This window comes from Corapipo altera, unplaced genomic scaffold (genome assembly GCF_003945725.1).
Source record: "Corapipo altera isolate COAL_440 unplaced genomic scaffold, ASM394572v1 45, whole genome shotgun sequence".
NCBI classification, from domain to species: Eukaryota; Metazoa; Chordata; class Aves; order Passeriformes; family Pipridae; genus Corapipo; species Corapipo altera.
Genome location: NW_020884877.1, coordinates 10,989,510 through 11,061,598, shown reverse-complemented (window position 1 = coordinate 11,061,598; position 72,089 = coordinate 10,989,510). Strand labels below are relative to the sequence as shown.

The following is a 72,089-nucleotide window of genomic DNA, read 5'->3' as shown; positions in this document are numbered from 1 at the left end:
TGTAGCACTAGCGGCAATAAAGATGAGGCACTTGCTTAAATAAAGAAAGCAGAACCACCTCTTTCTAGGATTTGGGGTGGATTTTTGTTGTTTGGCAGTGTTTGGCGTGGTTTCTTTTGTAATTCTATTCTTCACATTATTCAAAATCCACACCATGCACCATATTAGCTACATTCTCTACATACTGTATTAAATTACCTTACAAGCATTGGAAATGTTTAATGATTGGGGAAGTACATAGTCACTGGTATTAAATGAAATACTTGATCCTATTCAAATCAGGTTTCCTCTTTCAGATCTAAAGTTTATGTAACGTCAAAAAAAACCCATATTGTGCAGAGCTTCACAGATTTTAGAGGAATTTATTTGTCTACAGATATAAAGTGAATTTGCCCTATAAAAACATGAAAATAAAATCTCTTTTTAGGTGCCTTCAGACTCTTCTCAGTGTCAAATATATACATTTAAAATAATTCAGCTTTTTCATGCAAGCATGTAACTCAGTGTCTCAATGCCACTGTTCTTATTATCTGTTCTCAGGAACACCAAAATCTGATTTTAGGACAGTTACTTAGCTGAAATCTTCCTAGCTCAAGATGAGCTATTTTAATGTTACAGTAGCATTTCTACTGCAACTTACATCAATCAACATTCAATAAATATGTTCCTGGAAAATCTACTTCAGACTTACAAGGAACTTGAGTTGTTATAAAATAATCAAACTTTTCACAACATTGGTGAATTAAAAAAATAAATTGATATTCCATTATATTTAGAAGTTACTAAGGGCTATAGGACTTTTCATTTGACTTGACATCGATGTATAAAGCAGAAAAAAACCTTTAAAAAGTCTTTACTGCTACTGTGAGAAGCATATTTTTCCAGTGCAGAGACCTAACTTCCAAAAAAATCATAGAATATCCTAAATTGGAAGGGACCCAACAGGATCACTGAAGATCTGCTACACTGACAAAGGCTGAACATACTTTTTTCTGTGAGGAATTTAACCTAAACACAACATTGCAATAGGAGGCATGGGCATCTACATCAGCTGTTGTACCTGAACTATAATGACTAGACAAATTTTTTGTAGTCTCATCACATCTTACCTTCAGCTTAGATAGGAGGAATTCATGATCTTGCAGTAGTTTTTTAGTCTCATCCTGATTGCTGCCAATTTCTAATATATTTGGTGTTGATTCAGCCAGCTGAAGCTTCATCCATTTTCCACACTGCAATAAGTAAACAATTACAGCCTTCAGAAAACACAAGCTTTCTTTCATTTATTTATTCACACAGACTCTCAGTTCTCAGGGGCCATACACATGACAAAACCACATAGAACACAGTATAAACTTCATTTCTTTTGAAACAGGTAACAAAATCCCACACTCTAGTGTTACCCAATCAGTGCTATGATTTTAGTTTTGCCCATGAAGAGTAAAATTATCACAATGAGCCAAAAACATTTCTCCAACTCATCTCCCCTTTCAGCTGAAGATGACACAGATAAGGAAACTTGGTGGGTGGGTGGAGCAGGTGGAAGGTACAAATATATCCCAGCAGATGCAAAAATCATAACCCCAAATCTTATTTCTACCACATAGGTCTAAAGCACATCTATACTGGATATATATATCAAGAGATTGCAGAAGTAGAAGCAGGGACACTTAACAGCCTTTAGAACAGGAACCAAAGCATGGTGACAAGGACCAAAGCAGTGATGTCACTGGAAGCCAGCATGGTTCTACAGCACAAAAGGGAAAAATAAATTACTTCACCTAAACTTGAGTCTCCTTGCAATGAAATTACTCCGCTGTAGCAGCAGACCACCTCACAGGAAGGGTGGAAACTGATAGGAAAAAGCATTCCCACAGCTGAGGTACTCCCATCCTGAATAATAACCTGACAGCCTAACTCATTATCACCTTATTCTGCATTATGGACAAACCCTAGTTGCTGAGGCTAGCATGTTTCCCAGGTTGCCTGGAGAATGAAAAATCAAACTGCCAATAAATTCCAGCTGGGATTCATTACCAGTATTCAGCTTTACTCCCCATGCCAAATTTTGTGTAAGCTGTAGGCGTGCATTCCAGCTCACAAAACAGGCCTTTAGGTGCTTATAAGCACAACTGTACACACATAAGGGTTTCTACTGAAACACATGGGAATATGAATTTACAGCTTTCAAAAATAACCACTTATTATCAGATTTTTCTCAGCAAATACTTCATTTGTGGCGTTGGTAGACCATTTATGTAAAATTATTGCTGAGTACAGTTTAAAATAATTCAAGGAGTCTCAACTGCAATCATCACGCTTATCAACACATTTTCATGGCACTCTTCATTTATCTCTTACCTTTTAAACAGAGTAGGAGGAACTCCTTGCCTCCAAGAGCCTAGATATTTTGGCCGAATTGTTTATTCTATTTGAAAAAAACCGTTACTCTATTTGAAAAAAATATTAGATATTGACTGATTAAGTGGCCTTGCCTTATCATTTCATGCTAACTATTCATTTGCACAGAACCTTTAAAAGAAGTAGTAATCAATAAATAGCAGAAAGACAAGAACAGACATACCAGCAGTTGCTGCCTTACCTTAAGTACAGCTATGACAATACTGGCATCCCCAGCCTGAACAGCAACTGAACTGACAGTTGTTGTAGAAGGTTTCTGCTCCGAACTGGCTTCATCTGACATTGTGTCTGACAATGGGACTTCATACATTAAAGCAGACTTGAAATGCTCTTGCAAGGTCCACTGTTCATTTCAGAAAGCACCAGAGTCGCTTGGATTCATTCAGTGAAACAGCTCAGCTAACACTGATTAGTCTGCCAAAAGGAAAGAATGGGAGGTTAAAAATAGACAACTCCATTGAGTTTATCATTCTTGAGAGAGATTTGACACACCCCTAGTTTGGTAGCATTAAGCTGTCTGTTCTTTTTTGTCACCCTCTGAAGTGCAAAGGGCTTCTTCCTTGGACACCACCTGACACCAGCTAAACAAAGGAAAAGAAGTTCTCAAAAGAAGTAGGAAAAAAAATCACTATTGATTCTATACAGACAAACCCAGTGTTATCAAAACACAAAACTATACAATCTCCGTTTTCACATTCTACACATAAAATATTTTCTCACTTGCTAGTTACTGAAATATATGCTCAACATAATTCTTCCACTGAATCAAAGTATTTAAACAGGATGAGCATGTGTATATAAATCAAATGTTAAATCAAATCAGGGGATTTTTAATCCAAAAATATTTAAAGGGATAGTGACCATAACAACCAGAGAAGGAAACCAAGTACTTTGTCTGAATTCTTAAGCAGTGTTTTATTCCTGTGTAAGATTAAGATAATTTACCTGCTTTTCAATTTAATCCTAAATTGTTTCTACTGTCTTCATTTTATTCTAAGTGAGCATAAGGAAGACCTCTCTAATAGTCGCTTAAACTCCACTTAAGGTTTTTATTCAGTGGAGGGAATTATTAGAAATGTTTAGATTACAGTATTGATTTGGCATATTAATTCTATTGCCATTAACCCAGAGCATGCCACAAGTACCCACACTATGAGACAGCAGCTGCTGGGTTTCCTTCCACAGAACAGCTGAGAAAGTGACACTGTTGTTTAGGCTTGCGGGTCTCTCTGGAAACACAGTTCCACTCAAGAAACTACATGCATAGCTCTCCCCTAAGCAACTGCTTGTTTGATTTGTTTAAAAATACGTGACATTTAGAGACATTTTTATATAAACTATATTTGCTAATTGCAAACAAGAACATACACACCTGCCATGGAACCAAGATCTGGAAGCAAATTCTAAAATATTTTGGACTAGAAGAAACTTAAGGTTATTTCACGGAATTTCAACAGATGTGTCAAGGTCTGGGATTTTTTTGTTTGTTCATTTCTCCCCTGCTCCAATTGTTGGCAGATTATAATTTTAATCTGAGCACCACTTCAAACTATGACTTTCAAACAGGATATACAGAAGCACTTTACAGGGGTTTGTGCTGAACAAAATGGGCTTGGCAAAGCAAAACCCATCCCTTATGCCAAAACAGAACCATGAACCCTCAAGCTGCCAACAAAGGAACAAATATCACATAGTTTTCTGAAACTCTTTGCAACACCTGTGAAAGGCCCAGATACCCTGCCAGTGAAACACAGTGAAAATATGGATTTTCTTGAGACTCATGTGTGTATTCATGTAATAGGTGTGGCAGAATAAAATGTTTGGTACTTAGTCCCAACACAAAAACTGAGAGATGGAAGTCCTAAAGAAAACTTCAAAATTGAAACGTAAGAGAGCCCTATTTTGGTTTGAATGGAAGACAGATCCATTGTACAAAACCTGCTAAATACTCGAGCTTTCAGAAAAACATTCCGAAAGACAAGCAACTTTCAATTTTTCACCCTGCAGGCAGGACTGAGGACAAACAGAACTTGGCTGGTGGAAAAACCAATTAGGAAAAACCATCCAGACTTCTTGTTACTCTTACAAAAGAAGTTAGAAACCAATTTTGGTATTATGTCCTTGAGTCTTCATTCTCTCAGAAGCACATTCTAAATGCACTTTTTCGTGGCACAAGTTGGGCCAATCCATCATCTCATTAGGATAGCCAGACACAAGAGCTGCTTTTCACTCAAGTAAATGGGGTATCATTTTTCATAGTGCTGACATCTGGAAATAAGGGAAAAATGCCACACTCAAGAAGCTGACTGTAAGCAAATTTGGCAGCAACTGAGCCAACTGATTCAGGGTATCTGATAACAAATGCATGGTTATTGTATTTATTTGGCTTATGCTAAGCATACAAGATAGGGATGGGGAAACATGACAGTAGCAGGCAGAGAAAAGGTATCAAAGTATCAAAACAGATCTTAGAGCCCCACTGTGGGAGAAGAAGCTGAGAATTTTTGTGCTGCATGATGAGATATTTCAGCTGTGCCTAGGGAAACAAAATTTAACAAGCATGCCTTTCTCAGTCTTGTTTACTTACCTATCTGCCATCTTTTCCTCTGTCTGAAACAAACAATCAACAATCCTGGTAGCACCCAGAAACAGGCAGTCTATCTGCATCAGGAGGGAGAAATATCTTCCCTTTGCTACTGCTGTGTGAAAGAGGAGAGTAAGAATGACAAGAAGAAATGAGTTCACCAGCTGTCCATAGGAAACAATGAAACTGAACAAAGGAAACTATCTCAGGAAAACAGAGAAAAAGTTCTAGTTTCTGGAGCGTAAGGAATGTCAGGTATTAGCTGAAACAACTGTATGTAAAAAGGATTTGAGAGGTAAATGTGAGAAAATTCACTTCATTGTCAACATGGAATGTGCTTTATCCACCTCATGAGAAACATGTGTAGCAAGGGAAGTATGGTAATCATAGTTTAGATAGCAAAGCATAGGAAAAGGGCCTTTCTTGGAGACACACTGCTTTCTGTTAAGAGCTTCGGAGCAGCACATGTAGTATCAAAATGGCTCTGGGAGAAACAAAGTTCACTCCCTGAAGCCTCAAAGACACAAGGTCCTTTACTTTGACTGCTTTGTAAATGTAGCAGATCTTCTCTTCCTTCCTTGTCTCACACTTGGGAGAACAGGGTGCACAGCAAAAAAGTGAAGGAGGACAGAGGAAGGAAGAATCCCTCAAACTGACGGGTTTCACATGGCTTGGAAGGATATACAAACACTGCTTTACTCTGGGAGCCCCACCTGGAACCCCTGTCAGTCTCTCTAAGTCTATGCTTGCTGCTTTTTACTGGTTCCTACCATCCTACTTCTTGAGAAGGTACCATTTTCAGGTGTCATCAGGAATGAGGGCATGAAAGCAAGAAGTCTTGCAAGTTCCCCCAGGTTGATAAAGCAGACATGGATGTCACATCAAGTGTGAGGGTCGAGCATGAGGTAGGTATTTCTCCTGGAAGAGGCTTCTCTCTACCCTACACTAGTTGAATAAGTTTCTGGGCTATCAAACAGGTTGAAATTCTAACCAGGTTTTCCTATACCCCAAACAAAGAATGATAAAAACTATACCAGCAGCAAACAGGGTAGAAAAGCAGGAAACAGAAACGCCTTCTCTCAGAAGCCAGAAAGTACATAGATGGCCTGTGAGGAACATTAACTTGCAACACTGCCTCTTTCTCAACACTGAATTAGAAAGAAGCACTTCTTGCAGATAACTGCCCTAGAGAGAAGGCTGACAGAAAACAGAAGGAAACTGCAGCCCTTGCAGACATTCCTTTTTTAGTGAGGGCCAGAGACTCAGGACAAACTGGGCACAAACTAACTTCCCACACCCAGAGGCAGGGCAAGGACCAGCATGAGCTGCTCCACAGCCCAGCAGGGCCCTGAGACTGGGAGACTGGCTGAACCGAGGAAAGTCTGTCCCCCCACAATCCTGGACACCCAGGGGTGAAGGGCGCCCAGACAGGACTGACTCCCCATCCGGCAGCGAGGGGTCTCTGCTGCCCAAGTTGCTGAGATAGGACAGGTGCAGCAAGTGGGGAAGAAGCAATCCCTGCTCCCAAAAGTGGGATGTTATTGGCTGCAAGAGGGAGGGAAAGGGCCAGCCAGGGTAAATGGGATTAACTTTAGGTAGGTAACAGCTTCAGCACAGGCAGAAAGCATTTCCCTGTTAGCTAAGAGCAGAGGAGCTTAAGAAAAGGTGGTGCAAAAGTAGCCCAGGACCCTGCTGGCTCCGAAAGAGGTTGTGCTCTCCTTGCCACCATGGAAAGAGAAGGCTCAGAAGTCCCAGAAGGGTTAGGAAACAGCTGTGAAAAAGCGCCCGGGGGTAAAAGACACGTCGCTTTCCCCTAGAAAAAATGATGAAAACAAACCATGTTCCATATTATTGTTTGATAGTTTCAGATTAATTTCATTCTAAACACAGAAATATAGTGAAAAATTGCAGCTTGTATCTTCCCACTTTACTTGTGCATCTTCTAACAAAAACCCTTCTACTCTTGCTCCATCACCAATCCTGAAGACACTTTTATATCACACTAAGAAACAGCAGGAAGAGAAAAAGCTACCCAAAAAGCATCATCACACAAAGCTAAGAAAATACCAAAAGTTATCCTGGTTTATCCCTGTCACACTGAATATGTCTTCACGGAAGAAAAATGAAACAACACTGCTAACTGTAAAATTAGCAGTGTATCGGATATCAAGAAACTGGCAAACAGCTTAATATTGCAAATTCAGTGCAATGGTAAGAGCAAAATCACTATTTGTTTGCTTACAAGGACAACAACATTTAAAAAAATGCACACAGTAAACCAACCTGGGAAGCAATGACAACTGAAACATTTCAGTCCACTGGTCATTAATTTTTCATGTCTCGCTCTTTCATCCCAAAGCATTCTCTTCCCTATATCCCTCTTTTTGGATCTTAGAGGATTTCCACCAAGTATGTATGGTATTTGTACCTAGCACTTGTCAAAATAGTACCTAAATCTTTACTATTTATCAAATGATAGAAAAAGATTGACCAAATTTAACTAGGGCTTACCAACCAAATGTTATATAGCATCAGCCTCAACTCTAATTTTAAGAACGCTCATATAAGCTTTAAATTCAGAACTCCAGCTTCTTAATGTGATATAAACAATGACCATTCTTTCTAGCATCTGTTACTTAAAAAATTGTCTTCCTGTTCTTCACCTGGCTTACATATAAGATAAAGAGGAATTTACACTTTTCCTTAAAGTGACAGCTACTGAAAAGACTGTTAGAAGTGACTTGATGACTATTCGAATGTAAATATGATGGCAAAGTAAAAATAATGAAGAGTTGAACTGTTGAATGGGGTGAAGAAATTAAACAAAACAGAAAACATTACACAGGTGTGAACTGATCACATCTCATTCTCTCTCAGATCCCAAGTGAAGACACAAGCATACCCTCTTAAGTCTATGGAGGCTCTCCGCTTAGGTTTTCTCAGAATCGGCTGGAGAACAGACTTACCCCATCATCACCCCCGGCAAAGCTCAACATTTCTGCCTCACTGGGTGTTGTCCAAAACAAATGCCTATGGAGCTCTACTCTGATGAATGCAAAAGTGAAGCTGTTTTAACAGCTCTCAGGTGGCACACACATCAGTCAGCTTGTCAAAAGAGAAGACGGTGGCCCAGTGTATTCAACTCTGTCAGGAGGGCGAAGAGGCATTAGAGAGTTCATTAGTCCGTTTTTCAGGCTCCAGTAGCAGTAGCAGCAGCAGCAGAAAGAGAACAGTTTATTACAAAAGATTAGTATGCTCCCTTGCCCATGCATGTAAGGAAAGCCAACAGGACTTTTGTTGCTAAATTCCTTGGGAGCATTTGAAATTCCTTCCTGATGTGGTGTGTTAGCACAGTGGAGTATGCACTCTGCACCAAATATAGACGTGAGACAGGCTACTCTTTCTCCCTGTAAAGAAGGAATATTAAGATACACATTGTAATGTACATCTAAGTCTCAAGGCAACTACAAACTGTACCGCTAATAAAGTACAGTGGCACTTTTGCCCCATGTCACTCATTTCTGTGTTTAACTTACATTTACAATTTAGCTGTATTAAAACTATTTCCCTTTAATTTTTTCAATGTTTATACATAAATATAGATGTATGTATTAAACTCGTGAAATAAAAACAAGTTAAAAATCACACAGACTGTTCAGAGACAGTTGAAGCAGTGTAACTGGGTTCTTACGACCACCTTTTAAAATTGAAAAGCCTCTGTTTAGTCTTATAAAAAGCAGTCAGCCAGTAACAATGTAAACAGATCAGTATGAGTCATTCAGTTAAGAGGGGACTAATTAAATGGATATAATCATGCTAACCACACTAAAACATAAAAGCAATATTGGTACTATTGTTTGGAAAAGTTGATTTAAATGGACACAAATTTCAGAAAGCTAAAATTAGAACAAGTAAAAGCTGCTATACAGCCACCTTTCTACTAGCAGATTACTTTAGACTTCTGATATTGGGGAGGGTTTATCCAGAAAAGAAAAATTCAGCAGAGGAGTTGAATTTTAAGTATTAGAGAACCATGAGGCTTTATAATCCTTTTTAAAAAGTCATTTATCAGCAGAGTTATAAATAGCAGTGCTTTGTTTTATTATAAAAAGATACCTCCATCTTGAATAACTGCTACTTGAAGGTTCACACTGCTGAGCATTCCTTTGTATGTTCTGGTCACACATGTCCCTCTTTCAGATCATGGTACCTCAAACAGTGAGAATGTACCAGGTCCTGCCTCTCCTTTTCAGGTAACTACTGAATTGTGCAGCACACACAGGAGAAGTTAAAACCAGGAAGTATTGGAATTCCAGCCCCACCCACCCAAGCTGACTTGCCTGAAACTGGGTTGTTAAACAAATGTGTGCTCCCTCTGACACCCAGTATTACAGGAGTGTGACTAAAGGGTATGAGAATACTCCTTTGCTGCTTACAGTTTAACTAACCCTTGACAAAGGACAGCATATAACACTTCAGAATTCAAGTCCCACATAAATCTAAGAAGCATTGCCTACAATTAAAAACAAAACAAAACAAACAACCACCCCCAAAACAAATTAAAAAAACCAACCAAAAAACCAAACCAAAACTGTTTTTTCCCCCTCAATACTCTTTCAGCACTGAAGAACAGTGAAGATGGATTTACATGCTTCAGAACCATTGTTTGACATTCATAGCAAGAGCTCCTGCTGCTGTACAATCACCAGCAACAGGTGATTTTTTTCCTTGTTCTGGGTGCTCAAACTGCATTAGATCTGAATGCTGCTGTCTGCAGTAGCAGGTGGTTCAGTGCAATAGGACTGGTTCAAGGGACAGAAACTTGGTACCGAGAATTTAAACAGATTAGGGTTCTTCACACTGCTTCCAAGTGACACTATGATGAGTGAGCAGTCTGCATGACGCTGTGTGCTACAAGACATCATAGAGGGAAACATTAGACTTAATCCTGCAGGGAGATCATCTGGAATGAATATACACTTATGGTAGTGGAAAAAGTTGAGGAAATATAGCTGCAAAGTATTTTTTTCTACTCAAGTGGCTTTTCTTGTGGTCTACCACACAAAGAACCTCTTGGCTTAGGAAATTGAGTGCAGGCTGCTGAGATATAATATGATCTTCAGGACAGAATCACCTTTCCTGTGTCAGAGCTGGTGGGTTTGATTTCTTCTTCCAGAATCTGAAGAGTAGGGTTTTTTCCTCCCTTCTCAGGCTTTGCCACCAGCTCTGTAGCTCTTGATTACTGAAAAGTTGCCACCTCTAACTGCTCTATGCTGCTAGGGTAAGCAGGGTAGGGATGAGAGCCTGCAGCTGTTTTCTTAAGGAAGAAGTGACAGGACAAAGGAGAGATGAAATGCTCTCATTTTCATCATACAGCCTTCAGCTTTTGTTTGAAACACTACTCAGGGAGTGGCAGTGCTGTTCCAGCCTAATAATGTGCCATCGGTCAGCTTACTCCAGAGTGTGCTCACAGGTGGACCTCTACAGTTCCAGGAATTATTCCTTCTCCACACAAAAATATGCAAGAATCCAAGGTGTTCTCATGCCTTTTTCCATTAGACCACCAAACAGTATCTCAACAAGGACCATAAGAAATAGAGAACTGTCAACTTGGTGTTCTCCACATTTGCCTCCCTTGGGCACCAGAACTGGGTGTCCCACACAGTGAAAATTGAACAGGGAGCTGCTACAGGAAGATTTCTGTCACAGCTCAAGGTCCTGAAGGAATTGATTTTAAAAGCGTAGCAACCCATTCTGTCAAACCAGAGATAGGTGTCACTTTTTCACACCACTGCACCCAGTGCTTTAACATCACCAGAAGCTACTCTTCCCTGAGAGATATGCATAGAAAAAAATCAATATCTTTACCTGGATGTAGTAGGGAAAACAATAAAGTTTAATGATACAGTGGATACAAGGTTTTCTGGTATAATCTCTTGTGATCTCACCGTGTGGAGACAAGAGGCAGGCAAGCACTATAGCTGAAATTTGCTGTCAAAACCAAAACTGCACTTGGGGACCCTCTACATGTAATGGGATTGGGGGCAGAGGAAATACCAAATCAAATACAACTATAAACTTCTTGGATTTTTAAAACTGCACAGAGGTCATTGCTTGGTTTTCAACCTAACACAATTTCAATATTAGAATGTAGGAGACAGAGCCCTGCGGGATACAGTCTCAGACATCACTTGCCTGATGTTATGGCCTGATGAGAGCAGTACTGTGTCCTCACTGACAACAATAACATTGCCAGAATGCTGAGCTAAAACTCTCATAATGCAAAATAACTTCCAGATTAAGGTTCTGACTGGTCATATTAATAATAGACCGGTCATATTAATAATAGACTGACATTTTTACAGTAGGTTTACAGGAGATATCATGGTGTCACTGCTGTGCAGGAGGTTTTGCTCCAGTCTGTTCCTGTCCTCTAATCTGCAAGTGAATATAAATTGGTGTTACTCTTTAGGCATGTTGGAGGCCCTGGGATAAAAAAAAGAGATGTATATCAAGTAAATTTAAAATAAAAGCAATACTAATGTATTTAAAAATCTTTACTGTTTCATATTTGTCTATTTTTGCACTGGTTCTTTAAAAATCATGTAGTACATTTTACAGTACTCTTCCAATTAAAAAAAAAATCTTAGATAATTCTTTTAAGTTGCAAAATGGAATAATAAATTTTGATTTTTTTTTTTTTACAGTTATACAATTACTGTGGGCTTTTCATTTCATCAGCTAATTCAAGAGAAAGTTTATTTTTTCAACTATTTCACTACTTCCATTTTTTTAACTCACAGAGCTTGGATCCAACAGAAGCAATTCCAGGAGAGGATTGAAAGATTAAAATCCACATTTCAATGAGGAATCACAGAACTTGGCCTAAATTAACAGAAACTTCTGAGTCCTCCATCTTGCTTTCATTACATGAAGTCTTTTCAGAAGCAGAGAAAGATGATGTACCTTAAGTCATCCCTTGTCAACAGAGCAGGATCTGCAGTAACTATGTTTTAGAACCTTGTTTTCAGTGTTCCAGGGATAAACAAAGCATTCATTTGATCTGATATTTAGTAAATATCCTGTAATTAAACTCCTTTCTCTAAGTTACTCTTTCTGAGTGTGTGAATATTTCTTCTATTTTGCAGAGTATTTGATTAGCTGCCTTTAAAGAATGAGCTTGATCTTCCAAAACATCCTTACAGCCCACCTATTGACACCACATCATTTTTATAAATATTTTCATTGTAAATGAAACTCTTACAAGTCACCAAACGGTTTTCCATCCTTTCTTTTTTTCCTTACTACGGCTTTTCAGCACCTCAGTGTTCTAAGATGACAATTATTTCAGCTGTGCTTTTTATATTCTCCAGGTGTGTGCATGATTTCCATGACTATTAACATCTCATCCATTTCTAAATATTGATGAAGTTTCCTTTCTAGCAGTGCTGTGAAGCAGGGAATGCAGCTGTCATCCCCTCCCAACACACGCTGGCAGTAGCAACCATTTCATCCCAGAAGTAAACCCTTCTTTGGAAACAATGAAAAAACTCTTTAAAATGTCTGTTGGATCACTTGCAAAGTCTTTGATGAAATTGCTAATGAAGAAGAGAGTTTAGTGGTAGACAGGTGGATACAGCTCTAATAAAATCCAGAAGACAAAGCAATACCTAGAGAAGAGGTAACAGCTAAGAGTGAACAGCAAAAAGAACTCTGTTCACATTTCTGCCACCTGCAGGAGCAATGCCTTGGCTTCTTCACGTATGACTGGTTCTGCAGAGGCAATGCACCATGAAATGATGCCTGCAAATGGCAGCTACCTGACAAACTGGCCACATGCAATGAGTGGAAATAAAAAGCTAACAAGGCTCATTGAACATGTGGCTCGCTGCAGCCTTTTGATGCTGTCTTAAGCAAAACATTAACATAAACCCTGGCTACATCTAACCATAATACTATGTTTCTTTGAATACCTTAGTCTTGGAGAGGAGGAAGGCCATGTTCTGAGAGGCAGTGAGTGATATAAAGCAGACACTGGATATCAAGCTCACATCATCACCACAGATATGTGGAGTAGCAGTCAAATGTGTTGAATACATTGTACAATCTTCACACTACTGAGCCCAGCTTGCAGGTATCTGCCATCCAAGAGAGGCACGCAGAGCTACATACAAGGGCTCAGGAAGAGAACAGTCTGCACTTAGTACCAGTTTAGACTATGGCTTGTTCCCAAGTCTCTAAAAGTCAGGCTCACATCACACAATCATATTAAATATCAAGTAACCATGCTGTATACTTGCCTGTGGAAATAGCTGAGACTCCATGAAAGCTACTTTCTTTCCTAGGAGTATAAAAACCTTAAGAAGAGAATGGAATGTTAAAAAGACACTTATCACTTGCCCAAGACTTAAATAAATACATAAATTCTGGCACAGTACTTGAGAGAAACCTCTGGAGCTCAACAGCCCACTGAAACTCTGCAGCCTCCGGTCCTGGAAGGCACAGGGATCATAGGCAATCCAGGCATGCCTGGAAATTCAGCACTGACGGTGGGAATGTGCTGTCGCTTACCCAGCATATGACACTCTTGGTGGGAAAATGAACATGGGAAGCAGAAATCCCAAAACTGAGATGGCAACACATACACTGCAAACCAAGCATAACACATATCTGAAAATTAAATCTCTGAAATTAACACATTGACCCCTTCTGCCAAAATGGAGAAAATTAACAAATTAAAATCAGGGGTATGAGAAGTATTTGTTCATGCTTTGTTCTGATATAGAGTTTCTCATCTAACAGGTCTTCCACTAGTTTCTCTAAGAGTCTGTTCTTACAGCTAAGACAATATTCCCCCTCCATTTTATTTTATAGATTATTAGAATTAACATTTGGTGTAAGATCTAGGAAAGGGCTCAATACAGGTTTCTAAGGCACAATGTATAAGCATTTATATCCATTCAAATAGAGCCAGTGATTCTCAGGATTTTACAGAAGTCTCAGGGCTGTTCTACCATGAGCTGTCACAGCCTTATTCTGTGCACAATGCATATCTACACAGAACTGCCCAAGCACCTTGCCATGTGTGTTCTAAGAGCCACAGCTATCATGAAACCTTAGTTTTCTTATTTTCTAATCCACTTAACACATGTTGCCTTCTGACAATGACAGTATTATAGCAGAGCTGACAAGAATGTCAGCTGGGATGTGTAATATCAGGATCCTCAGAAGAGCTAAGTGTATTTATATGGTCATAAGTGGAGAAAACACGTTTTAGAAGGCTGTGCAAAGCAGAGGTCATTTTGGCCACATATAGCCATTGCAATGTTTTGTTATAGAAGTTTGACAGATAATGTGTGGCTAAATCAGCTTTCCCAAAGAGAGCTTATTACATACTTAGTATTAGAAATCAGGGATAGTTTCATTGGGTCTACTCTGACATTTTAAGCACAGATGTATGACCTTAGTAAATCAATATGATATTTTACATAACTCAATAGTATTCCTCCACTTTACATACAAATCCAATGTGCATTAAGAGGTTCCCTGATGGGAGTTGCATCAATGGTGTCTGATGGCAATCAGCAGCTACGCACTGGTGGAAGAGCGAAAAGGCTTCCTAATATGCAAAAAATATCTATTTTAGATTGTAGAATTATTTTTTAAAAAGTGTTACAATTTTAAATTAAGCTTTTAAGCACACTTACTTTTAAGCACATTTTGTGTGTTAGTTACCTGTGCACAAATAGATAATTTTCCCTGTAGCATTCAGTAGTCACAACACATTTGATGTTTTGATGCCGGCATTAAAATGCCAATGAAACAGCATTATTATTTAAAAACCTGGGGTTTATCTGCAATAAAAAGAATGTTGTCTATTCATTACTAAAGTAAATTATCTGCACAACTCTTGCTAACACAACCAATTGTTTCCACTTAACAACCTTCTCTCAAAGTATTCAAAATTGATACTAATTCAAGTTTCCTTTGCTTTACTTTGTGCTTCAGAGTTGGAAATGTTAATCTGTCCCTTTGCTTTCTGGTCTATAAGCTGTAAATATTACTAGTACTTGGAAAATTACCTGAACTTTTCCAGTTGAGTTTAAATTAAAAAAAAAAAAAAAAAAAGGATTTTTACTTTTTCTTTTTAAGTATTTTCCAGTGTATTTCCTTAGCACATATGAAATTTTAAGAAAGCATTTTTTTCTTCACCTCTCTGCTCCAAAGGGGAATTTAAAACCTGACTCAGCCTTCCTCTTGTCTCTATTATATTCTCATAATTTTTATTGTAATAGAGATCTATGTATATGAGTCAACTGATAAGAAAAGAGAAAGCTGTTACCTTAATTTTCATTTCTATTTTGAGCTTAAGTGTATCTTTCATGTTTTACATATATTAAATATTTCTTAATATATCCTGTCTCCACACATTCTTGTATAAGCATAACTAAAATTTTACAGTCACACAAGCATCTATTTTGATGAATACATTTGATTTTGATTAGTATGTTGTCTTCCAGTTTTACAGAATCAGAGGTATTCTCATGAGTTTCTTTGATGATTGACCTTCATGTTCCAAATTATTCTTGCAGTCTCAGAAAAATGGTCCTAAGCTACCATGTGTTTGGGAGATCTGTATAAAGGGACTCATTAGAAGTGGGAAACCAGTCTCCTTTTGGTGTGGTTATTTAGTCTTACCTGTATTTCCACACAGTAAAATCTCTACAACAAAACTACCTCCGCTGAGCATCAGATGAAAAGTATCTCGAAGTACTCCTTGACTCCATATCCATGCAAAAGGTATGCAATTATGAAATTTTTAATAGAATTTTCAATTAAGATGAAGCCTTCACAGGCATAAGTACTATAATGATTTCCTCCAGTCTTTAAGTGGAGGAAACAAAAGTGGGGACAATTGCAGGAATCAATAATTTTAAAATTTTATCCCAGTGTATTTTTCTAACATTTGATTTTGATTCAGAGAAATAACTCTGGAATTGCCTGTCCTGTTACATATTATGGAATTGTGGAAATGGCACACTAGAGAAGACTCAATCAACTGAAATTCAAAATGACTGTGCCTTGGAACCACATGTAGTAAAACTGCTTCATTATTTGCCTTTTTATCTTACTTCACTTTTCCACAAACCTAGAAAACACAACAGGTATCTCTCCAGAGACATCATTAATTAATTCCCTTGTTGGAAAGATGCTTTGCAAAATTCCAGATACTCAAACATTGTTTTTGGTTCTGCAGTTCACATTAAGGTAATTTTGCAGCTATTACTTATGTATGGATTGTTATCCTGTATGCTTGGACCAACCTTTGATTATTTTCTTTAAAATAGAATGGAAATCTAACATAAGTAAGCATTTTTACAGTCCTAACTCCCTTTTTACTGGTACAAGAATCTGGAGAGATATGAAGAATTGATTTTGGAAGTTAGGAGTCACCAAATCTTTGCTTTCATCTGTTTCTCAGCATTTTAGCTTCAATGTTCACATAATGTGCTATTACACAATTTCATCTGTACCTTTTGGGCTTCCTTTCTTCCTCCTTCTTAATAATCTCTTTATACAGATTAAAATTATCCTGTAGAAAGAATTCAGGAAACCAGAGGTTATTGTTACACCATTATATGCCATTACTGTTGCTGAAAGCCCACAACAACCTCACCTTGATCATGACTTACTGACATTGGTTTTTTTTAACTGAGATGGAAAAAAAAAAAAATCTTCCCCCTATCTTTTTGTCAGCTGGCACTGATATTCTTAGGCCAGCATGATGGAATAAGAAGTGCTATACAATCCCAGTGCGCACACAGCCTTTTTCCACCCACTGCTGTACCTCCAGAGTAACTTTATTCAAACACTAAATCAGTCAGTCACACAAAGCTATACAAGTCTTCATGGTCCAAAACCGTTTTTTTTCCAAGAAAAATGCAACCCCATTAATCCCACTCAACACAATATGAAGTTAAGCACTAAACAGCATCAAACACTCTTATGGAAACTAATACAAATGCCCACACACCTATCACCATTAAGAGTTTGTGGGTACAAGCATTTTGTACGAGTACCAGGCTATGCAACTGATGCACTAGCAAAGAAGAATGGCACTTACCAAGGTGATCACCTTTCCCATTTACTGTCACAAAAAGCATACTCAGAATTACATTACCAGAAAGAGTAACAAAATACTTATCATATCTTGAAACATTTCAAATACATCCCAACTTGGCTAACAGGAACTTAGAAATTCTTGGTATTCATTTCATTACCATGAACAGAATTGATTTCATCACTTCCAAGTCATCAGTTGTAATGTACGTAGGAGTATAACAACTACAATCCTTACAATCAATCCTTATCTATTCTGTTGGTATCTCCCTATCTCACATGTAGCAGCACTGTATCCTGTGATTTCTGTTTAAAAAACCCCCAAACATATTTCCAACTTTTACAACTCCCTTGTTTGAAACATTTTTTCAACCAAAAAGTGCAGAGCAAGAGCCACAGGTAGAGCCACTGCTACTGTTCACAGCAGTATGTGCACAAACAAGTATCAACAGATTACTTGAGCACAGGCTTTTTTGGTTTTTTAGCATGCCTCTATATATCTCACTGACTTTTTGTGCTATTAAGGGTTGTACATTTCTAAAGATTCACTAGCAAGTACAACCATAGATGACAGACTGACTAAGAGTAAAGACCAGCACAAAAATCCCTCTTTAAATTAGTTACATTCAACAGTATTCTTAACACATGATGTTTATTACATTCTTTCAGTAAGACAGGAAGTCTCAGAGTTCATAGGAAGGATTTAGAAATGTCTGGCAGACTCATGCAACATGACCTAGAAAATTACTTGCCATCATTCCTGATACATAAAAAATGGGCAAATTGCAAAGTGATGGTAAATAGCACTTTAGCAGCCATTTGATTTCCCTAAAGGCAAGGAATTCCAGAAGGGGAACGGAGAGAGAGAGAGAGAGAGAGAGAGAAAGCTGGCATAACCCAAGATGCTGTTTTGGAAACTCCATTAAAGACAAGAGGGTGAAACTCAAGAGTCCACTGGCCCCTAGGAATGTTGAACGACAGATAAGAGCAGCGTCAAGATTGGACTGCACACACAGAGCCAAAAATAACATCAGGGTTATTAGGGTGAGCGGTCACTAGTTCCAAGTTGTGCACACAGCTGTCACAGGAATGAGTTACGAGCTTCTGATACTACCCTGGGTTGGCATACATTATTGAGCCTCTAAACAAATACCAAAATAAAATAAAATAACCTTAGTGTTTGTAATGCTTGCTTACTCTAATATTTTAATGAGATTTTATACTGCAGATTCAAATTAAAAGTGCTGCTGAGCTGGAGACATGGTGTTTATTAGTGACTATATTAATTCACTTTTGTGTTTGAGCTTTTCATGAAATATAAGTATACTTTTCATGTTTGGGCTCTTTCTAAGTGAATTTAACTTCTCCAAATATTAGCCATAGCAACAGCAGCTTTCTCAAATGCAACTGAGCGACTAAAATAAATTTGAAAATATTATATTGAAAAAGTCTCATTATAAATAAGGTCTATGAAACTTCAGTTGGTTTTAAATTAATATTAATGTATATTGTACCATTGCATCAAATGCAAAAAAAAAAAATATATTGGATTTTCTCTGCCAAAATACCCCAAGAGGAAAAATACCTTTATAATTGAATTTACAGGTAAATCATTAGTTTGGAATTAGTGGTTTTTTATAGAGAAACTGCTCTATTTGAACCATCACATTCCTCTGGAGAAAATGCAGGAAAACTAAGACGAATAAGTAAATATAATATTTGAATGACAGATCCATCAAGTAAATCTGTAGAGTAATAACAATGCATGCAGGAAGAGAACATTATTTTTACTGTGAGCAAAGTATAGCTTGATAGCAACATAAAGTTCTTTAAACTTACAGTTGTTTGTTTCACACATAGTATTATAAAATGGTCAGATACCACACCATCATCCAGTAAATCTAATATTGAATGTATTCAGATTACATCCTGAAGATTAAGAAATTAACCAAGTAAAGCACACAGCTGATTTTGTTTCAATCCAATTCCCTGCTCTTAGTAAATTTCATTTTATTACTAATCTCATGGTTTTAATTTGGTTATGAACCTCATGTTAATTTTTTTTCATTAGATGAAAAGCTTTAATCTCAAAGGTACTAACATGGATATTCCCATTATTCAGGATTCTCCATTCAAAGGGAAATAAAACACTTCGAAATAAAGCACAGGAGATGTATGCCAGTCTTACACGGGAACAAAACTATTATTAATATAACACTGACTTAAGCAAATACTATCTTACTTTTGTGCAAGTACTGCTATCAGAAAGGAAAAAAAATAGCATGAACTCTTGCCCCTATTAATAATAGTTCAAGAGCAGTTCCCTTATTTCTACAGTGTATTAGAGTATTTAATATGAAAAATTATACAAACTTTGTAAATATACTGGGGGAGTAATGATTTTTACTACCATTTATCACAGACCAGAACAAATTTATATTAGATTTTAAAAAGATGATTTTTATTAAGCACAAACAGCTTTTAATACATTATCAATACAAATAGGAAAACATCTCTTTAATGGATTTGATATATCAAAGATTTGATGGGCAGGTTGCATACTGGCACAATAAAAATGACTTTTTTTTAAGTATTTAAAATTAAAATTACAGAGTTACCACTGCCTACGCTGCAGGAACTTACCTACAGTCTAGAATTACTACATCACCTGGGCATGGGGGAAGCAAAGAACTAGAATGTCATAATATGGAACTTCTAACACTTTAATTAGCACCACTCAAAGCTTGCATCAGCTGTCTAACTAAGAAGCAGCTGACAGGTCAGGTAAAGCTTTACAGCAAATTTCAGTGCAAAGTTTACAGTTCCTTTTCATAAGATACTTGGAGTCTATGGTTTCATAGCATGTTAAATAATTATGGCTTGATAGATGTACAGTATTAAGATGCTGAGAACATTTACTTCAAAAAAAAGATGAGACTTGTAACGGCTGTGAAATGCATTTTAATATATTATGCCAAATTCTGTAATATGCAAACAACATGCTGGATTACAAACTTAAGTCCTATTATGAATTCATAGACAAGGGTCAGTATTAGCTCTCTGGGGTAGTGGCTTCTGGTTGTCTCAGCTGCTGCTTTTTCAGGCTAACTAGCTTCATCTTCTCTCTAATGTGTTCTGCTGCAGAAGCCATGTCACTGGGGCTCCCAAAGTACTGCTCAGACCTAAAAAAAACCACAAACCACAAAAAGTTTTTAGCGAAAAATATGACATATGAATATACCTGTGAATGGCACTAGAAAACACAAAACAGACAAGAAAAATAGCCATTTTTTTCCTCTTGCAATTTAAAAGCCAACTTTAAAGGGCTTTGGAGACTCAGCAATGAGACTTCACATCAAGTCATTGACTTGATGAATTTATTACAAATACTCAATGAGCCTTTTATACCCAAAAGATACTCTCAAAAGAAGGTTGAGAGTGGTGAGACGGGAACAGGTGGCCCAGAGAAGCCGTGGATGCCCCATTCCCAGAAGTGTTCCAGGCAAAATTGGATGGGGCTCTGAGCAACCTGGTCTGGAGGAATGTGTCCCTGCACATAGCAGGGGTTTGGAACTGGGTAATCTTTAATGCCCCTTCCAACCCAAACCATTCTGTTATTTGAACAGCAGGGCACTATTCTGTATGTGCAACTAGATACTTCACTATTTTTTACTTCCCTTCTCTGGCTATTCCCCAAGTCAGTCTAACAATTTTGCATACTGTGACAATCTATGAAATCTGTCTGTACATGAATTCTGAGGCTATAAAATTGCTGCACTATTGAAGGACTCTTCAAATGTTAAGTCAGCCACATGCTGTCAAATTATGCCATCTACCTCTCAAACTGAAAGAACTGTGGAATTCAAATACAACAAAGAATAGCTGAAATGTTAGGGAAACAACTAACCAAGCTGTCAGCAAAGGGAGGATTTGAACAGAATATGTGTTTCAGAAGAAGAGGTATCAAAGCTGATACCTTACAGCTGGTACAGAAGCTGTAAACTTTGGAAATGGTAGTATGACAAAGAACTTTCAGTCAGATGTAAGTTGCTTCAGAGAGGTGTAAGTGGACAGAAAAGTTAAGACTTGTTGACTAGGGAACTCCAAAGTCAGACTGCACAACTGCACATGGGATCACAGTATGGGGAGATGTTCTTCCTGACACAGATTAGAAGCAAGAGCAGCACAGGGAACAGTGACCTGAACTTCCAAAAAGATACTGATAAAAGTCAGAAGAAGTGAACAGGCTGATGAAAACGCCCTCGAGTATTTTATGACATTTTTCATGTTCCTAAATTTATTAAACTATTTGTAATAATGAGTGAAACCTTTGCAAATTGTTTGTTAAATGCTTCAAAAATAGACTCCTTAGGAATGATGAGCAGAGGATCCTGAGATGTAGGAGAGCTAAGATACCATTTTTGAGAAGGTGCTGAAATGACAGAGGGATCAGAAATAATATTCAGGATTCAATCAGACAGCTAAAATACAGGTGTGTGTATATATACCTATAGCCATAGGAGCTTTGCATTAGGACTCTAAGTGTGGCAAATGCCTTGTTTGTTTTTACTTTAATAGTCTATCTGCAAATTACATGAATTTTAAGAATAAATAAGAGTTGCTACATTTATCAGGTCCCTAAAATCTGCTATTCAGAAGTTCAACAAACTCTTCTTGGTCTGATTTTGGGTTGGTTTTGTTTGTTTTTCTTCATCGCTATAAAATCCTCCACTATTTTCAAACATTAAAAGGGCAGTAAAAATCACTACTAGTTCAGGCCTGAGTCCATCTTCAGGGTTAGCACTCCTTACTGAAGGAAACTACACTGCAGAAGAAATATGGTATTTTGGAAATAATATGACAATAAATTTCCATGACCAGTTTCCTGCAGATTAACTTCAGGTAACCCATAATGTGGTTGCCTAATACTATCTCATAAGGTTTCAGCCTCTAATTCAAAACAGTGATTTCAAACCTCTTTCATTGTGGTGCGAGATCCTACACACCCAGAGATTCATTCTATGGCTTGGTAATACTCAGGTAGAAGTTAACTACAAGCTCAGCATAACAATGGACACATCTGTTTCATTAAACACAGAGAACTGAGTTTTATTATGGCTGAGATTCCAAATTCAATTTGCTTTTGTAGCTCAAGACAACCACCAGTTTTAAACTAGTATGAATAGCTCTTAAGGGAAGTACTGTTTTGTTTACTGATTGAATCAAATGTAAATTTGCCTTCAATATACTGGCTTAAGACTTAAGATAGACAGAATTGCAAATAAATAAATCAAAATACCATAATTCTCATCTGGTATCTTTTTTTCAGGGAGAAGAGATTGGAACTGGTCATTCTTCTGTTACTTCTACATACTGTGCTGGTGCAAAGACTGCACAAACCTAATAATCATTTAGTGTGAAAAGGTCACTACTTTTAAAAGGCAGCACACTAATAATCATTAAAAATTCTTTCCCATCTTTTTATAGAAAGCAGGCAGGTCCAATCTCCAGCTTTCCAAAGACAACACACGCCTGCTTTTTCAATTTCAGCAATGAGACTTCAGGATTCTTCCATATATGAGTCTATTATGAAAGTTCACCAAAAACATTATTCAAAAGGCATTAGAAAAAACATTCTGCATACCCGTCAGGATAAACTACAGGCACTGTTAGTCTGTCCAACAGTGATTTCCCAACCGCTTCAATTTCATCAAATTGCTCCATTTCATTAAAAGCTTCAGGCTGATCTGGACATTCCTGCAAAATCTGTTTAAAATAAAAGTAAGAAAATACAGAATAAAGTAAACAAGGGATAGTATGTAGTTTTTTAAGTTCCATTAACCGGCAGAGTGAATGCTTTTTCAGCATCTTCACTATCACATTTACATGAGGTTAACTGACATATTCATATAATTCAAGAAAAGAAAATATTGATTAAGTTACATTAAGACGATAGTTCAGGGCTACCACTGCTGTGTATTAGAATGTCTCATTATTTCTGAGAGGAACAAAAAGTCTTGCTGGACAATATTCCAGCCACGGATATAAAATGCATAAAAATCATAACCTACATCATTAAATATACCAGACAGTCATATAAAGTGGAAAAAAACATAGTTAATGAAGAGCCCCTTACAAGACATTTCAAAACTAAAATCCTCATCTGGCACAGAATAGGTGGGACTTAAAGAGTCTGAACACAAATCCTTCCGGACGAGATTGTGACCCAATACTAGTACTTAGTACTGTATTTTCTTCCATTTCTCCCTTTGCCATTTCTTACTTTTTTCCAAAACAACATGGATATTAACAGTCTATTTTCCACACAGACTCAGTAATATGTCCCAGTAGTGCTAGGAGAATTATGTTTTTGAACATGGTTGGTTTTTTTCAGCCATCCATTTACTTTTCTTTAAATTTATGACTGCCTAAAACCAGCAATTAACTACTGCAATAATGAAAGAATGCTCATAATATAGATTGAGAGAATCTACTCTTTTAGGAGTTTATGAACCACTGAAATCTAATTTGGTATCAGGTAAAACTTTTTTTAGCTGTCTCTGACAGCACAGATGATATATTTCTGCTTTTGTGAACGTCCAACAACTCCCAATGCCTGTAAAGTCAAAGTATCTTCCATTCATACAAATAAGAAATTAATAAAACCAAGGAGCATATGAATCAACTTGGAATCCATGCTCTCCTTTAATGACAGAATGAATTTATTTTACCATGTGTAAAGTTGGCTTTATTTGCAGTTACATGCAATTTTACTGTCAATATTCGAGATACATACTCTAAACTCCTTTTCTATAATGTATTCCTTCACAGAAAGAACAGTTTCTGGACAAAAAAGGCCCTACCTCTCATGACATACATTAGTGGATGTTGTCTCAAATTCAAGCATTTGAAAACTCTCTACATTTTCCCCCTTCAGCAAACTGTTACTGAGTAACAACTATTCCTCAGCCTCCTCTGTGGCTTCTCCCATCATATGACTGGACACAGCAGTGAAACGTTGGGTTACAGGACTTTGAAAGTCATACCAAGGTAGAGGTGTGTTCAAAAGGAAGAAAGCACAGTTCAAACCCCTCCAGGTGCAAAATACAAGACGTAGAAACTAACTGGCAAGAGTTGCCCTCATTTACACTGTGTGTGAAAAGGATACTGCATTCAAAATGCACACAGCTTGAAGGGCAATGCACCTTTAACTCTCCAAAGAACTTAAAGGACCTGACAACTTTGTATTATGGAAATCAAGAAGTGTTTCTGGTTTTTAAGAATAATGGTCTCAAAGACACAAAGAAATGCTTTATGATTAATATCAGAGTTCCCCTTTGAAGAGGGCTGCTGTTCTCTTTTTGTTAAGCAGGTCCCACACCAATATAGGTATGTGAACAACAATGGTATGAAGTACCTGAAATTAACAGTTAGAAAAGTATGCTTGAATTCGTTGCTGCTTTTTTCTTTAATACAATATTTAGATAGGGTAAAAAATACACACTGACAACTTCACTTTCCTTAAATTTCATTTGCTTAAATTTGGGTAAGAAATTTTTCTTCTTAAAAACACAACACTCACCTTTTCAGCACTTGAATGAAATGCAACAGCTGTTTCCAGCCGGTGTACTCTTTCTTCAGAAGTCACTGTAAACTGTTTCCACACTCTGTTCAGTCTTGGAAGTGTGTCCCCTGAGGACCTTGAAGTGCACCGCAAGGACTGGCATAGAACAACAGTCGCCTGCAGTAACTGCCTCCCATAATCATAAGTACTCTAAAAATTGGAGAGGATGGGAAAGAAAGTGCAGGTAAAAACTCTGCACTTAACAGCAGCTAAATAAAGCAACAGCAGTCAAGTTTATGAAAGCTCTGTCTGCAATTTAGGTCCACAAAGTATATTGAACTAACCTGGTCTACTAGAAAACGCTGACAAAGTATGAATGAAATTGTGATGACCAAAGACTGCTTTTACTCTGATTAAAAATAAAATATCCCCTGTTGTCTAGTGTTCACACTGGCAAAAGAACAGAGCTTCCTGAAAAATTCAAATAACTGTTTGGATTTTACACAGGACATTTGATACCTATTGCCAAGATGACTGTTTTACTGGTTTCCTGTCATCGTCAGCTTTTATTCATCAGTTCCAGTGTAATAGGTGCAATTAGAAAACATCACATCTGTTAATTAACAAGTTCAAATTAGATCTTCCTACAAGCAGTCAATAAAAATGAAAAAATACCTGAAAAAGGCTCAGCTTATCAAAAGTAATTTTAAAGACGTTTGAAATATGTCTTTCACAAAAGTCAATCAATTTTGCTTGGTCTTTTGCATTGCCTATGTGAAGATTAACTGAGGTACTAAACTTGCAGCATTGATAGAGCTGCAAAATCTCATTAGGCCTACCACCAATTTCAGCAATCACAATTTTTTCATTAAAGCATTGAGGCAAACCACTAAGACCAGTAACAGGTGTATAATAATTGTCCATACAGATATCAATTCTATTTAGGAGATTATCTGAAACTGTACAGACCCCAGATTGCTAAAAAAAAAAAACAAAACTCATTTCACCTGTGCAACATCAACAAATTTTCGATGTTTCTCCAGTAAAACTTTTGTTTCTTGAGCATCATCTCCCAGTCGGATGTGTGTCTTCAGCAGAGCATCCAACAGTTCACTTAACCATTCTACTGCCTTAAAAACAACAGTCAAAGGAATAAAAACCAATAAATTAAAAAGAAATTAGTCCAGAAGGGTGAGGTAACTTCAGTGCTAGTATATGCTTTTGATACACTAAAAGTTAAATCAGCTATCACAAACTGGTAGATCGTGCATGCAATTACCAAATACTCTGTTTGCAGACATTGCTATAGCCTTTATTTTCACTGACATATTCCCTAAATAAAACTATATTTGAAAGTTACAAAAAAACCCAAAAACCTGTGAAATCATCAGCCCCCATAAATTAAACCAGTGAACTACAAAGACCAGAATGATGAAATTCTGTAGGCACTTTCCTACCTGAGCAGCATCCTCTTCACACTTAAATAACTGTACCATCTGAAGCATCTTCAGACGCCGCACATCCACCATATCCTCACACCTTAAACAACAGCACAGAAAGACTCACCAACAGATGTATAGCAGACACAATACACTCTGAATTTGACAATGTTTTTAGTGAGAAACACTAAGATGTAAGTGCCCATGGAAAGGTGACTAAAGCATTTTTGTGATGCTTAGCTTGGCCAAAATATATAATACCTCACACAACAATAAGAAATATGCAATAAATAGAACAGAGCACTACAAGTCACTGAAGTCATGATCCTCAAGATTCCTGATATGGCTAAGCTGCAGGCAGGAACACCAGCCATAACTACAAGATCTTGCAGCAGTCATTGCACTGGTAAGATCTGCCACATGTGGCTGAGACAGACTTTATCCTACTGAAATTCAGATTAAAGTTGCCTTCACCCTGGCATAATTCTGAATTGTACTGTTTGCTGGGGGAAAGGTTTTCTTGATTAATATGATGAAGACTGTTTAAAAGATAACACATTTTTTCCATTTTTATTTTTAGCTTACTAAAGATGGTAATATCTTGCAACATCCTTTGCTACACTTGTCAAGAAGCATTTAAAAAAATCTAATTCATATAAAAACTAATCCTGACTATCTAACTAATCCTAACTATCGTATTCTGAATTGAGCATATTTTGTAGTTCTTTCTCCAGTTAGAATTCAAAAAAAGTATTGAAAGTTTTTCTCTTTCCATATTGAGAGCTAAGTTAATACATTTAGCACAATACTTTCCACTTCTATTTCAGAGGTCTACTAAATAGACAGTACAATTCACTCCTGTCCAGTGCAAATGGAATTACTAATGTCAACAACAGTCAGTTTTATAAGCAAACGCAAAAGACTGTATGCACAATTTTTTCCAAACTAATTGCAAACATAAACACTTCCAAAGAACAGTTTGTTAACATGCTTCATTTTGTTACACATCCTGTAATGCTTACAGAAAGGAAATGTGTTGCTCTAATAATGCAGGGCAACAGTTTATGGGTTCCAAAAGCATAACTAAGGCAGCAAAATCCCCCTGGAAGTGAACGTTATAATATATGTATATATAAATAACAAGAAACGTGCAACAGAATCTGTAAAAAAAAAAATAAAGTATTGTAAAAATTACTATTAAAAGCTACTGAGATACTAGTCCTATTGTACTTTTTTCCTCTCATACAGGCTAAAGAACCTTGTTCAATCACTCACCATCTGAAAGCTGCTTCCTACCTTTGTCTGGAAATTTTATTGACATTTTAGTTCTCTAATTGATTTCCCACAATTCTATATCCCTTATGAGAATAGGAACCAGAACTGTGTAACACTTAAAACAGAAATGGACTATCAATCTACACAGTGACGCAATGACATTTTTCTTTTAGTTTTCTATTCCTTTCCTAAGAATCCTTAGAGTTCTACTTGCTTCTTACAGTATGATTGAACACTAAAGCAATTTCCACAAAAGTCTTCTAGTGTTTACTCTTGAGTTCACAGATGGTCCATTCCTATGTACATAGTCTTCCCTTCTCCCATGTACATTTCTTTTCTCAGTACTGAATCCCAACTGCCATTTTATTGCACAGTGACACGTCCTCTACAGCTTTTTGCAGTTGGCCCTCTAAACACAAGTGCTGATCAAGTAAATAGGATTCAGAGGACATACTTAAAACAATATTTTCTCTAGGCACTACCAAAACACATGGTTTCTTACACTAAGCTCCCTAAGAAAATAATTTATGAGTTGTATAATTAATCTGCAAAATGAGGAATTTGATGCTCATTTAGACCTCATTTAGTCCCCTAGAGGCCTGTTTTTGTTCAGCCAAGGCCCTCAAACATCAGGCACTTTCTGTGGACAGCATTACATTGTCTCAGGGGTTCCTGCAGTAACACTGGCAATGCCACCTAATTCTTTCACACTGTTGAGTAGAAAAAAAAGGCAGTACTACAGACAATCAAGTTCTACTACATCTTTAAGAAAAAATAATCAATGAAATTTTGGAGGAAGAGGACGATGGCATAATCCATCCTTTTTGCAAAGTCATCTCTAGTATTTCTCTCTACTGCAACTTAATCCCCCACTTTATCATTTTCTAAAACTCATAAAAACCAGCATTTTGAAAACTGAACTCTGTGCCTCCATTTTGTATGCTGTCCTACCCAACATGATCTCATATGTCTTCCTATCTTCAGGAATGAAAATATCATGCTCAAAAGACAGAGGCTGTAAAAATGACGATAAACAAATCTGTGCATTATTAATACATAATATTACAGCTATCATCACTAGTGTAGTCTTATACTTCCATCTCAAACTGCTAACATATAAAACATACCTCTTGCCTCATTTTCATAATTACATATAAAAGGAGTGTATAATTCTTGAGCATTTACAAGTATAGGAAAGCATTCAAATACTCAGTAGCAAAATACAAAAAGTGCTTGGTGTTAGGAATATGCTACAACAGATTAGGCAAGGAAGCTTCTGTCCCATTTAAATATACTACAAATATAAATTACAGTTGTACTGCATCCCTTAACCAAAGATAAAACAGTCTCTTTAAAACAAACAAAATTATATATAAAGTTACCTATCAACACAAAAAAATCTTAATGACTAGAACTACTGTTCTTACCTTTGTTTTCTAAGTTGCATATCTTCCATTACTCCTTGGATATGGTCCACATTTTCTTTGTTTTCAATGGTCACATCTTTTCCATAGGCCCATGATGCCTGATTAGATATCTGATCAAGAAGACTTTGACCTTTCTCACGCAAACCTTGCAAGCCTAAGTCTAACAAAACAAAAAGAAAAAAACCAGTCAATGGTCACTCTCATATTTTTCCCCCCCCCTCAATGGAGAGAGATAAAATGCAACAGAATCTGAGATGGAAGACTGAAAAGTGAAAAGGGCATTACTATCTGTCTTTTACTGCCCTTTCCAACTCAAGTTTAAGTGAGCATTTGTCTATACTAACAAAGAACTAAGGCTTTGCTATTTTATGACCTAGCAGATAACAATAAAAGCTGACAGCAAGTCAGCTTTTCAGCATATAAATACCTAATTAATGTCTTTCATCCACACAGTTGTATAATACGTAAAATATTTATCACAGCTAAGCAGCTGTAGCCTAAATGTTCTTCCACTGCTGACAGAAGTTACATCTGATATGGTTGATACACTTTTCTACACTGAGATTTGCCAACCCTTAAAATCTGCTGTTACATCTAATTTTTGGCAGCTCTACTATCTGTTTTCCTAAAGGAGTATCTCATTTATGCAGCAAACTGTTATATTCCAATCATTACTACTACCAGATATGATTTTGCTTCAAAGCTTGTTCTCCTACTACTCAATGAAGAACATGATCATTGCAGATCTCTCCAACTGAAATATTCAATTCCATATGCTTGACAGTGTAACAACATTCAATGTGCCATTTATTAACATACACTGAGTGTTTTGTAGTACTTTTGAATGTATAAGAATTCTAAAACTGAGTGGATAAAAATCATCAAGGGGTCAGTTCTGGAGACAAAAAGGTCATCTAAGCACTATAATATCAAGACACTAAGGATGATTAATGGGGGAAAAAAGTTTGTTTGAAGACAAAATGCATGACAGCAGCATATAACAAATATATTTATTAGATATTAAATATTTAGAAGAAAATTAGTTTCAGATCATTTTACCAGACAGAACTACTACACAGCAGAACTACTATATCATACTAAAAGTAGTTCAGTGAAGCATTATGCAGCCAGGAGAGACAGATTTTTTCCTCCCCAGCTTTTTTTGGTGATTTTTTTTTTTTAAAGAGAGTAGTGAGATTACTGCTTTTTCTCCTGTAATGTGCTCACTAGAATGTGTGCATCTGAAACAAAGAAATATTTTACTTACCAACACTTTTCAATTTCTCTTCCAATAGTTTTAAAGTTTGTTGAATTGATGCTCCATCTGCTGGTGCTACATCCACACACAACATTCCTAGTAAACCATCCAATTGCTGAGACAACTAAAATGAAGAACAAAACAAATGCTAATATTTAAAAAGAAGTTTGAGCTTCAGATGACTGGGTCTGCAATCTCCTAAATGTTCAGAAATTTCTCGTTTTAGAAATCTCTCTTTTCAGCTATAAGAAAATGAAAGCCAAGATGAAAGATAAAGGAGCCATCTGGTTGTAGAATTCCAAGGGCATGCATCCCTCGATAGTGGGAGAGTGGAAAGCCAAAACTCTACTTTCTTTTTTAAGACAAGTACATGAACGGAGTATGCCATTTTAAAAACAGAGACTATGAAAAATACACCAAATTCCAGTTCAATTAATGCATGTACCTCTAATAAAAAAACAACGAGAGGGGAAAAAGCAACTTTTCAACTAGTAACACTTTTATTTAAAATATTATTGAAATGTAAGACATAACATAAAGTACTTCCCTTCTAAAAAAGGGGGAATGGATTTTCTCAGCATTTCAATTATAATAAATGATAACTTACGGCATTTTCCAAGTGACATTTTATTTCCTCTCACCTCCCTAAATTTTTTCCCAATGTATTCAACTTTTACAATGCTAAGGCAATAATATATTGATAGGTGAGTCCATGAAAAACGAAACAGAAAAACTTACATCCTGGGCAACACTGTGGAATTCAAGTGCTGCTTGTAATAGATTCTGCCTGAATTCCAGCTGACTGGCCTGCCGGTAACACACATCACTCAGCTGTTGCTGCAATGCTTTCAATTCCACAAGGTCCTCCTCATCCCCTGCATTTAGAAGAGCTGCTATTTGCTGATTAAGCTCAACATAAACAGCAAACCACTCCTAGAAACACAAGAGAATGAAACATTAGAAGTACCAAATATAATTTTATTTATTATAAATGGCATATATACAACTGCAAACTAATAAATAATCATATTGAAAAAGGAGCTCATTACAGGTTATACTGTTATATAATACGAGATATCACAGAAGAAGAAGAAACATCCCCAGTTTCAAATCAACTCAAAAAAAGTGCTTAATTCATTTTAATGTATGCATTATAAAAAAACTGGCACAGAAATATGGGAAGATTACAAGGCATGGCTATTGATCTCAGCACAAACTTCCAAAACAAAAGAGGAATTCCACCATTTTTAAACAAATTGCTAAAGCTTAAATGTCTGGTCTACTGAGACAAAAGATCTTTTCCCAAGTGATCACCTATTACAAAAAGTTGTTGACAGGGCTATTTAGGTGTTACTTTCAGTGACAGGATTGAATGCAGCAGTAATTTCCCTAAAAGGTTTAGAAAAAAATACTACTGTTGACAAAGTGAAAGTAATCTCTATTTTCTGAATAAAAGAATGTCCATGTACAAAAACTTCAAAATGATCTTGTTTCTTATTTAAAGAGAGTTTTATACTACTCAATTCAAAATGTGCAGTTTTTAACATGCTTTGATTACTGAATACATATATAGGAGTCAGTTATGGGTTAGGGTGGTATATTTGCAGAAGAGAATAGTTCAAATATTTAACAATTCTGGGAGATTTAAAAACAACTTGATACATCAAGATCACATTCACATCATGTGTGGCTGAGATGCTGGTAAAGCAAAACATGTTTGCTCAACATCTCTTATTTTGGCCTACAGTAAAGTGACCTTCAAATGCCCTAGTGCAATGCATTTCTAGTGCTATGGAACAGCACCATCTATTGGCCTACAAAATCTGATCTAATTTGTATCCTCCTTGTCATGCTCCTATTGGGATGTTTGGAATTTTGCAAATTACGCCTTCAGTTTTTGCATCATTTATCTACAAAGCATGAAAAACAGAGTACAAATACCCATATTCTGAATTTATTTTCCTTTTACCCAAAGCTATCTGCTCGCAGGAAGGAACAGAGTGTGAAAAGAGCAAGGAGGGGGAGAAAAAAAAAGGTAATGAAAAAGTTAAATTAGCAATCAGCCAAAAATTTAAGAGCAGAATAAATCTCTCATCTGCCCCAAAAGAGGAAACTAAGATGACATAATGTGAAAACATATTCCATTGTCACACACATACTATAGATATATAGATTCAATACAGTCAGTTTACACAACATAAGTCTTTCACATTCAACATACAAATCCAGGCTACTGAGTGTAACAAGTCAACTATAATATGAGAAGTCAAAAAAATTATAGATTAATATTTTTTATATATAGATTAATGTTATTTAGCTTTATATTTTATTTTATATATTTTATATTATATATATATTCTTTAAGGTTTTATTTTTAGCATTAAAATAAGTAAAAGAATTGCAGTAATTGATTTGAGCAAGCTATCAGTGAAATTCAGAGACCAGCAAACCATGTACAAAAATTATGCTTTTTATCCTTTCCATGGGAGAAAGTTAGGCACAACAGTATGTGACAGCTCAAAACCATGGAGAAAAGACCAACACTTGCTCAAAAACAGCAGTTCTAATATATTGCTAACAAACCTCAAAAAACTCACTTAACTACACCTCCCCCCCCCCAAACCAAACAAAATAAAAAAACACCCTATGGAAATGATTTTTTTTCACTTTAGAGTAAGTTGAAGTGAAAAAGCCTATCTTCAAGACAAATCACACAGTTTTTCCAAGTATCTGCAAAGTACTATATTCAACGATAAAGGTGATGAAAGAAAGCAAGCATACAAACTGTCAATTCAGTTATTAGGAGAGGAAAAAAAAGGAAAACAATGAGAGAACATTTACACTCAGCTATTACGAAATGTTTAAAAATCAAAGAAAAGGGTAAAGCACATTTTTCCAGTGCTGCTGGGGAAAAAATGGTTTTAATCTCCAAACAGGCATCTAAATTTAAGGTAGCACAGTGGTCTCCCAATTATTTCTTTTCGAATTAAATAAAATATATTTTTTCCGATTTATTCCTGCAAACTCTGCCAGCATCTGAGAACTAAGCTGTGTTCCACGTTGCCAGTGCTTTAGTGATCAGCACACTGTAGGCCAACCTGCAAACTTCAGTGGGATTTCAAGGACTCCAGGTAAAGAACCTGGAAAACCACTTGGGTATCTCTGTTATAGATACCCAAGTGAAAAAAAAGTATGTTCAATCTTGGTTTTTAGTTGCAGTTTGTAGTGCCAATATGACTAAAAGATACTGACATTTATTTTTGTCAATTAAGTAGGCAAGAGATTTTGGGTTTTTTCTTTCCAATTAGGATTTTAACTGCAAGATGTTTTATACTTCAGAAGCTACTGGTTTTCAGAGTAGAACACTGCTTGAAGAGCTTAAAGGAACAATACAGAGGAGATGGGATTTACCTGATGGAACACAGACATCTACAGTATGCACTGCTGCATCAAGCAAGGAAACCATACTCAGTAGAGATGGAGTCAATAGAACGAGTGTAATCTAGGGCACAGTGTTTCTCAGACTAAAGGTTTGGGTTTGGTTTTTTCTAAATTACATCAGAAAAATTATAACTCAGTGACTATTTTCTTTGCCATGACTAAAGGGAACTTAAGAAAAGTGGACATAATTGTCAATGTCTACATCAAGAGAAGTCAGAAAAGAGGAATGGTACTGTGAGCAACACTCCCTTTGGGAGCACTGAATATTTGTAACCAATTAATCATCTGATGCAGAGACAAAATTCTACTGAACCTTAGGAAGTATTCAAAATAGAAGCAAAGACATCAAGTCAGTATAGATACAAAACAGCATCTTCAAGATTTCAATATGAACATAAAGTATATCTGACATCATGATCAATGCAAGTACTAAGCCAGTTTCAGCTACTGGTAAACGTAGTCTAAAAAAGACAAAATTATTAAGTTATTCATCTGAGAAGTACAGGATTTCTCAGACATTTTGGTAGAGAGGAAAAAGTAAATTTATTCATCCTGCTCAACATGAAAATTTAAGAACTGCTGTAACATACTAAACCCAAGAAAAATCAGAAATAGAAATTAACATTTTTCTACAATGGAAAAGAAAATAAATAATACACAAATAGAATGACCACATTAAGTTCTTAAACTGCTCAGATAATTTCCTCTGTAACCCATAACATTGTGTACTGAGCAAAGTTCCTAGATCCTCATAACCAAAATATACTGTTCATAACTGCATGAATTATTTTAATACTTGAAAAGGGTATGGGAAATCTCACACTGTGCTGACTCTCAATCTCTTCATGTTTCTGTTGCAAAGCCTGTGAAGCTCTAATGGAATCACCTATTCCCCACTGGGTTCTTAGCTGTTCTGATCCAGGTCCTTCGAGCCAATTGACTACCTGTCAATAAGATAAAGATGACAAAAATAAATTAGCAAATCAATTATGTGAAAACTGATATAAACAGAATTTTTTAATATAAGCACAAACAAAAAAAAGTATATGTTTATAAGAAAAACAGATATTTTTTAGATCTCTGGAAGTCTTATTGTAGAATCCATCTGCATCCTCAAAAGTTTTACGTAGAAACTACTTTTCATTAACCTTAGCCTTCAGCTCCATGAAAACAGTGGCAACTAGGACAAGATTTTTTCATATACACACTTCTCATTTCATATCTCTGTCAATAAAAGAGCTCAAAACACCATTTACATGAAAATGGACCTCTTGTGTTCAAACAAGATTTTTTTTACCCAAGTGATTACAATGCACAGCTGTATTCGACCTCACACCTGAGAGCTTTCTCCTTATTTTGCTGAATATATTAACAGTCAAGTACACAACATATACTTATTCCAAAATTAAATTTATACACAAACTTAGTATTTTATATATTTATGTCTTTCAGTTTGCTCTATTCAAATAACAGAAACCTGTTACAGAGCTTTAGTGGCCACAACTCATGGAATCTGTCTTTGCAAGGTCACAGCAATACGACTCTGGACTACAGTATTGGATTTCTTTTATCATTATTTTGAAACTATTTCGTTTGATGTAAATGTTATTCAGAATAAAACAGTATCTCAAATTTTGGGCTCCTTACACGCATTTGAATAATCAGATATCTATGGAAAAATTTCATGATAATTTTTTAAATATCTGGAAAATAGAGACAGCTGCAATGAAACCTAGTGCAGAAGTCACTGTTAGATTCCTCCAGTAAGGAAGTGCAGGAATACCTCCACATTCTGAACCTTAATAAAAAGGCATAGGAAGTCGGCTTCCTCCCCTCAATGTGACTTTTGTTTAAACATGGATGACAAAACAGCTTCACACAGATTTTCAGGAAATACAATACAATACACAATGTAACCCCATAAACATGAAGACAAATGAAACAGGGACTAATCAGACCATTTTTCTAGTGCTGTTAAAGTACAGTGCAACAGTAAATCAAGAATGATCATCATTATTACAGTCACTCAATTCACCCCATTTTTCACTCATTATGTAACTGTCTTGCCATTGCCCTTTTCTGCCCACCCCCCTGCCTGCCCCCTTTCAGAGCATATTTTTTTTGCTCCAAAGACATCCTGAGCTTTCCTCACTTTAATCATTTCTAGGACAAATTAAGACTACAGTTCTAGGATAATTTTGTTTAAAGAGAAACTTCCTGTTGTGCTCAGCACCTCTGCACAGCTGCTGCTGGTTAAATATGGAACTGACCTAGAAGTGAAGGCACTCAGATGTCCCCCTGTAAGGTCAGTGTGGCCTGGAAAACTTGCATATGCAAGTGACAGTTCTCATGCAAGTCTGAAACAGTGTGCAAGGCTCCTGCTTAGCAGCGCCCTCTGTGACCAAGACCACCTCCCCGTTTCAAGTTTTCAGCAACTACTGCATTGCCTCTGCAACTTTAGCTTAGCACACGGCCATTCTTGTGACAGATGCTTGAACTGAGCAGAGAAGAGTTGCTATGGGACATGCAGAAAGTGATGTAATTTTTCATAAAATACATTTTTAAATGGTTAATGACTAGGCTCCTGCAAGGTCTCACATTAATTTTAATTAATTAAGGTTAGAAAAATAGTAACTAACACCTCTGCCTAAGGAGGGACAAAGCTAGAATTTATCATAACATGCAAAGTTGCTCCCAAGCAGTGTTTAGAAAAACTGTTCATCAGAAAACATCTGCAAATCACTGTCGTCTTTACACTGCAGAATGAAAGACAAAGGAAAGGGAAACAAAACTATTGAACAGAAGTAAGGTAATTAAAAAGAGAGGGTAGCATAGTGAAGGCACAAGGGAAGAGAGGCGGTTATTGATAAGTGATAAGAGGCTTTGAGACAGGAGTAAGAACTAAGCAGGTCACAGCAGGCAGAAGCAGCAAATAGTGAAAATGAAACAGGAACACGAAAGCAAGCCATGAGTGGTAGCAATACAAGATGCTATACAAAGAATGAAATAGGATGTAACTATAAAGAAAGCTAACAGAAAATCAAAACACTAAAGAAAAAAATAACAGCAACACCAGGGAAAAACTCTCTCTCTGTACACCCATTCTAACTGAAAATACTGCAAGCATGTTATATGGCAGCTTCTGTTTGTTTTGTCAAAATAAATTTCGTGGCATTTTGCCTCTACTGGTTTCCTCCAGTACATCATTAGCTCCTTACTTTTCATCTTTAACTCCTTCTGTTGCCTGATTTTCTCGCGTAAACCAAAAGGAAACTAAATAATTTCTAGATTTAGTAAGTTTTTCCCAAATATTTATATGCCACTTAGAAAGCTTTTAAATGCACTTTATAAAACTCATTAGTTTTCCTGTGTACTGAGACTCAGTTCCCCTGCCATGTAACACCCGTAGTATACACAGAGCAAACAGTAAGTATTTCTACTACAAATATTGCAAAATGAGGCTGTCATGATAAACAAGTCTATTTAAATGCATTAATGTCAGTTTGCCAAAATATGTTATAAATCAATCATCACAATTTTAACACAGCAAAAAAAAAAATCTCACCTGATTATACGCACGGCTATGCCGATATGTTCTATATAGGACTATTTTAATCTCTTTCATTTTTATTATTTCCAGCTCAGCACACCAGCAGATGGCATTTGCTTTTTAAATTTTTTTTATAATGATCTGAATTACTACAAAATGAACATTATCTCCTCAGTAGATTTGTATTTTCACTGCTAGCTAACACAAAATTAACTAGGTTTTATTTCTACCCATATCTGAACTGCTGTGAAGTGGAAGTACTTGACTTGCACTCCTCATGCCTTAGAAATGCCAGTGTTGGAAGGTCAAAAGCAATATCTATTCCATTAGATTTTGCATATTCAAACTACACAGAATCTTAAAAATACATAAATCTAATTTCAAGTGATAAATACAGGAGGAACAAATTAATTCCATTTCCTTGATTTTCTCTAGTGAGAGTCTGCTGAGATGATGTTGAAAGTGCTAATTACATGCCTGTTTCCTAAGGACCAAACCAATTCATTATGACCTTTAACACAGAATTGATTAGGAAGTTTATATTCATTCTTGTGAGGGTATCCTTGAAATACAGAGAGTATAAGCACTTTAACTTAGGTTCAACTACAAAGTATTAGACAAAATAAGGAATAAATAACAGCTTATGTTCAGTAACAGGAACTTGAAATGACATAGGCAGGGGAAGGTTTTCAACTCTCAAGCAAAATTACAGTCACACATGTAATGTTCCTCTCTTTGTCAACAGGTCAACCATTTGCCACTCCAACAATGCAGCCACACAGCGCCACAGCATGCACCAAAAGGACAACATGAAGGTTCTTCAGCACAATGGCAAGAGAGCATATTTAAAATAACCTCCCCATATGACAACAGCCTTGAGAAAGTCACTGTGGTAGCGTAGCCACAGTGTAAAGCACTGAGTAAAACTAGCACACTAACATTTGAGGAGTAAAGGGAGGCACTAAGGGCTCACCTCTAATTTTTAGTTTCACAGGAGACACAGTCTGTGACTCGAGCTCAAACCTCCGCCTCACAGTATTCAAGAACAACTCCAAGCTTACCTGCATTACCTTCTGCTGAATCTCCTCCAGCTGTGTGCGCTTGCTTCGTTGTCTACAAACTTCTTGGTAGCGGGTATATTGCTCTCTGAGTGAGTCTAACAGCTTCATGACCTGTGGCTGAGCAAGCAGCTCATCATCCATTGGAGACCAAGAGACCCCTCCATCTGAACCATTGAACCGACGCTGTTGTAACTCAGATAGCAACTCATGACCTTTAAGAACACACGTAATGATGTGGTTAATTTAGATTCAAATCCACCCCTCCCCAAAATTAGTAGTAAGCATGCCTGCTTGTAAACCATCCAACAGTGCATTTTTGCAGCTAATGATCTTTCATGCATTGGGCACATTTAATGATATGATTTTCATGCAGAACTCTGGTCACAGTTTGTGGGGCTGTATCAGTCATAAAGTAGAAGAAAATAAAGGTGTTATATTTTAGATATATAAAAGAGATACTGTGAATAACATGCAAATTGACAATAGCATTGATTAATGTAAAGAAACAATTGCAAGCACATTCCGGAATCTTAAACAACTCTAAGTATTCTGATTCTTCAAAATGGTGAGTAGCATCTGAAGTATTTCTCTCAAACAATTTATTTTCTTATATTAAATGAATGCTCTAGAAGCACTGAAAAACTGACCATATAATTTCTCTGTTGTCTTTCAGGATTTTTATAGCAAGTACAACACTTGCATAGAAAGTGTGGAGCTGAATACTATTTTTTTTTCAATATTTTGCTCTTACTTCTCTCACCTTTTTCTTTGTGGTCTTAAGCACCATATCAGGATACAGGCTCTCTACACTGTAATGACTTTGATATATGCAAAAATAGTATATTTTGACTATTTAATCCTCTACTTAAACTGTTATTGTTAAGTTATGTTAAAGTTTTCAGGATGTAAACACCATACTACCAGTAAACCCAGACCATCAGTTTGTTCCTCAAGAGCTCAGTGAACAAGTTAAAATAAATCAGCGTTTGGTCACTATAGGTATGTTGGTGTGAAAGTGAAAGTGTGCCAATTCAAGATCATCAGTTCTGCAGGTCTTAAAATGGTAACATGCCAGTTCACTAAAAGAAAAAATTACCACTTGAGTAATTGTAATACCTCAAGGAAAATGCAGAAGCATAAGACTCTAAATTCAACTGGTATTATTTAGACAATCAAAATGCCAAGGGCTTTGGAGATTGCAGCAAACAAGTTTAAATTACTCAGCATATATTACTGTGACATGAAAATGTTTTAAGAATTCAAATACATTTTGCCATACTATAGAAACAAACATCTTGGATTTCATCCTTTATAATACTACACAGATCGCTGCAGAGCAAACAGACTTAAAGGCTTTTACAAGATATTACAGTTCTATTGGGATAATTTTGAAATTGTATTGTTTCAGAAGTAAAGGATTACCATTTTTCAAGGTAAAAACGTTTTTTTAAACTAAATTCTTATCAAATTCTAAGAACTATATATGTGGATTTGGAACTTGTGAAAGGAACAGTACTTGTAATTATGGAAAGCAGAAGCCTTTTATCTAAATCCTCAGTTTGTTCGTATTTATCCTTAGGAGATCAAAATGTTTAACTGGGGAGGGTTGAATTTTTCCCTCTCCCCCCCCCTCAAGATTTCAATACAGTGACTCTAACAGGGAAAGCTTGCCTCTTAGGAACTTCCATGATTTAATGGAAGTTATGAAACTTAGTAGCTAAAAAAAAATTCATTATGCCATAATTAAGAAAACAGAGAAAGCATATAAACTAATGGGCTCAGGAGCCATCTGCTTACACAAAATTGAAGTGTTGTTTTGTCCAAAAACCTTACCATTAGACAAGGACACACAATTAGGCTCAAATCCAGTGACAGTGTCTACAGACAGTTCATATTTTAAAGAACTTCAAAGACCAGAGTAAGAAACTACAGTTTCACCTTTTAAGTCAAAACAATATTATCCCACTTTTAATAAATTTTTCATAGAGGGGGCAACATAAAGCCAGTAGTTCTCTAGGACAAATGCTACATGTGATCCACACATTAGTTTATAGGAGGCTATAAGGTAAGAATTCATTCAGACTCTGATCACCACCTTAACTTTATGCTTTCTTATTCCAAAAAGGCACTGATTTAAAAACAAATTTCTAGTCTAAATCGAGTCTATTATACTTCATTGGCAATAGGAAATTCACCCTAAAACCAACATTTAATGCTGAATGAAGAGTCTAAGCAGCAAAGAGTCAGTATGCTGACTGTATGCTTCACTTTTCTGGCAGATGATCAGCTCAGAACTAGACTGATGTAGATTGTTAGAATTGTGCAGGAAAATGCAATCTGTACTGTAACCATTTGGTGGCTACTGAGACAGACTCATTCTATAAGGCAAACATATTGACATCATCTAGACACAAAGCATTCTCAAAATTAAACATTAGTTATGGTAATATTGTAAAGATGTTAGTAGGATTGTAAAAATATGTATTTAAAAAGACACATTTCGACTTCTTCCATTTTTTAGCATCACCTTTTTTTAACCCAAAGACTACATTAAAGGATAAGCTTGTCACATTGTGAAGACGGCCAAGATAATTATTGTGCCCTCTGTGCTTTCGTTTGGGGCTTAAAATGAATTATGTCTCTTTACTGACCAACATTCTAGTATTTTGACTTACTATACCTGTCTGCAGTACCGTCTCAGGATCAACTGATGGAAGGAAGTTCAAATCTATTGATCTTGAAAAAAAGTAACAAACAAATTATTAAAATCTGTATTACAATAGCACTAAAAACTTCAACTAAGGCTAGAATTACCTGATGGTCTTAAGAGATCAAGTTTCCTCCCTCACTCAGTGAAGTCCTCACTTTTTCAACTCATTGAATCAAAACAAAAGTGAAGCTGCATGTACTCAATAGTTAAATGAGCATCCATCTACACAAAGACTCATGTATCTTGTTGTCTACATTATAAATGTTTAGAATTTCCTTACGCATTTCAAAATATTTAAGGCATATAATATTTTCCATACTTGGATTTCAAATGAAATTTTATAATCCAAAAGCATTGATTTCAAAAAGTGAATCACACACCTCTCTCTCTCTTGTTGAGTTCCTTTATCACTTCCGTTGTTAATTAGAGCAAGTTCATCCAGTAAAGATGTTGATTCTTTCGTGAACTTTTCAAATACCTAAGTAAGAGGTAGGTATTAATTTAAGAAAATTTTAAGTGGTTGTATTGAAGGCATCAGTGCAAATTTATGCACTAGTTCTGTAAGTATACTTCAATCCTTACACAGTGTAATTATTTCCTGACATTCAGATGGTAGGTTAGAAACCTAGTTTTGTTAAGGGAACAACTAAGAGCACTAAGATTCCTTAGGGAGATAGTGAATATAACAAAGGTGGACTGAATTCTAAATATTGAAAAAAAATGAGATTTCTGCAAAGCCTGTAAGTTTTTATGGACATATTTATTCTACATCTTCATTTAATCCTTTAAGAATCAAGGCATATTACACAAACGTCTGACAGCTCACTTGAATGGATTAAAATTTTGTGAAGACTTCAGCTTCTAATCACTATTGAAATGGACTATATTGTAATGAATAAGTAAAGTAAAAGAAAAATGTATCATATTACATAGAAATATTATACAGAAAGAAATACCCTCATCAGTTCCTTTGAACACAGGGGCTTCTCATTTCAGATAAGAAGGCCTGTACAGTCAGACACTGGGTACTGTTCAGATAATTCCTATGTGCCTGACTTCTGAGGGTCGGTTTCAGTTTTGCTTTTTAACAAAACTGAGCATGATTGGGTGCCTTAAGTGACAAGCACAATAACTTCCATGTCATTTTGGTGTTATTAAATTAATAATCAATAGCTTGCCAGTGAACTTTCCTTAACTTATCTAGGACTACTTAAAATTTCAGGAAAACCAAAAAGGATCTGAGATGGACAAGTCTTAAAAGCCAATTTATAAGAGTAGTTTATAAAATACAAGCTAAATTCATTTGCTAAAAAAGAGAAAAAAATCCATAGCATGAACATGTATAAACAGTTGTAAACTATTTTTCAGCTAGTACCTTAAACAACCTTTCTGCCCACTTGTCTAGTTTCAGAATTCAGGAGTTGCAAGGATGAGACTCTTCATTAATATACAAAACAAGTGAAATAAGCCAAGAGAGGAGAGACAGGAGAAAGACATTTTCAGTTGTAGTCTGAACGAAACAGAAAGCAAAAGTCCCAGAGAGAGTGGAAGTACTGTTCTTACAAATTTTATAAGTGCAGGAATAGCTGAGTAGAAGCCAGATTTGTGCATATCAGACCAAAATAAAGGAGAGTGACATTAGATTTCCCTTCCTTCCCCTGTGTCCAGGTGCTCCCAATTTCAAGCAGCGAAACAAACTGCCTTGCCCTAATCCACACACACATAAAGCCCATGCAAAGGCCAGTAGAAAAAAAACACACGGTAGACGATGCTTTCTCTGCCTTGGGTGAGAACACCCAATTCACTAAGATTCACCAAAACAGAAACAAAAGTGGTGAAAGTCCTCAGACTCCATGAAGGGGGGAGTACTGCTGTGAGATTGGCTGCAAGGTATGTTTGAAGGCTTTAGGTAGTTGTAGTTGGAATACACAGTGGCGTATTCCTTGTCCAGGATATCACCTGGAGATCCCAGATGAAGACACACATTTTAAGAACAGATTGCATGGGAAAGGAACACACTGTTTCGTTGGAAATTAAATATTGTTTTGAAAATTCTATTTAAGTAACTGAAAAGCAAGTATCCATGAAAAAAGAGTTTAAAAATATTCTGGAGAGCTATGTGCACCAACAGTTGCTTACACAATTTGTGTTATTAATGATTTAAGGGTGTAGTTGCTCATAGACATTTACTGCACCTCTATGTACTGGGGAAGCTGCACTGACAGAGGTTTTGGTGTAGGACAGTTTAAAACCTAGCTCTTAGTCCACAGGAGCCAAGAACTATGAGATAACCTTGGAGGATACAGAGACTCCAAGTATTTTCTCCTTGTTTTGGTCTTCTCCTACAGCAGGCAAACAATTTCCCTTTGCAGCAACTATACCATACAGTCAGGCTCTTCTAGAGTTAGTTTAAGAGAGCTTCATTAAGGAACTTGTTGGTTCAACAAATTGATTACATTAGCTTTATCACCCCTTGATGACCAGTGTTAGTTATCACAAGACTATTCATGTTAATGAACTGCACTACTACACATATGCCAATTTCTTACACACTTAGTAGTTCCTACACAAATAAAAATTTCATGGCTCAAGAATGAGCCATTAAAAAAACCCCAAATAACAAACCCCAAAACCCAGATAACTAACCAGCCTCTTATTCAACCAGTCCATGTGATCATAGGTGAGAGTTCCTCCAAAGTCTTCTGTTAGTTGGCATGGTTCTATATATCGTGTCAGCTTGTTAGCCGATACTAAAATAACCTGCAACAATAAAATAGGTAACTTGTAAGTAATGCTTATATTTTCCTTAAGTATCTGAGAAGTTGGGTTAAGTATGTCTAGCGATACTGAGCAGATCTTTCTGTGATTCAGAGAAAGTGACCAAAATTTTTACTGTTAAACGCTTAAATGAAATATGGCTGGTTGCAGTTAACTTGGGCCTAACTCACAGGTAATTCTCATAGGCAGTGTATATCTCATGCATAATCCTGTAAGAGCATCATCTCTACCACCTTGTCTATTTACAATAGGAAAAAGAAATGTGTTTCCTGGATATCTGTTTTTCTGGTGGGAACTAATGCTTCATGATTACGTCATACACCATTTTTTAGTGAATATAGTAGCAGGCTATCATACCGCAAAGCACTTAGTATTTTTATCTCTCTCTTGCAATACTTTTAATCCCAGAGGTAAGTTTGTGCCATAAAAGTCAAGTGCCTGCATTTACTGAGCAAATATGCTCAGCAAAAGTTGTACCCTTTCCATGAGTAGTCAAAAATTCAAATCTTAGTATGCTTAAAAGCTCGTGTCTCACCCAGGAGACAAATCTAACTCATCAACTGCATCAGGAAATACAGCAAAACATAGGTTCACTGCTAGTCAGAAGACCAAATTCTTGCCTTAATTTCTGCATTCTAAAGGCTCCTGGCTGAGCTTTATTCATATAAACTCAAACGAAAAGTTGGCAGCTTAGGTCGCTTCAATGTATGATATACTAAGCATTGAAAACCTGTGGGAAAAAACCCCAACCTCTCTGAGGAAGCAGACATATTGGCAATACATACCCAGAAAGAAAAAAAAAAAAAAGATGGAAAGAAAATTTTGATAACCCATCAGATCATTCACATATTTTTGCAGGGGACAAGAATATGAGGAAAGAGCCAACTGGAAAGAGCCTTCTATTCCAGCTCCATGTTCCTGCAGACATTGAAACTAAAGAATTCAGATTAGTTCCAAACAAATGGTCTATTACTGTACAGGAAAATCTTTCAGCAACATCCAAATATATCTATTGTGCTGTACTCCTAATGGTACGTAGCTGCTGAAAATGGAATTAGCCTGTAGTTTCTCTAAATAATGCCAGCAACCTGCCCAAAACCCAGATAACTCTAGGTCCAAGAAAGAAGAATCAAAAAAAAAAAAAAAAAGACCTTTGTTCTTTTGGCACACATTTATATTTTAGGTCATTTTTTTACATTCTCTTTCATCTTCATGAGTTCATTAAAAAAAGAAGAAAATTAATTTTGGTATGGAACTGAAGTAAATAGGGCAGCTGGTCTAAAAAAAACCACAAATAGCTCAAAAAATGGAGGGAGTGCATTGAGACCACTTATTTCTGATTTTAATCGAGATCCTTCAGGAAGGAGAGTGGGCAAGGACTATGCTTTCTAAACTTGCACCAGGGAGACTTTCTTTTTAAAAAAAAATTTCTCTTGCAAAGCAAAACCTGTATGAAAAAAATAATTTAGCAGTATGAGAAAATAATCCTCTGACAAAAGAATCCACTCAAAACCGAGATTTGGTCAAAACCAAATTTCTTTTGCACCTTATTAGAAAAATTCGGAAAAAGAAAACCTTCCACCTCATTAATAAGCCTTGTTGTAACTTAAGACATTACTTCAAAACCCATTCATTCTCCAGATTTCTTTTTTTTAAACTGTTTCTTTTTTTAAACTGTTCATTGACTGTTCACCAGGCTAACTGCAAAAATCCTGTCTGAAGACTTTCCAAAAAGTAAACAAATATTTGAATTTTTAACTAGGTGGTGGCAGAAGGGAAGGGTCCTGAACAGAATTTAGCTCTTGCTCTAGACCTAGACTGGTGGCAGTGCTAATTTAACATCCTTAATATGCTTTAGGTTAGTAAATTAGCTTTGATATTTTCTAGATGTCAGAAGTGCAATTTGCTTCTCTGAAGCTTCTGAAATAATGTTTTAATCAGCTGCTACAGGTTAATATTCCATAAGGACACAGACCAATAGCCAAAGAAAACAAAAATGTTGAAAAATGGTAGATGCGATGTGCATGATGAAGAGACACTTCTTTTCAAAACCCAATAACAGTAATTGTCTTTGATCTTTTGTGAAAATAAATATGAAATTATCACATCCTGAAAAGAGTTTTCCCTTATGAACTTAGCATTCCACCTTTGCCTTTGAATGTCACAGTTCAACACAGGTACAGATAAGGTAATTTACAGTTGTAAAAATAGAAATAACCCCCTGTTTGCTTGCAACTGAAATGATTTTTTGTTTTTTTAGGGTTTTTCCGAAGTAATTTTACTATGTTGACTCTAGAAAAAGAAAAAAAAAAAAGCCTTCTTAATCCAAAGTAAAAGTCTTTAGACAGCAGATTATAGTTGGATGTTAAAATGAACAGCTTAAACTTCCCAAGGGCGAAACAAACAGATGGTAAAACAGAAAAAAAAAGTCTAATTTATTGAATCCTTAAATCTTTGCTTCCCTTCCCACTTGATCCACCCACTTCCAACAACAGTTAGAGCTAATAAAGCTGACAGTGGTAGTAGGTTTCCAACACGTCCTTTTTGCTACCGACAAAAACAGCCATAGAATCATCATCTGCACTGAGTTCTTTTTAAAACCTGGAAGTGTGGTAAAGCTCTCTTCCTTACTCTAGTCAGCAAACTTGCTTTGTACAACATTGGGCTGCTAAACCATGGTGAAAGCCTTTGCAGAAATAACTCAGAACAGTGCTTTGGGAAAAGTAGAAGTGCTGTATTTTTTAATAAAATCAAAAAACCTTTTTAAGAACTGCCAAAACTAAAACAAAAAACCAAACAACCAAACGAACAAAACCAAAAGCCCGTACTACGAAGTCTTGTGCCTTAACTGCAAAATTCTATAGCTCAGGAGTGAAAATATATGGGTTTGACCCATGTAACATGTATCTTTTGTAATAGAAGTGCTTCAAATACTGTTTGCAGAAAGCTGACCTCTCTCTCTACATCATTTGCTGTTTTCTGCAATTATTTTCATTGATCATCTAAAAGGAGAAAGAGGCAGATGTTAAGATGAGAGAGGAATTCTGGATATTCGGTAGGAAATGTAAAAGTGCCCCCAAAATGTTAAATACATCCATCTGAGCTTTCTTTCTTTCTTGAGGGAAGTAATGAAAGAGCTCTTTAATTCAAATGTCACAGAGTCAAACACAGGAGCTATCTGAAGACAGGGTGCTGTAAAACTTCAGTAACAAGGGGCTTTTTTTAAGTGTGTAATATCAGAGCAGCCACACTACTGAATGAAAAAAGGAGCAGCTACTTTGCAAAAGAGAACATGTCCCCTAAGAATACAAAATTTGAACAACTGAAATCTAAGCATACGATAATCTGAGCTAAGTAAATATCTGCATTTATCTTCACAGCTTGGTATCAATGAGTAATACAGTTCACTTCTGGGATAAGTTAAGAAAATTATCTAAAAAAATTGGATAGTAATATTCTACATCTATTATTAGAGCAAAATTTTTATACTTTGAAATAGGTACAACTACACTGTAAGGGGACTAAATCCTATTTGTAATCTCAGGAGTCAGGTCTTAAAAATCAGATTTGGTTTAAAAGAATAAACGGTGTTATCATTTAGAAAAAACTGATTAAAATTACCTGGCATTTACACAACACTGTAAACCTAAAAATACATTAAATTTCCCAGAACAAAAAAAGGCAGTCCTGGTAAAATAATTTATGAGAACAGAGAAAATAATGCATTAAATCCACATATCTATATTGTGCGTAATTTGTCGGTCTGGGTTTGGTTCGGGGTTTTTTGTTAATTTTGGGTGGGTTTTTTAATTATTTTTTTTTTACATGTCAAGCAACCTAATATCCAACAACCAAAAAGTTTAAAAAGTTTGACGATGTTCACAATACCTTCTAAAGAATTTTTACCAGGTGTGCCAAGGTACTGAGAAGTTCATATGGACTGAATCCTAATTGTTTTATAAAGCACAATCAAATCAATATTTGGTTGTTTTTTTTTTTTCAAAGTTAACTGTGCTTCTTCTCCAGCAAACTCATCTGCTGAAAAAACTTCAGTATAGCCTCAAGTATTCTCCAAGTGATTTTGCAAGAATAACTATGGCACTCTAAGCGAACAAACATAGCTGCCCATATATCTACTCTGGTAGTGAATCACTGCCAGAGAATTGTAAAGTGAAGACTTCCTCTTCCTGAGGAAAATAATACTATTTTTTGATGCTACATACTACTTCAATCCATTGTTTAATGACTATTTGGTTGAAAACTGAGTAGCTTAAGGTATTATTTGTTAATATGGAACAATAATTTAAACAAAGATAATTTTCTTTAATTTTACACCAAGAAACACAAGTTAAATATTTATCTGGCCAGTATCATGAAAATCTGGCCCACTAGAAACCCAAGAGCAGCTAGCAGAATCTAGATAAACAGAAGACAAACTGTCAACTCCACTCCCAGTCACTGCCTCCTTCACTCATGGTTTTACCCACTCATTCACCTTTCCCTCCAGGGCTCATGATAATCAGCACATTGTCCTTTTTCCATCCCAGAGAAAAGAAAATAGGCACAGATCCTGGTATTTTCCAACACACCCCTTTTTAGGACTGAATTCAGAGTATGATGTAAACGCAGGCTTACGGGCTCCAGCTCCAGAGACAATTCCCTTATTTGGCCCAGGTTTCTAAAAGAAAGGACCCATTGCCTCCAGCAGCAGCAAAGATACATACAGATGAGAAGAGAAATGCAGTTAAATATAATTTTGATAGAAGACTGGAACTCCTAATATGCATTTTTGGGAAAGTCCACGAAAGCTACAAATTTTGTTGTCTCGATCTTAAAACCTGGTTTTCCCCTTTCTCTTTTTTTTTTAAAATACCCTTCATTTCTTATCTCCTAATCCTAAGTGAACTTTTAAGATTTTCTCCATGATTTCCACAAGGATAAGGATAGCAAGCACACTTTCTTCCTCCCTGCTCTCGACAAACCGATTTTCAAAGTACTAATCTAATACCTAACTCAGGATCAGAGACCATTTTTCCTCCAGGTTCCTTAAATGAAAGGACACACACAAAATAACTCCACCAGTCTGTCAGTAATTTTTGAATTGTGTACAAATTTGTACATTTCATCAATTTGTATGGTACATTTTTTTTTCCAGTTATGATAATTGTCTTCATATGAAGAGTTCATGATCAAATACAGCACACTACAGCTACTAAAAGTGATTTGTTTCACATCACTATGCAAATACAATAAAAAAGCAAAAAGCAACATCTCTGAACTCTCCAAAGCACAGAAATTTTTATACTAAAATCCTGTTCTTCAATCTTTTAAAACATTAACAGTATTAAGTATTGCAGTGTAATATATGCAACATTTCGGCTGAAAGACAGCCTTGCAGTAATTAAGACAACTCTCCTGTTATGAAGCATGGCACAGGACCAGATAAAACTGCTTCAATTAACAAACACATGAACTGGTTGCTAATAAAGGAGGAATAAAGTTACAAAGAAAAATTCTGCTGGAAGACAAATGGGAATTGTCCTCAGGCAGGTCCAAAACCAACAGTAATACTAACCAAAAATAAGGACATGCACTTTTACTTAGCTGAATCAGCCCACCTCTTTGTACTTATCCACCCAGTAGCCCTTTTGATCTCAGTTCCCACATTTACTTTCAGTGCTTTGCAACGCATCATCACCACATCACACTCTGAAGCAGAGGATCTCTGCCTCTGAACAGAAAGGAAGGCACTGTTTATAATGGCTTCATACGGCCATTAAAGCAAGTATTAAGCAAGATATTAGAACAGATAAGGTAGCAGGAAATAGGAAGTAGATGTAATGCGCCATTAGAAATTAGAAATCACAGTTACACAGCATTTACTCCAAATAAAATGCGATTACACCCAAGTGAATAAAAAGATTTCATACTTTCATTTCAATGTTATATCATATTCATTTCACTGGTACAAAAGCAATCCTGGATTTTCCTAACAGTTATGCAAATCTCATCCGTGATCCGAAATACAAGTTGGGCATTGCTTTGTTTTTACTGCCAGTAATATAAAATTATGCAGCTGTAGATTTGTGCATGAGTTAGAGCCTTTCACAGCCTTAGCAGTGTCTTATCTGCACTCCTATCCAAAACAGAGGAAAGACATACTACTGTCTCTAATAAAAATATTAGTTGGAGCACAGAGAAGGTGGGTCATTTTCACTGAGACAGTTTTCCTGACTGCAACCAAGTAATGAATAACCAAGAGAATTAATGAATAGTGAAGAACAAAGGCTTGTCTAATACCAGGGGTGAGTCTTCAACATCTGGGAAAGCACGCGATTTTTCCTACTCTTCTCAGCTTTTCCTGTCCTTTAATAAAGAATGCCATTTAAGAATATGACTTACTGAACAGAAGGAAAACCAACCAACCAACATAAACCAACAAATTGCAAGATATAAGGAAAAGCCATGCACTAGGATGGTATCACACAGCCTCTTTAGAAATATCTATAGCAACTCTATACCAAGAGCTGCTCATGGTCCAACCTCAGCTAGATAAAAAATTGATGGCAGCCCCTCATGCAAGCAAGCAGTCTCACCCTGTTTCAGAAGGGAAACTCAAGAGCAAACACCTATCAACCAAAATGAGAATTCAACAATTACCTGTTATATTATACATACATATGTATATATATAATTCAAACATCTGACCTGCCCATGCATCAAGCCAAGATATAAGGAGGCATCAGAAAACAAATCTCAAGTTTTTCTCCTGCCTCCTGACTACTTTTCTTGCAAGTGACATATTTCGATACGTTTGCACAAAGTGCCTCTCCTACTTTAATTATATTCTTCTTTCTAAAACTTTAGAACTATTAATTTAAGAGAATCTTAGCTCAAAATTTCAAGTCAGACATAAAAGTTTACACTTCAGTAATAAAAAAAAGAGTTTAGAAACAGAAACCAAAAGGTTTAGTTACATAACTCCAGTGGTCTATGCCAACAATGCCAACATGATCATTGGCACAGAACACACTTCATAAAATTACTAAGCTTGTTAAATTAAAGAATTATCATTTAATGACTGTTAGCCAAACCTCAAAGTCAAACAAAAAATCCATTTATTATTGCAGCCATGTAAAATTATCTCTGCTTCATTAATATATTTTCTGTAGGTTTTCTGCTTATTTGTCTAGAAATGGATTCTAGCTGAGTCATTTTGAAGAAAAACCCAAGAAGAACGTTCTAGGGGACTGACTTCTAAACTAGTAATAGCATCATATATACACTAACAACTGATGTATAAAATTCCTTTACACCACAACTTCAAAGACTTCCTGAACTTGTCCAAGCACTATATTTACAGGTGTGCACATGGGAAAACACAGCCTAAATCAGACAGTAGAGTCTTCTAAAGAGAAGGCTTTGCCATTACTACTGCTGCTCTCTAGAATGAGGTATTTTTTTACCTTATGTCCTGAAAGCAACCGTGTGAAACTGAATATTGCAAACTTAAGTCATTTTCTAAATAGCAGCTCTTAAATCTTCTTTTTACTACAGATGGTTAGTTCAGATGCTTTTTTAAATTCTCATCTTGGATGTGGCTCCAAACAATAGGCTAGTTTATAGAAGGGGGGTACCATCACACTCATGTTTTTAATTAAAGAAGCTATGACTGGGCTGCTGCTACATGCCAAACTCCAATCTACGATCACAACTCTTTGCCAGTCTTCTTAAGGAATTCAGGTGACAGGATAGACAGACATCTGTGAAACCCAAAGTGTTTAACTGTAATGGAAGTCACAATTATCATAATTGGAACCAGTAGCAAAATGTCAGGCACTTGACTATCTTTTTTGTTGATTATCTTGCTGACTACAGACTTTCAAACACCTAAGTAGCTGTTCAGAGATTCTTTGGACTGCTGTGCTGAACTCAGGCTACTTTTCAAACCTGTCTCTAAAAAGGTATTAAAAAATAAAATATGGTCTTCATCTATAAAATAAACAACTTGAAGGTAAACATGCACAACCACCTTACTTGTAAGATTTATGAGCAGATCATAAAAAATGAAATAATGTAATAAGAGGAATCCTGAGGTAAATAAATAAATAAATAGATAGATAGATAGGTAAATAAATAAATATTTGGGCACCTCATTGAAAAGAGGTACCATACCCCTTACTCCCACACTCCTTCAGAGCACTTCCACTTGCAGGAATTGTTTCCAAAAATGAAACCACCTATTCTAAGTCTCTGACACAAGACTTAAAGACAAAATTCACATGAATTAACAGAATTATATCTAGATGATAGAGAATTTCTTTTATATTATTTAGCAGTTACGAAACTTTTCAGCTGCCACCTTCCAATTCTCATTTTCCCTAAATTAAGTGTTCTGCAGGAATGTTCAAGAATGTTATAATCTCACCATCAGAAAGAAATACACAGCATTGGTCAAGATGCAAAATGCTTTTCTATTAAATCTTTCACAAAGAAAACACAAAAAAGATGCCAAGAGTTTTGTTGTACAAAACAAGTAGATATTTTAGTATATGGTGAGCAGAGTAAGCTTGTAGTTCAAAAAAGATTAGCACAGAAAATGATTGGAAAGATTGATAATATAGATAATCTCTAAAAAACAGGGAAAATTGAGGTTTCCATTAACCTCCACAACTAATATAACAGTGGAACTGCTAACATTAGTGTGTAGTCTCTCGTACACACTCTGCCTTACAACTAGAACAGTATCAGCTTATATTTGTCAAACTGAAGGGACCTATAACCTTTGTTACTACTGTAAAAGAACTCAAAAAATGAGAGATGCATGTAGGAGCAACAAGATGTTTGTCAGAATTGTTACTACTGATATAGTGATATCATACAACATGTACCTTCACAGTTCATTACAGAAAATCATGAAAAATTTCACACTAAACCCTATACAACCATTTCTTACTCAAATCATCCACAATATGTATCAAACAGCTTTATACCATTGCTGAGCAAATAATTAAATGGCACACATTTCTAATTTGAGAGTTACTTCCTTGAATACTCTTATTAAAGAGGGAAGAAGTTAAAAAGTCACAGTGGTTTGTTAAGGATATCTACAAAGTACCTGGAACAGAACTAATTTAAAGACATCTTAATTGTCATCCAATTATACAGTATTCGAGAAACAGTAATTTTGACTGAAATAGACAAAAGATCTACATACCTCAAAGCCAAGTCTATCTTTCTCTTTCCAAAAACAGAAATGTGTAACCTTCTTATCCCAAAATTCATCTGGCTTTACTACACAAACAAGTGACACCTCAGCTGGAACAACATTCTGTAAAACAAATGAAAAAATAAGTAACACATTCAAGATTACACCTTCATTTACTGCATTTACATTTCATCATCTATTCAAAAACTTATAAACTGCAGATAAAAATTAAAGTAAGTCTGCTGCATCTATGTCACATATTGGGTCCATCCTGCTTTGTAGCAGATTGCCCTGGATTTCGTAGCAAAACTGTGTCAGAACTGAAAAGAAAATATAACCTCTTCATGTTCAGTCCTGAGGACTGACCATTAGTCCACGTTATGTTAATTTGAAAAAAACATGAATTGTTGGCTAGGTTTAATTTTATTTATGGCATTTTTTTTTTAAAAATGATTATTAAACTCAAGGTTTTCCACAAATGTTATTTACCTCGCAGAAGGAAATAGTAATCATAATGTTGGAAAAAAATCGTATTCGTTGTTACCAGATGACACCTCAAGATTAGACCCCCCACTTCTCTAGTATGTATTGCTTAGACTAGAATGAAAGGGCTGAATATTGACATTTCAACGTACTTATTCATTACAATACTATCAGTAAAACATTTCTCAGCCTTAACCAATAATTTCATCTACTAAGCTGGTTTTATACTGTCACACTGAATGTATATCAAGGAACAAAGACTCTTGATTACTCCCAAGGCATCAGCTATAGCAGGAAGAGTTAAATAATCAGAGTAGTGATATAAAGGTGATACAATCCATGTGATTTCTCTTTAAATATTTTGGTTTATTTATAAAAATATAATTCAAGAAAAGTGAAATACTTCCAACAGAGAAATCAGTACCAAAACCAAAATTAATTCTTGCACCATTTCAATGAATTTGCAAAAATGATTTACAAGTCGAAAGTATTTTGAACACAGAAGTATTTTGGGAAACGATGTATGCTGAAGCAAAGAGAAATCTCATGTCATCTGCACAAGTGATCAGTTTACATAGAAAAATGTTCTTTATTGTTTCCTTCTCAAACTAAAGATATAGATGTGGAACTTATGTTTCTGTAGGCTGCACACTGGCAGGATGCATGCTGAAATCAGAGCGTGGGTAAATAGCATCCTTCCCACCAGCTGCAGTTGCCACCCAATGTCACCACCTCACACTGGCTGAAGCAAAATCTCAATCAAGGCCATAATCTGAATACAATGGATTCAAATACTGTAACTCTATTAATAGGAAAGCCATCTTAGTCAGAAATAGGTGAAAGACACCTTGAAACAGACTTCAAAACCCAGAAGCAACAATGACCCAGTAGGACCAAAAAAAAATAAATATGAAATTACTTGTGTTTGACACACTTTCCGAGGCATCACCTAGCTCTGAGGAAAACTGCTCTGATAAAGAGAAATCACCTGTGAAGTAAGAAAGCCAGTAGTTCAGGTGCTTTAATGCATTAGGAGTGCTGTATCGTGCATTTTCTTTGACCGCTGAGACCAGAAAATAACCTATACCTTTCAGCAGAAACAAGACTCTATTGTAAAATCACAGTTCTGAAGAGTTAAAATAATTTTTTTTAAGAATTTATTTAATTGGAAATTGTCACTTTTTTTTTCCCCTCTCCTCCTTTTTGTAGCATTCAGAACATAATTTGTGATTTGAACTGTTATGCACAACAAAATCAACTATATCCTATTGCAAGGGAAACTGGGCAGTACAGCATATTGCATCAAAACCTTCTCAGTTACATTATCAGTGTGAACTGCTGCCCTGCAGACATTCCTACTGCTCATAGTTGGCAATGACAGGAGCATATTTCTGTATTTTTTTTTACTGAATTTCTGTTTTAGAAAAAGGTCTACAATTGTGTGTTCTCAGCAATAAAGAATTTGTCTCTCACTTGAGTGAGCTGTATCATCTGCTTTTCAGAATTTCTTCCCGCACAGAACTCTGTCACAGAACCACATTTGGTTATTTTAGAAGACTATAAAATATCTGTATCTCGATCAAGAAATTACTGCCTCTACAATAGCACAGTTATTGGGTTCACATCTATAAAATTCAGTCAACTATGAATGTAAAAAATTTATTTACCTGTAGCATCAACACAACTGTCTTTACCACATTCCACTGAGACTTTCTGCCATCCACTATCACAGTGAATCCCCTAGCTTTACACTTCTCACTAAAAGAAAAAAAATTAGAAAAAGAAAATTTGTGAACAAGTGTCTTATCACAATGACTTTGGATTTCAAACCTCATGTAAAATACAACTAGATAGTTTTTTCCTTATAAAAATGCTGTCTTATAAACCATAAGTCTACTTATTCATAAAATAACTTTGAATGTTAATGCTCCAGCATATTAATAGAAACTGCAAATTACAATTTTCCAGTAGCACTGAACTGTATTTCATAATAGAAGTATTTCTTTAAACTTTAGCAACTCTGAAAAGGTTTCATAACCATAAACTTCAGAAAAGCCTCAGAAAACAGATCAATTTACAGTGTTGTATGGAAGACAAAGGGATGTGAGTTTTCACAATGTTACTTCTGAATTGACACAGATTTGAGGATAGAGCTACATATCACCTGATGCATATCCAAACAGGAAACCACCTAAACATGCTTAAATTTCTTTCCTGAACAAATGAACTAGGAATTGCAGTGCACAAAAAGCCTCTACAGGACAGAGGTTTTGCATATAGATCTACAAGAAAGAGCATTTTAGACTGACATAATCTCTTTTCCTTCTAATAACATTTGAGTCTGTGTATACTGCAACAACAAAAACAAAACAAAAACAAAAAAAACAAACCAAAACAAAAAACACCACCTGCTGAAAACAGCTGCAAAGCCAAAAGTTCAAAGGTACTTCTGCTCAAACACCAAATGGGAGAAAACAGTGAAAACTTTCCTCACTCTCTGTGCATTTCCACAAAAACCTTCCCAGCTCATTTCAAACCGAAGCTGGCAACAAGGTGCTCACAACAGCTGGACAGTGTTCAATGGTGGCAGCAACCTCTGGGTATCACCAGCATCTGGGAAGTGTCACCTTCTCACAACCAGCGCAGGAGCATCCGAAAGAGGACACGGAAATGAGCCCGTGTTTTAGCATTAGTTACCACACAAGATATCATGCCCCAGGTTGAAATTTTTGTGTCTGGCAAAGTTATAAGTAAGTAAAACCCATTTCCTACCCATTTACATGATGTAGGAAAGCATTATGTAATCTTTACTACCCAACTCTGCAATTAGAAAACAAAGACATTTCTGTGATCCTCTTAAAAATAAAAAAGCAACCTGCATGTAACAATAAGCATTATGTTTCACATCAACAAATTTAACTGTTATTTATTTCATGTTTAAGCTGAGCTTCATCGGGTAGGGGTGAAAGACAAATTTATCTTAGAATTTTAAAAAAACAAATAAATTAATAAAAAAAAGGAAAAAAGGCACCTTACTAGTCTATGTAGGAAAAAATAATTACAAAGTTGGCTGTCAGTCCAAGAATGTTTTTGGTTTTAAGGAACCTCTAAGACAAGACTCAAGATTTTTCTGGAAGCAGTCTGAACATTCAGGGTTCATGACTGCAATGTTTAATCAGAATCAACTCAAAAGGCACATTACCACTGCTTTTAAGAACAAGATGAATACTGTTATTACAGCATCTAGAGACGTGACTTCCTCAGGCTCACTGGAATCTAGCAGTACTAGCATCTGCTCTTCTTTACTACTAAACCTATTAAAAAAACCTAGAAACCAACAAAAGCTACGACCAACCATATTCAGAAGTGAGCTACCACTTTTGAAAAGTTCAGCCAATACAAACATAAATGTCTGTATGCAAGTTAGAATAATCAAAACAAAAAAAAAGGGCTTGGTGATTTGAGCCACAATACAGAGGATACAACAAAGGAAGTGAACTTTGGTATACACAGACAACAGTGTTAACTGCCACTTTTATTATTCTTCAGTTCTGAAGAGGCCACTTCAGAATCTGAGAATTTTAAATAGCATCAAAGAAAGGCATAAAAGTAGACCTCAACATCAGGAATAAATTGTCTGAAGTTTCAGAATGGCTTTATACACACGCTCCAAAGAAATTCTACCCAAGACAGTTTAAGCAGTTATGCTTCTCAAATTTTGGACGCAGCCAGCCATCAACACCAGAACACAGATCTCAAACCAGTTACAGTTACAATGTACATCACACACAACTGAATTAAAAGGTTACCTTACACATAGAACTTGGGGGAAACAGTAGCATTAATGTTTCCTGGACAGCTATCTAAACTTGGGGCAACATCCCTCCTTCACCCCTCCTTTTTTCAAACATGGTCCTTTCCAGAACAAAAAAGGCAAGTGCTTGGGCCAATTTCCCATTGAAGAACAACATGCAAACCAAAACAATGACTTTTCCATACTGCCACCATAAAAGGAAGGTCATTTTTTCCACAACTGACAAACAGAACATTAAATGTGGGAACACTGACTTCATTTTCAAACAGATTTCCCAGTTTCTACTGAGTACAAAGAGTACTTTGGTTCAGTTTTTAGACAGTTATTGTTACACTAATATATGTAAAGACATACATCAGGATGAGACTGTGGAATAATTAATGCTTACTAGAACAAGAATGCCTACATCTGTTCCACAAATATGGCCAAGCCCTTAAGTCAATGAGATGACTTATGTGGATGACCATTTGGTATTTTCATCACTTTACAAAAGACAACAAAGCTGTCTGAAAAATCCTAAAATTCCCACAACTAAAATATTGTGCAATATACCCATATACCTATTGATGTTTTTATTTTTAGGTAATCTAAATTTATTTTTTGCCTCTCTCTCACCAATCAGAATTTTTTAAAGCCTTAATTAAAAAAAAAAATGGATCCTTTAATTGTGTTTTAAAACTATTTATAGATTACACTAAGCATTATAGATTACACTAACCATTTATAGATAACACTGAACAGTCTTTAGTTATGCCACTGTTGCTCTGTTTCCAGAAGAGAAAATTAAAGGGATACAAAACCAAGCATTTATCCAAGAGGCTTCTTTCCTTTTTAAATCAGTGGCACAAGAAAACAAAACAAAGTTATGATAAAGATCAATCTCTGGATCTTAAGAAAAAAAGAAATGCAGGTAACTAAGCCAGGACCAAAAACTGTCTCTATAAGCTTGCAGTGTCACATGCACAGAACTTATTCAACAATGATTTTACACCAAAGTATCGATGAGAGGGTACTCAAGTCATCATTCAGCACATTTAAGCAGTATTTTAATTTTAAACATTTAAGTTGATCACTAACTTCAGTGAGACTGTGTATTTTTAGACAGTGCACACTGAAGCACTACAAGCTACAAAGATTAGGCACATAACAAAGAAAGAGGAGGAAGCTATTTTACTTTCAGAAACGTTACCTTTGCAAATGTAGGTGTTTCACTGGAATGGCTCATTAATTTACTTTGTAATTTAAATGCATTGTCATTAAAAAGAAATTATGAAAGCTATCCCAAGAAAGGAGGATAGAAGTACACAAGATAAAACAAACAAACAAAAAAGCCAGATATACAGAATGGAAGGACAAAGGCAAGCCTTAGTACATATCCCTTAGTTGACCAGGATGTATATTTTTAATTCAGTCAGACAGTATCACATTCTAGACAAACATTTATTTGGTACTGAAAAGCAGATGAAAATTTAAAAAAAATTAGAAAGATCCCATCCACCACTTGAAGAAAACTGAATGCCTTTCAAATCACCTTGGTATACTCAGAAGATAGTCTAGTGTGACACTCAGCTCATCCATACTTGTCTGTTCAAGGCATAATGGAATTGTCAGAATGAGGCCACTTCTTCTGTCCTTCCCTCCTATTTCAGAATGAGAAAGCAATTAGAAGATTAATGCAATGACTTTGAGGTAAATACTTTTTAGTTAAGTAGTCACAAAAGCAATCCTTAAAGTTGCTATGAAAATCTCAACTGACATTTCACCTCTCAGTTGTGAGGATTCATTCACCACATTGATATCTAAGATATCACCAACACTTCAGAGCATAGCCCATATCCACAGCTGTCACAGTTTTTCATCTAATACTTTCGATATAAACAACACAAACCAAGTGTTCCAGAAGCATTATTTTTGTATCTCTAGATGATGTTGTTAAGAAGGATCTCTTAGACCTTCTACACTACCAGCCCACCAGAAACCCGGTCAGCTTCCAAGGTGAACATGCACCCAAAAGCTCCAGCTGGAGCTCCTGGAAACACTAACAACACAAAGGAGGATTTTGTACCACACGGGCTGCCCATGGCAGGTACTCAAAATTGGTAATTCAGTCATCAAACACATAACTATTTCTAGCCCTACTTACAAACAGGTAACAATCATCTCTTTAAGATAAATAGTTCCAACCAGTTGCCTTAATCTTTCACATGCATTTTCAAACCTTTCTGGTAAAAATTACACAGACAACATTGGAACAGTAAGTTTTAATACAGTATCCATTTTATTAAGGAAACAAAACAATCACAACACATTTAAGCACATGTAGGAGTCAGTTACTAAACAATTTTCTCCATAATTTAGAAAAGCTGTACAAAGATAACTATACTCAAGGGTTTATTTGGGATGAAAAAGAAGGAAAGTAAATTTCCATAACCTGAGAAAGAACATCTTTCTTCTCAAATTGTGCAACTCACATTGTTAAAGCAATTAAATCATGCTTTTGCTTCATAGCAGTTTTTGAATAATGGTAGAGCTGAAGTTCTATCTAATCAGTAAGAACAACTTTTTACAGAACAGTAATAGCTGTGAAATAAGACAAACCACATGAGCACAGTAATGCTTGCAAGATGCATACACATACATTGACATAATTTGATAAGAATTCTCCCCATCCATGAGATGCAGGCAAGATAAGGAACAAACACTGCTTACACAACATATGTTGGACACTTAATTGCTACAGGTTTTTTTCCTTGTTTCCAAAGCTTTGCAAACTCTCCAAAGAGTTTTAAAAATCCACTGATACACACACATTTTCCACATCTTCATAAAGGACTGACTGCTTTCAGTCATCCATTGCAATAGTTGTGTTCCCCTCCCTTTGTCTTTTTTGGGAGAGAATTTTTGCTGGAAAACAGCAACACACTTTTTAATAACTGTATTTCTAAACAGAAGAATTAAAGAGTGGTGAGGTATGAGAAAGGACAAATGGACAGATGTTTTCTGCAGAAATTAAGAGGGTGTTTCAGTTTAAAGCAAGAGTTATTATAGATTGTCCATCCTTCTCTGTTTCTGAATGGCAGAAAGCCTGAAAATTGGAGTGAAGAAGTAGAGAAAAGGAAGGAAAAATACTTGGATTTAAACAGCATTTGCTGAACTGACTAAACAAAACACAACTCAACCCCCAAAAATATAATCTCTTGACATTTCATAAGAAGACCGCAACAATTATCTAAATTATTAGTTCCTTACAACTCATCTTGTGTAACAACTGACAGGTTTTCCCCCAGCTTGTAAACGTTGCTACACTGAAAATACATTTAAGTTAAGGAAAAGAACTTAGAGTATCACAAAAAAAATAAAATAATTAATTTTGCACCAAAGTGGCTGTTCAAGGTTTTTTTGCTGAGTTAGTAGTTTGTCTCTTTTTCCCTGCTATTTGTAATGACCTACCAGCAAGAAACCTACACAGCCATGGATTCTAAATCTGAGGAGACACTGCTCCATTAGAAACACTGTTTTGCTTCCAGAAAAAGGCAGGATCAATATTATTTGTACCAACTTACCTCAAAAAATGCCAAGAGATTTCAGCATATAAGCACTGCAGTATGTCTTCCTAAAATATTATTTTTCTGATGATAAGTTTTTAATCATTAGTATGTTTTTACTTATGAAACCATATGGAGTAAAATTGATTTAAAGAGACACGAACTAATGTCTCTGTCAAGTTCCTTTACTTACACTGAGGAACACTAAAAAAAACCTAGTGCATGAATCTTTACCATTCATTACATTAAAGCATCCATTAATACCAACCAATTCCAAAAAGGTCAAACCTACCTAGAAATATGCAGGTTCAGAAAGGTTCCTAACATTTAAAATGCACTCAATAAATTACTTTCCACTAAGAATGTTTGTATTTCAAAACGGATCAGGTAGATTTAATTGCAAATTGAAAATGCACTCTAGTTAGTGAAAATTTCCCCTTGCAGTAGAATACTGAACAGCCACCATACTACACATCTGCTGTTCCTGTGGAAGAAACTCCCCACTGGTCCCAGGCTTTAATGTGAATTGAGTTTTAGGGGTTTGCTTATTTGTTTTTAAACAGGAATTGTTTGATTTGCAATTGCTGGGAACAGCAGGCAAATTCAAAGCAAAACATTCTATCAACAAAAAGAACAGATTTTACTTCTTAAGTGACTGGAGCTGGCTAAACTAGACTAATTAAAAAAATAAACTAAAATAAACTAAACCAGAAGAACATTTAAGGCAACACTTCAATTTGTGAAGTTGACAAGTGTTCTGCAAGTTACCTACCTACAGTAAATGAGACCATCAAACACCAAGAACAAACACAGCTATCTATGACAGCAGTGAAACCAGGCAGCAGAGAATGTCATTCATCATTTCGAGTATTCTCTTCCTTTTTTTTTATTGGCATGGGGAGAAGAAAGTTACCTTCAAACTAAGATTCAAGAAGTTTTAATAAATAAAAGGATAATTACAGTGCATAATTACTTTCCTGAATTAACTACTTGGCAATAATCAAACTGTTGCAATGCATGGCTAATTCTGCTTCCACCTGTTTCTATGTTGGACAAAAGATGGGTAAAAAGGAAGGAAAAATTTTCTAAAGAAAATCCTGAAAATATTCACTCCGTATTTCTAAAAACACATTAAAAAAACCCAGAAAGTATTATTTTTGGATGTTTGCTATATTATCACTCTTTTATATATGGACTGACTTCTTGTCAACAACTTTTTGGGTTGAGTTACAGGCTACAGCAAAACCAAGTCCTAAATGCCAACAGCAATAGCTTGGCTACTAGATTAAAAGTTTCAGAGATTCTTTTGAAATGTGACAAAGCACTAACCAACAATATATTTCCGCTAAATACATCCAGCAAATACAAATAACCAATTTAAATATACCATCAAAATTATGCAGGGAGGAACCAGCTGAGGAAAACTGAAATCATACCTGAAAGAAAAGCCAATTTCTTTTTCAGAATGGGTAATATTACTGAAGCTTCCATTCTACTTCAGATAATTTTCACAGCTCTGAAACACAAGAAGTTAAAAGTTGTCAAACATGGGAAATCAAATGCAGTGTTTCACTACAGTGAGCACTGGACACAACACTTTTGTACTTTTCTGAAGGAAGCACAGAACATTGTAACCAAAATCCAAAGTATTGTAAAAACTTAAGAAAAAACATTATCATATGCCTTTATCCATGAGAATAATCAGTTAAACATTTCTTTCTTCTCAATGGGGGAAAACAAAGAATCCAACCACAGAAACCAATGCAGAACCTCAACCAAGGACACCAAGATAATTTATACAGAAGTCCCATTTCCCAATCTTATTAAACTGCAATTAATTTACAGGTAGATCATCTGTTTGCTCATTCAGATGTAAAATAAGTGCAAACAAGACTGCACTTCTGCACAGTCTCTCTCATATTACCAATATAATAATTCTCTAAATATGTTATGCTACATGTATGTCAGGACACTGCCATTATCTTGCCATTAGCAGGTCTTCATTTGAAGAAAAACATCCAACAGCCTGAATAACCATGTTTAACCTATACCTGGAAATGCTTCTGCTCCTTTTGCCTCCTTCCTACCCTCATGCCATTTTTATTGCATTGTGAACAGCAATTTACTGTGATTAAGCTTCTGCGTTTCGTTGACAAACCCATAGGATGCTTGAACTGCAACCTCCTCTTCCAGTCTACACGAAGTAGTAACTGGCATCTGCTTGTAACTTTGAGTTCACACTTGCACAAATCAATCCATTTAATTAAAAAACCTAATTCTGCACAAAAATACAATTCCGAGATATGCACCACTATCCAGTCAAAATAAAAAACAGATCAAGGTTTTTTTTTTTTTCTTTCATTCCAGACACAGGGCTTCAGACTACAACCTGGAGTTCTCCATCTGGATACTTCAGCATTCGTGCACACAAATAGAACGTTTTTTCCTGGCATGGGGGAAGTTAACTGAATCAAAACTATAAATGATCTAGGAGAAAAAAAACCCCAACAAACTCAGAGAAATCCAAATAGAGAGTCTGAGATAAAACAGAATAGTTATTCATTTTCATGTTAAAACAATGAGTTTCATCACAAACAAAAAAAAAGAATTATTATTATATTACTATAAAACAAAAAAAAAAAGCATTTCAGCAACTTTTTACTGTCTCTACCTGTTCCAATGTGTAATGTGTCACAATATTCACTCCAATCTCTAATCTCAAAATCTCCATATTTGTCATTTTTGCCAATTATGTAAATACACATTTAAAATGTTACAGAAGGAAACAAACAAATTTCAGTTCTTTCAGGAAACTGAGTCCCAAGACAGCCTGCACTTCAAACAATTACTCAGAAAAGCATCCTATTAAAGCTATCTTTATGCTTTGAACAAAAATTTTTATGTTATTTGTCGCATAAATCACAAAATTCAAGAATTACTCAGGCAATAATTTCTGTCTCTCAAACCACTCAGTGTAAGCTATTAAACTTTGACAGGACTTTTTTCTTATTTTTATTTTTTTTAGATGTCAGAAGTGTACCTGAATGATTCTTCCCTCTCCTCCCCAAGTTATATTTAAAAATTATTACAAATGCCTCTTTATTATAATCAAGGAGTAAAGTTCAAACCTACACACACTTTATCTTCATACTTTCTCATATGAACAAAAGTTTGCATCAACTTACTGACTCTGGGGAGATGTTTCTTTGCAGTTCTGAAAAGACCTATTTGTTTAATGTGAAAGCACTGCCTGGCTTTCTGCCATAGTAGTGGCACTGTCCATGGATCAAAATAGTTCTTTTATTCAGTATTTCCTGGAACCAAATGAAGCATTCTGTTCAGAGTGGAGGGAGGTGAGTCAGAGCAATTACAACAATTGCTGATCAGTCCAAACACCGGGCCTTTGTTCCAGAAACTCTTAAATTTTACAATTACCTCTCTTCTGTGAAAGCTCCATTGGGATTCATCTGGAAGAAAACTCATCAGAGCAGGCTATCAGAACATACCGGAAAAAAAATCTTTATGTTTAAAAAACAAGTTAAGCATCCTTTAACACTCCAGAGAATCTCAGGATGAATTAAACAAAATGTCTTTTTTTAATGTTGGAAAGTGAAACAATTTCAAGACAGCTGGCATCTACTTTCCACTGGGAGTTACCAAAAGGTACACTGCTTAAAAGCAGATCCAAGTGTATTTAGACCTACAAATAACATGTAAAGATTTTGATTTGTTTGGAGGAAGACAAAATGACAGGCTCTTAAAACTGTCCATCAAGCTCTCAATTTAGCATGAGGAAAGAATGATTTGCTGCTCAAAGTTGTACCACCGTTTAGCTGAAAGAAACAGATTCAGTGTCTATTCATTAATAAAAAACCCATTTGGACTCATTACACAGAAAAAAGCTACAGAAGAAAAACAAGCACTGAAGAAAACAGATTTCACTTGAGGAAAGTGAAATTCTTCAGAAGCTGCATTTTATCACTTCCAAAGACATAACTTTTATATCCTGGAATTTTACAGATACAAAACAAATTAAAGAGGTTAAATTTGTTTGCCGAATTTCAGAAATTGCCCACCTGCAGCCGACTTTACCAATTAAAATGCCATATGCCAAACTGTAAACCTTGTAGTTCTTTCATTTAACATGTTTCCTGCATACACACTGAAGAACCCCACTGGACTTGTTTAGAACTACCTAACCTTTCTGGTTTTTTAATCAGTATAGTAATGTCAGTCCCCAACAATGCATTCATTCTTTTGAGAATTTCCACAGAAAGGTGGCAACACTAAATTCACATAATATTTGTATTTCAAACCTAAATATCTGAAAGATGTTCCCGTGAAATAGAAAACTCTTCCAATCCCCTTGACAAGTAAAAACTAATACTACTTATGGAGAAAATTCTCTTAAATATTTAGACGAAAAATGTATATATTAAGGAGGGGTTGGGAGGTTGGGAAGACAGAAAACAAATAGTTTAAAAAATTACAGAACAGGTAAAAAGACAAACGATATTTCAGGCTGCACTCCAATGTGAAATCAAATTTTGGTAGGTTGCATACTCTGCCATTTCTAGGCTCTGGAAAGACCGTAAAGTACATTGTTTTACTCCATGAAGTCTAAAATTTCAGAAGTTCATTCAAAAAAAAAAAAAATCCACAAAATTCACACACAATAAGAACTATGAGTAACTTATCATAAAAGAGCAGAATTTTTGATGAATAAACAATATCACCTGCATTTTGTGCTACCCATCCTTAATGTCATTTCATTAAAAAAAAAAAAATAAGAACCAATGTCCAGACTCTGTTTAAAACCATTCTAAAAGTCTATTAAAGATAGAGGGCAGAGGGACAAGTTGACAGACTCCCATTGACTGGACGGATGGAAGTAAGATGTCAGAGAAAAGCTGCCCTGCAAGTAACAGGTGTTTTCTTTCTAAGCAGCCCAGTGGAAACCACTTATCAAAAATAATCAAACCAAATTCAGGCTTAATGAGAATTAATATTAACATGTTTATTCATATTCATTAGACCTGAAACATTTAATACTCTCAGTACATGGTACAAGGTCTTTAAATGGGTTAGACTGGTCACGAGCATCTGTTGCAAGTTTCAGAGAACGAGTACTTTCTTCATTCCCTTATCATGTATCACACAAAACTGTGTAGCTGGTCTGCTAACCACAGGACTAAAAGTAAGAAAAAAAATCTGGTTTCTATTTGCTGTTCTGCTATGAAATATACATGTGGCTTTCAGCAAGTCATTTATCCTTTTTAGTCTCCATTCAGTCCCCTCATCTAATTCTCTTTTTACAAGAGTATTGTGATGTTTAATTCATTAATGTTTTTGAAGACTTGAGAGATTAGAAGGAGCTCCACAAATCTGCCTATAAATAACCAAGCAGCAGATGGGCAGCTACATTCAAACTGTAGCAGCTTGCAAGTCCAGGCACAAACAATAGCACAAATAACAATAGACATTCTGAAGTACGAGGGAAAAAAAAGCCTCAAATCATACAGGATGAAAATACTTTTTCCTTTTAAATCAACTTCTGAATTGCAGATCTTCAAAATTAATAACTTCATGCAGGTTTTTTCAGACACTAACTTGAACCCACAAAGTCTTACTCCACTCTTTCCTTGTATCAGCTTAAAACAAGTTCATCTGTCCCACACAGAAATAAAACCCATGTGTGAAAGACAGAGAAAGCTGAATATCACAATTACCTATGTAGATTATTATTTCACCTTCCTTTAAAATTACATTAAAGGATGTCATCTCTCCCACAGTTAAGTTGCACTAAGAGAAAACACAAACAAAGGTGTCTCCGGGGTAACTTAAGAAACACAAACCTGCCCCAAAAAATAGGAAAAGGCTGTAAATATTCATTAGTTAATGCTGCCTTCAATTAAAAAGCACATGAAACTGAGCTACTCAGCTGGACAGTTTCAAAATAATAATAAAACATGACAGATGAATATCAGATTATGTACTCAAATGCAGTGTTTGACTTTTACCCTAACATATTACCAACAGCAGTAATAAATATTTAACATTAGAGCCCTCTAAGACCTCAGGAGAAAAGGTAACTCCAGATATTTAGGGAAGATCAAATTAAACTTTTTGCTTTTTCAACCACTTTTGTATTTTTTTTTACTATCTGTAAAAACTATCCATTAAAAAAAGCATACTTGAGTTTTATGTCTGATTTTGAAGTTGTACACAATGAAAATATTCCTGATCTTCTATAACCTGCTAATTCACAATACGTATTAAGAAAATAAAAACGACAGACTCAGTAGATTTCATGAATATGTAAGGTAGTTTAAAGCAAAATGCAACCACACAATGTCATTCCCATTACACATACACAGTTAGTGTAACTCAGTAACTTGCTATGGCAGATTGAAAACGTGCTCTCATTTAGGTTAAAGCTGGGGTTAACAGCGTGCTAGGCCATGATCCAAAAGCACATTGGCACGCCCATGCCAAATCTAAGCTTGGAAAAATTCCAATTCTTCTGCTCCATTTTCACCTGAAGGTTCGAGTCTTACCTCATAACAGCCTTTGTCTTTTAACTATAATTAACAATAGAATTTGGAAGAGCTGTCTGTTAACTACTTCCTCTATTTAACCCATCTTTCATATTTGTTTCCCACCCTTTTTTCAACTCCTCAACATTCTGTGAAAAGTGAAATAAAAAGATGAGCAACAAAAAAGTGATGAACAATATAATGAATAGCAAACCAGCAAATGGAGAACAGGTGAGTAAGAGGTTATGCCATCGTGCACCTGAGTTTTAACTTTGATCTCAGTGAACCATTCATTTCACAGAATGGCAGGGCTTTTCCTCAGACTTCAAGCAAAAGCCAGAGGGAGAGAAAAGAAGGAAGAGTACCAAGCACAGAAAAAAATATAACTAAGGATGTACAACAACATTTGCATGTACAGCTGTGAAACACAATACCAACACCTCAGTCTTTTCATACAACAAGGTCAACCACAGGATACTGTGCAGCAATTAGCACACTTCAAAGAAGAGCACTCCTTGGATTCACAGGCCATGTTCACAGACAAATACACACAGACGTTCATAATGATGCTACAACAGGTGACATACAAAATGATAGCTTGCTAGAGTTTTCTACCCTTTTCAACCTCAGTCCAAGCCAAACACACATGGTCTATGCTAAGTTACAGCAGCTTTTAGGCTTCTTTAATCTAGAATAGTAGAGAAAATAGGTTACAGGTTTTGGATGCATCTCCATATTCCCTTTTCTGTCATATTTACAGTGAGAGACACCATATTAACCTTCCTGCAGAACCCTACCGCTTGCCCTTGTAGGGTGTTACACAGGCAAGAGAAGACCAATCTACCCTCCCTCCCTTGCAACAGGCAGTCGAACCTTGCAACCAGAAGCTGCAGTCATCTAGTATAGCCCCAACTCATTTAACACTATCAAGTTACCACAGAATACACAAAATTATGAAATTTGAGAGGCTTCTTCTTCCACCACTTTCTACATAGCAATAGGTCAATTGAAATGCTACGTTCAAAGCACGGCCGAGACATTTGCTCTTCTTTGTCACACTTGCCTAAGACCTATTAAAAAAAAAAAAACAACTTATGCTTACCTCTTAAAATTTTACTTAGTCAAAAGTCATGTGGAAATAATACAGAAATCAAACAGATTGCAAATTATCCCACAGAAACAGTTTTTGAGTCATAGGTTGTGGGGAAGAAAAATAAGCAACAAACAGTAAAATCCAAATATATACTCCTCTTCAAGCTCCCTCTATTCAAACAAACAAACAAAAAACCTCCATCAAAACAAATAAGTCTTAAATGCTTGCAAAAATGAATATCTTATCACCAGTTCTTTAAGGAACTGTCCAAAACCAGCTTGTGATGAGAGATCAGAGAGCTCTTCTGCCTTCAGTACTTCATAAAAAGAACTAAGGCAGTGGGAGGAACGAGATTGGACAGTCCAGGCCATAAGCAGCCAAATCAAAAGACAAAGTCAAAGACAAACAGCTGTACTGATGAGTACAACTGCTGGCAGTCTGGTGCAAATGAAAACACACTTTCCTCTGGGGTGCAAGATTAGAACTTCTTGTTCCTTTTATAACACTTACATAAGAAAACAATCTACAGCTTCATAACAATACACGTATTCGGCATTGGCTACAAGTGCATATGGCTCAGGGCCACAGGAGTCACTTCTCAGCTCAGTATAGTGACACTCAATTGAACAGAAGCAAAAAGAAATACTGTTCTAAACTGAGAGCCATCTTGAGTGGCAGGGGTATGAAAAGAAAAGTAAGGTGTAGACAAAAGTGTAGCAGACACAAAAGCAGTCCTCCTTTAGGTGGAAAAAAACTGACACAAAATAAGAAGAAAACAAACAAGGGACTAATAAAAAGACTATTTATAAATCTCTAAAACTTTGGGTTTGATACATGACCAAAAGATTTCCAGCTCTAGAGTAAGATTTTGTGTGGACCTTGAAACATCCTGCACAATTTGCTCTACATCAAAAAATCAAATATATTACAGTTGTGTGTTGCCTCCTCCTCAATGCACAAGGTAGACACAATGAGGATAATAATAAAAACTCCTTCATATGGAATAAATAAATAACTTGCGAATTTTGCTAATGTTAACCAAACATGAAAGTACAAGAGATTGAAATATATCAGATCTGGTACATAAATATCTTGTTCATATCTTTAAGATTCTAAATGTTTCAGAAATACATTAATTCGCTATTTTACAAAGTAAAAATCATTATCTGAGCTGTCCTTGAACTAGTGTGTGCAAGAGAAATAAATCTTGCCTTCACTTTGACGAATGTCTTCAGTTTTTTTACTCAGGATAAAAATTCTGAACATTTCAACTGCAAATCACAAATTTGCCACAGCAACCACCTGGGGTAACCACAGCACCTCTCCCTCTCTCCTACCCCTTCAAAATAAAACATGTAGCATTCCACTACCGAAAAATAAACAAATAAATGGTCACACGCTTCAGAGGACGTAAAATCAAGCTTTCTAAACTGCTACCTGCAGCATCCTGCATAGATGCAACACTTATACACTTTTCAGTTACACTATTTTCTAGGGTCAAATTAGAATGCAAAATGAAAGAATTAGCAAACAGAATGCCAGCACAGAGAAAACAGACAACCTGCATTGCGGGTATACTGATTAGAAAGAAAGCATAACTTTTACCAACACCAATAAGTAGACAACCCTTGGCAACTTTCATCTATGCATTATGTGTCCATCCTGATCCTTTCCCTCAAGAAGGGGATTTATTTTCTCAAGTTCGGTCACAGATATTGTTTAGTGAACAAAACATCAAATTAATATCAAATTCATTTGTCTTAGTCTTTCAACACAATTTTTCTTGGCCTTACTTGGTCTGGTCAACACTTATCCTTCATGATACCTCTCTAACATCACATCTCAAATACAACTCTGCCAACATCATAGATGTTTATCTTGGCTCTAAATTCTCATGTGCCTACTTCATCTACCTCCCCTGAATCATTGATTCTGCAAAGCCCTAAGTCATACCTTCATCTCCTCTTAACTATTGTAATTTCCTTCTTAATGGGTTCTTTATGTCTCAGCATTCCAAACTTCAGCTTGTCCAAAATGCAGCAGTTCATCTTCTCACCTGAAAACAGGAAAACAACACTCCAGATTGATTTTAACTTGCTTCCTTGTTTAGAGTCTGCTGTAAAGTTACTTACTTCAAAAATCTCTCACTCTTAGTCTTAAGAGTAAAAAGCTTTGCCAATGCATTTTTGTATTTGCTCAATCAATGTGCTCAAGTCTCTCATTTATCTTCCAACACAAGCTTATCAACACCATCAGAGCAGCAACAATTACCTCCATGCTTTTAAAACTTCTTTCCTTCCTCTTACCCACAACCACAGAACCCTCTTAAAATTAGAATTCACTTATCTCCGGTCTTATGCTTAAGCATCCTCTAATATATTTACAGACACTCCTCTCTTTGTGAGACACCAACACCACACGAGACACAGTAACACAGGCTGCACTGAGGGCTGCACAAACCACGTAACATAACTCCAGCTTTGGTTATGTTATAGTACCTTTTATAGATTTTTTTTTAAAAGTCACAAAATGAAAACAAAGTAAAGCAAGTAACTTAATGAAGGCACGAGATAAAACCTAAATAAGTTTTTACAAAACCAACTGCAAAAATATTGTTCTACGTAGTCTATTCACCAGTGTCAAAGCTTCATAAGGACCAAATACAAAGAAATGAAAATTGTAGAGATCTCATTTTTGGAAGAGATTTATCTTACTCACCATTGGTACTGGAATGCAATGTCTGTTAGCGTTACAAGTTTGAGTTCCAGATCCCAGATTCTGCAAATTCAAATGAAAAAGTATTTGACTATATTCTTAGATTTTAATACTCAATCTAAGACTTTATTTCCTTGGAGGCTGAAAACAAGGGTTTCTTACAGAGCTACATGATAGGGGAGTCAACATTTCCATTATATATTCATAAATACTTGTACACTAGGCATTTGAGTTTAGTGGGACAGCAGGAATCCAATACTTCCTACCAAAACATATGGTAGACATCAACATTGTTTACAATTAGCAGGCAATGCTCCTGAGGCAGCACCGGAAGCAGCGGGAAAGTAACAAGAACCAGAATCCTTTCAGTCTGCTTTCAATCAGAGGTAACCTACACAGAGTTTTAGGCTAAACTGAAAATTCAACAATGCTAGTGGGTTTTCTTGTGAAGAGGAAGAAGGCATTGCTACAAAGTTACTCGCCGCTATAAAATTTAAAAAGGCGAATTATAACTTGAATAAAAAAATTTAAATAGTCCCTATTTGTATTAGAAGATGCAGAATTAACATATAAGTATCAAACATTAAACCTCAGCAAATGCTTTAAGACTTGCATGAAACTTTGATCAAATTCCACCCACCAAATGAAATCCACCAGCACCACCCAAGAAATCAAAATTAGCCTATGCTGTATAACAGGTGAAGCCAAGATGACTAACACATTTCACTGGTTTTACAGTAATAGCAGTCATTACAGTAATTTAACTAACAGTAAGTTTTAAATTTAAAAAAAAAAAATGGAAGTTTTCTAGTCAGCCTCAAAAAGATGGAGAGAAGGCAAGAGGACACACCTATGGATCAGGAACAAAAATATCAATGGCAAGTGCTCAAGACAGCTTAAGAACAGTCACAGTGGAAATCCTGCAACATCATTTCTAGGGTAGGCTCTGCTTATTTTATCAGAAGCTACCTATTGAAGGTGTTCTGTATTTCCCCATTACCATAGTAACTGGAGAATAAAGGTGTTCCTCTTAATGTTCTATTCCTAAGGACTCTTGACAGCTATGT

At 35.9% G+C, this 72,089-nt stretch overlaps 2 protein-coding genes across 5 annotated transcripts in view; both read right to left on the bottom strand.

Annotated features, from left to right (window-relative positions):
• CCDC141 (coiled-coil domain containing 141) overlaps window positions 1-9,233 on the bottom strand; it is a 76,949-nt gene extending 67,716 nt beyond the window's left edge. The window contains exons 1-5 of the mRNA XM_027637394.1: window positions 9,122-9,233; window positions 7,972-8,149; window positions 5,009-5,120; window positions 2,603-2,835; window positions 1,110-1,232 (exon numbers count right to left, since the gene is read on the bottom strand). Of these exons, the coding sequence (XP_027493195.1) occupies window positions 1,110-1,232; window positions 2,603-2,731 (252 nt within the window). The 5' untranslated portion in view covers window positions 2,732-2,835; window positions 5,009-5,120; window positions 7,972-8,149; window positions 9,122-9,233. The remainder of the gene's footprint in view (window positions 1-1,109; window positions 1,233-2,602; window positions 2,836-5,008; window positions 5,121-7,971; window positions 8,150-9,121) is intronic.
• A 10,331-nt stretch (window positions 9,234-19,564) lies between these two features.
• SESTD1 (SEC14 and spectrin domain containing 1) lies at window positions 19,565-71,125 on the bottom strand. Of its 4 annotated transcripts, none has more exons than XM_027636737.1 (19): window positions 71,026-71,125; window positions 70,261-70,363; window positions 62,115-62,194; window positions 58,665-58,773; window positions 54,987-55,077; window positions 52,846-52,959; window positions 43,497-43,610; window positions 41,231-41,328; window positions 40,821-40,876; window positions 38,141-38,352; window positions 34,351-34,473; window positions 30,827-31,021; window positions 30,098-30,212; window positions 28,831-28,990; window positions 26,147-26,228; window positions 25,697-25,819; window positions 24,708-24,899; window positions 22,770-22,891; window positions 19,565-20,307 (listed from the first exon to the last, which is right to left on the bottom strand). In XM_027636737.1, the coding sequence occupies exons 3-19, from the start codon at window positions 62,167-62,169 to the stop codon at window positions 20,178-20,180; spliced, it is 2,091 nt and encodes a 696-aa protein (XP_027492538.1). In that variant the 5' UTR covers window positions 62,170-62,194; window positions 70,261-70,363; window positions 71,026-71,125; the 3' UTR covers window positions 19,565-20,177. The 4 variants fall into 4 exon arrangements, with proteins under 4 accessions (XP_027492538.1, XP_027492541.1, XP_027492539.1 ...); XM_027636740.1 differs by having other exon boundaries at window positions 38,150-38,352; XM_027636738.1 differs by lacking the exon at window positions 70,261-70,363 and having other exon boundaries at window positions 71,026-71,098.
• Between the last annotated feature and the right edge of the window lie 964 nt (window positions 71,126-72,089).

Bases quoted from the DNA above. Each gene is read 5' to 3' on its own strand.
- SESTD1 (XM_027636737.1), bottom strand. From the start codon at position 62,169: ATGGAAGCTTCAGTAATATTACCCATTCTGAAAAAGAAATTGGCTTTT. The intron at 34,474-38,140 runs GTAAGCTTGGAG...TCTTATTGACAG, and splicing joins TTCAGCAGAAGGTAATGCAG to GTAGTCAATTGGCTCGAAGG. The intron at 30,213-30,826 runs GTAAGTTTTTCT...TCTTCATTTTAG, and splicing joins TCCACAGTGTTGCCCAGGAT to TTGTCTCAGCAATTGGATGG.